The 72,089-nt window shown below is 37.5% G+C and overlaps 1 protein-coding gene across 3 annotated transcripts; it reads right to left on the bottom strand.

The window, feature by feature from the left end:
• Window positions 1–34,962: 34,962 nt before the first annotated feature.
• Window positions 34,963–55,474, bottom strand: MCUR1 (mitochondrial calcium uniporter regulator 1). 3 transcript variants are annotated; one of them, XM_044658138.1, is made up of 9 exons: window positions 54,914–55,474; window positions 52,349–52,468; window positions 49,668–49,771; window positions 48,885–48,986; window positions 47,699–47,740; window positions 44,334–44,405; window positions 41,314–41,367; window positions 36,021–36,135; window positions 34,963–35,589 (listed from the first exon to the last, which is right to left on the bottom strand). In XM_044658138.1, the coding sequence occupies exons 1-9, from the start codon at window positions 55,422–55,424 to the stop codon at window positions 35,534–35,536; spliced, it is 1,176 nt and encodes a 391-aa protein (XP_044514073.1). In that variant the 5' UTR covers window positions 55,425–55,474; the 3' UTR covers window positions 34,963–35,533. The 3 variants fall into 3 exon arrangements, with proteins under 3 accessions (XP_044514073.1, XP_044514074.1, XP_044514075.1); XM_044658139.1 differs by lacking the exon at window positions 41,314–41,367; XM_044658140.1 differs by lacking the exons at window positions 41,314–41,367; window positions 44,334–44,405.
• Between the last annotated feature and the right edge of the window lie 16,615 nt (window positions 55,475–72,089).

Below are 72,089 nucleotides of genomic sequence, written 5' to 3'. Positions count from 1 at the left end.
AAACACACTCAGATCATAGAATAGCAATGAGCTATGTACAACAAAAGACTTGTCAATCCACCATGTCAGACAGAACTTCTTTCCCACGTACATGAAAAGCTTGGCTTCTTTACCATCTCGCAAGGTAGTTTTTAATGAAATGAGGGTTTCCCATAACCCTCACCAGCTTTAACGGATGACAGAAACATTTCTATTGAGCTTTGGTAGGTCAGTAGCAACATTTCCAGATCTCATCACTTTGTCATTTAAGAGAAAAGAAATAATCATTCAAGGAATCTTCCATGGTCAGACAGCATGGCATCATGAAATCTAAGAACCTGAAGAACCATGAAATCTAAGAACCTAGAAGATATCGAATCCAAATCCCTCATTTAAAGATGGAGAAATGGAGGCCAAGTTGAGGCTAAATGACTTTCCAAAATCCCATAGGGAGTAAGTGGAAGAGTCTAGGATCATACCCGGTGGGCCTTCTGTCTCTAGAGACAATATTCTTTCCATTTTATTCTGCTGTTTGCCCTCCAAAATACCAAAAGTGACACTTGAGATGAATGTTTGAGGCTTGAGAAGTTCCTTAAGTTATTTCTGAGAACAGCTTGTTCCTTCTGATTTCAGGCTGTACTCCCTCTCTATGAGTTTATTAATGATATTTGTTGTTGTTCAATCATGTCCAACTCTTTGTGACCCCATTTGGGGTTTTCTTGACAAAGATATTGGAGTGGTTTGCCATTTTCTTCTCTGGTTCATTTTACAGATGAGGAAACTGAGGCAAACAGGGTTAAGTGACTTGCCCAGTCACATAGCTAGTAAATGTCTGAGGCTGGATTTAAACTCAGGTCTTCCTGATTCCAGACCTAGTGCTCTATCCATCTAGCTGTCCCACTGGCAGTATAGCTCGAGCAAATAGGGAATTATTCAATCTAACTGTACCTAACTAAACTGGATTAACTGATAAACTATATTAGAGTAATAGCTTTTGTTTTCATTAGGAAATAAAATATTGCAAATGTTTCGAAAAAGCATCTTAATTATTCTCTTCCATAATGAGGCCATCCTCAGATTGAGAGGGAGCCTGTTAGAATTGCAAAATGAAAACGAGAAATTCTGATTCAAACTGTTGTTTCCCCAAATCATCCCAGCTAGAGAAAGAGGAATAAACCGCATAGAATAACATATATGTGTAACATTCCTCTATTTCTTTAGAAGTGGAGTCGTCCTTGGTAGCCTGTTCCATGTTGGCTTGGCAGGCAACGGTGGGAATTTGAGGATCTGGCCTCTAAAGTCAGCTCCTCCCACAGACAGGCTTCTATATCCAGCCCTGGCTGTAATTTCTCTGAGTGGTTGCCAAGAAGAATGTGTTTAAAGTCGTTACTGATTACTATTTAACCTTTGTTCAACTCTCGCATTGTATTAGAAGCTGTACCGACTGCATCAATCATAGCTTTCTCTGCTAAGGTGATTTAGTTCATTCCAACTAACAGGGAGGGACAATGTCATTAGTGATGCACAATGTACATTAAGGAAGCTATCTGGGTTCTGTCTTTACACAGGTCAGCTGAATATCTGAGAAATACACTCAGAGTTGGGAGAGAGGATCAAGGGACAAGCAGTGAGAGCATCATTCCCTAGAGAAGTCTTAGGCCCGGGATTTCTTTATAGGCTGGAATTTTGCTTTTTGAAATGCATTCTTGTATGTCCAGCTTGGGGGTGGGAGGGAAGTGTTCCTTCTCTAATGATTCACCATGGTAACATATCTTAAACACTAAAAAAATCTTAAGTCTAAAATGAAGGAAAAGTGAGAACATACAATAATTATACTGAACTAATAATAATAACTAACATTTTTATAGTGCCTATGTGCCAGTTAGGGGCACCTAGGTGACACAGTGGATAGAATGCCTGGCTTGGAGTCAGGAAGAACTGAGTTCAAATCTAGTCTTAGACATTTACCAGATGTATCATCCTGGGCAAGGCACAGTTTGCCTCAGTTTCCTTACCTCTAAAAATGAGCTGGAGAAGGAAATGGCAAACTACTATATTATTTGAACATCATGAAGAGTCAGATTCAACTGAATAATGATTAAACAACAATTGTAGTTAGTTGGTTCTCTGAGTCTGACAGTGCCAGGCAACTTCTGATTCAGAGAAGAGTCAACAGAACATACCTTGGCTCACTCTGAATGTGAAAACTGCCAAGCATGTTTTCCTCATTAGAGTATCCAATAGCTTACTTTGACTTATGGATTCATAGGTTAGCAGATAGAGCCTTCAGAGTCCTCAGCTTCTCACTTACTTGTTTTTTAGAATAGTATATTCTTCTGCAATACCACTACTAGGTCTATATCCCAAAGAGATTTAAAAAAAAAAAAAAAGGGAAAGGATCTGTTTGTACAAAAATATTTATAGCTGAGCTTTTTGTGGTGGCAAAGAATTAGAAACTAAAGGGATGTCCCTCAAGTGGGAAATGGCCAAACAAATTGTGGTATATAACAGTGATGGAATACTATTGTGCTATAAGGAAGGATGAACGGGATGATTTTCCAGAAAGAGCTGGAAAGACCTAAGTGAACTGATGAAGAGTGAAATAAGCAGAACCAGGAGAACATTATACACAGTAACTGAACTATTGTGGAAAGGACAAATATGCTACTCTTTGCTACTAATAGCAATACAGTGATCCAGGACAGTTCTAAGGGACTTATGAAAAAGAACTGTTGGAGTAGAAATGCAGATGAAAACATATGATTTAGTACTTGTTTATTTGGGTATATGATTTAGAGTTTTGGTTTTATAAGATTATTCACTAAGAAAAAAGAATAATATGGAAATTTGTTTTGCTTGATAATCCATGTATAAATCAGATTGAATTGCTTATCAATTTCAGGAGGGAGGAGGGAAGAAGGGCGGGAGACAACATGAATCATGGAACTTTGGAAAATTTCAGTGGAAATTTGTTAAAATAAAATAAAGATAAAACATCTTAAAAAATAGTAGATTATTCTCCTAGTAGATTTGACTCAGATAAGTTCAAAGTTTCTCCACAATTCATTTTCCTGGGTAGAGTGGTTAGAATGTTGAATATAAAGTAGGGAAAACCTGAACTTAAGCTAGGTCCTTCAAGCTGAATGACCCTGGGTAAATCACTTAACCTCTGTGTACCTGTGTACCTCTAGGACATAGCTAATAATACTAACAACTAGCATTTACATATTGTTTTAAGAGTTTAAAATAGTTTACAGGTATAACATTTTAATCTCTTAATAACACCTGAAGATATGCTCTAAAATAAAGATTTCTACTGTCCTCGTTCTACAGATGAGGAAACTGAGGCAGAAATTAAGTGATTTGCCAAGGTTCACATGGCTAAAAAGTGTCTGAGACTGGATTCAAACTCAGGCTTTTCTGACTAGGCAGCTTGGTAGGGGGAATTCCTTTTGACGGCTGCCTACTTGATGCAGAAATCACAGATTACACATTCAAATGTATAGGTATTAAGATATAAACATATGATGCAAGTTAAAAAATAAGAAAAATCTTCCAGTCATGTAGGCATCTCTAAAAATGTTTGAAGTAAAGTTGTAATGAATCTAAAAATGCTTTTTATCTACAGTGCTCATTGAGTGGGAGGAGTGTCAGAGGGTAACTTGGTAAGTTGTTCTAGTGTTTTTCCATAAATGTAATTCAATAAGATCTGAGAACAAATTTTCACTTAAGAGCTTCTGAGTAGTAAATGAATTACCAGCATAATCAACACATGCAACCAACCTTCAAATGCCAATAGGAGAGACTAGAGTAGTGGCCAGGATAAAATTCAAAACTGAAACCAAAGCACCCACATGGCATTTATGAAGAACCTTTTGAAAAGAAATCTCTTAGGGGCAGGTAGGTGACTTAATGGTTAGAGAGTAGATAGAGAGATGGGAGTTTTGGGGTTCAAATCTGGCATCAGACCCTTCCTATCTGTGTGACTCTAGGCAAGTCACTTAATGCCAATTGTCCAGTCCTTACTGCTCTTTTGCCATGGAACCAATCCTTAGTATTGATTCTAAGACAGAAGGTAAGGGTTTTTTTTTAAAAAAAGAAAAGAAATCTATTGTGTACCAGATTCACTAAAATTATCTTTGTTATGGTACCATAATAATCAAGTCAAATAAAATTAAGAGGCTACTATCAGCCATGCCCTGATAAGTTTCAGAGGCCCCACCTGAAATTGAAGGGGGTACCTGAAACCTCTTTGCGGTAGACCAAGCCAATCATTCAACAATTGGAGACAACTAACAATGATCAATAACATCAAATTATAATATTAATAATAAAAATATTAACAATTAGAAATACCCAAGAAAGGTACAGTCTTGGCAAATTCACACCAAGACTACTGAGTGAGAAAGAAATTCCATCTACCAAAGCTTTTCTGCAATTATTATATTTAGCTACCTAGAACAATGAGTGGATAAGGGACTTTTTTTAGTCATGCAGCCAGTCCACATCTATCAACACCAGCTTACAAAGGTTTGGAATTCTAAAAAACCAAATACTAGGAAATAAAAGTCAGCTTTATTGAGGGGGAGAGACTCACAAAATGGTGGGGCGGTCAAGGAAGATGGATCCATTGCAGTTTGGCTGAGTTCCTAGAAGGGGCAGGGAATGGGCATTTATTCCCAAACCAATAAAGTCTGGTAAGTTTTTATTCATTCTTATCTGGATCAAGTGTTGGGGGCAGGGAACTAGGAGCCAGGGCCTCAGGAATGATGCTGATTCATGCTGGGGAGGAAGGGAAGACTTTTGGAGAATTGGCAGCTAAGAAACATTCAAACTTCTCACCTGCAAAAGGACTTTGGGTCACTACTGCTGGATTTACTCAACTAGGTGACTCAGGGCAACTTTTGAACTTTTCTGGGATTCTTTCTTCATTTAATGGGTTTCAAGGGGCTCCTATATTCCTTCCAGTATTAGAGGGAGAACTCTCTGATTTGATATGATATCAGATCCTTTTTATTTTTTATCTTTATTTTATTCCAGTAACAAATGTACACATGAGTTTTGCCAAAGTTACATGATTCTTGTTGTCTCCCTCCCTTTTTCCCTCCCCACTCCCAGAGGTGATAAGCAATTCTGCTGGGCTATACATATATTATCACTCAAAACCTATTTCCATATTATTCATCTTGGTAATAGAGTAGTCTTTTAAAACCCAAACCCCAAATCATATACCCAAATAAACAAGTGATAAATCCTTTGTTTTCTTCTGCATTTCTACTCCCACAGTTCTTTCTCTGGAGGTGGATAGTGTTATTTCTCATAAATCCCTCAGAATTGTTCTGGATTATTGCATTGCTGTTAATAGCAAAGTTTGATCATCCCACAATACTTCAATTACTATTTATAATGTTCTCTTGGTTCTGCTTATTTCACTCTACATCAGATCCTTTTCTAAAATTTAAATTTAAATTAAATTAAATTTTTTTCAGATCTTTTTTGAGAATTGGTTTTGGGTAAGAATGAGCTTGGTAAGAGAAGTAAGTGGTTTGGAAAAAGAGAAGGCAGAAGCTGTGTAGGATGGCATAAGGTCACAGCCCTGGGAAGTGGTCTAATAGTCAAAAAGCAAAATTTGATATTTCACAATTTTGCCTAGGGATGACCACATATGCTGGCAGTTCTTCAAATACAGATTTCAATGAAATGACCTTCCTTTAAGCAAACTGATCTAATTTGTTGCTGTTAGAGTTTCTTTGGACAGCCATAAAATAAGTATACCTTTCAAGTATAAATTGTAAAGGGAAAACCCTAGGTACAAGGGAACAGTGTACTGGATAATTCCTTGATTCTACCCTAAGCCCTTCACCTCCCAGGCCTCCCTAACCTTTAGTTTTCAACTCTTATCTACTCCAGGGCCACCAGTGTGACTGAATAGAAGGCTGATGCCTTGCCTGGTCTTTTGAGGCTTCCTGATTCTTTTTAGACATTCTGGCCTAGGTGTTAGCTTTTTAATTCTGCCAAGGTAGAAATGAAATTTTTCAAAAACATTTTTGCTTAAAAAAAAAAAAATCAGAGAGGGGCAGCCAGGTGGCTCAGTGGATAGTCAGACCCAGAGACAGGAGGTCCTGGGTTCAAATTTGACCTCAGACACTTTCTAGCTGTGTGACCCTGGGCAAGTCACAAAATTCCCATTGCCTAGTCCTTACCACTCTTCTGCCTTGGAACCAACATTTTTTTTTAAAACTCTTACCTTCCGTCTTGGAGCCAATACGTAGTATTGGTAGAAGAGTGGTAAGGGTAGGCAATGGGGGTCAAGTGACTTGCCCAGGATCACACAGCTGGGAAGTGTCTGAGGCCAGATTTGAACCTAGGACCTCCCATCTCTAGGCTTGGCTCTCAATCCATTGAGCTACCCAGCTGCCCCCCCCATCCCCCCATACACATTATTGATTTTAAGATGGAAAGTAAGGGTTTTGTTAAACTGGAAAAAACACAGAAATCTAAGTCAGATAAACCAAATCTTTAATCAGGAGAGGGATGTGGTACAATCCTTAGGCCTCCACACAGAGTCACAGGCTCAAAACCCACGCAGAGCCCAAGGCTCTGACTATGGATACCTGGAAATGCCACTGATTCCTGGGAATGTCACTGCACTAGATGACAGCTCCAAGGAACCATGAAAATTGGGGAACTTATATACCTCTTGGGGAACTGAGGACTGGAGTATAGTTGATTGGCTTTACAATGGCTACAAAGAAATCAGGAATATCAAGGGAAAGCTGATGCTTTACAATGGACACAAAAGGGAAAGATCCAGCCAAGAGCAGAATTACCTGAGAAAGGACTAACATCTGATTGAGACTGCTAGCTCCACCTAAAGTACTTTAAGGTTTTTTAATAGTCTGAAACTCTGAGTCTGGGATATCCTTCTCGGATAAATTCTCATGTGACAAGGTCAAACTTGAGGTCTTCAGATCTTGCATTCCTACAAACATGGGGTTCTCCAGATTGGGGTTTCTAGATTCCAAGTTGACAGTTAAGAAAAAAAAACAAACAGAGAAAGAGCTAGAAGCAACTTTAAAGGACTTCTAGACTAATTCCTTCATTTTCTAGATAAATAAGGAAATAAAACCATAGAAGTGTAATAACTATCCCAAGGTCTTCTGCCTTAGACTGGGGCATACACTGAGCTGGCACTCAGCTCAGTGGACATATAAGAATGGCTATCAAGGCACTACAATGGATAGAATGCTGCTGGGGTTAGAGTCAGGAAGATCTGCATTCAAATCCAGCCTCAGACACTTACTAGCTGTGTGAACCTGTGAAACTCTCAGCCTCAATTTCCTCAACTGTAAAATGGGGATAATAGTAGCACCTACCTCACAGGGTTGTTGAGATCATATTTGTAAAGTACTTAGTATAATTCCTGGCTTGGAGGAGCAGCTTAATAAATACTAGTTTTCTTCCTTCCTATAAGCATGTTCTGAAGTGGAGAGATGAGTTCAGGAATCCAGTGTGTTTCCAGGCCCTAACTGATGAGTCATCTCCTTCCTACCCCCACTTTTTCTTACATAAACAACCCCCTTTTTTATCACCCTTTACCCTACTTGGGCTGAATGCTGGATCAAAACACTCAGATTCCTAACCCAAGGTAGACAGAGTGTGGGTTGGCACCACCACCAGGTTGGGTGGGATTTTCAGTCCCTGTTACAATTTGCTTCCTTATCTTATTTCTGGAGCTGAGCTACCCACTGTCCCTTCTGGACCTTGGGCTCTGCCCTCTGCATTTCATGTCTGAAATGGCTGGCTCCCAGAGCAGGTCGCCATCCCTCTACCTGATCCCCAAAGTCCCACTTCTGAGCTCCAAGATCTCCTGCACAGACCCTACTACAGTTTCCCCAGCTCCAAAGGCAGGTTTCAGTGTCTGTGCCCTTTGATCTACTTATTTCCAGCCTGTTTGGTTTGCCTGAGGCGCTTTCTGTAGCTGATTATTAAAGCTGGTTCTAATTTTCAGGGAAGCCCGACTTCCTCCTCTATTTTTCCAAGCTCGCCTCCTGGCTCGAGCTCCTCAGCGGCTTTGATCCTAGGATCCATCCTTCCCTCCAGGAAAGCAGCAGTGCTGCCAGTAGCAAAATGTGGCCTCTCTACCTGTTCCAAAGCTCACACACCATTCTGGACCGGCCACCGCGGTTCCAGTTTCCTGCCCATGGCCCTCCTCCGAGGCTCGGCTCATTTGCAGAGTAGACATGAATGACACACCCCTAAACCCAATGAACGAGGAAGCCTCCCTCAGCTCAGATTTCTAGGTTTACCCACTTCCCCAGGTTCTTTCTGATGACTCATTCCCCAGGTCCCTCCGGGCGAAGGTTTCCCAGAATCCTAGCTTTACAGTTGGGTAACAACAAAGTGACTTTATGTATACGGTAACTATAACAGATAATTCCACCCCAAGTATTTGGAAAGTCTTTTCCTCTGAGTCTGCTTTGGTCTAAACAGCTCAGCAAAGAACACTCCTTTATTCCTAAATCAGTTTAGAGTTCTTTTAAAAGGAACAATCAGAACTAACAGGAGCCAAAATACCTTTCCTTGAGGGGGCTTTTGCCACAGCTGGTACATGAGAATTCCTTGACTTTCACCAGCCTTCTCTGTGGGCTTGGGGTTTTCTTTAAGACATTTAGACAGAAGTGTTTTGAACTCTTTTTCTCTTTGGACACTTAGGCAAAAGAAGAGGCTGGATTTTTTTTTTTTTTTTGGTTGTTGTTTGTTTTGTTTTGTTTATTTTCTTCCGCATTCCCTTGGCCCCAGAGAAAGTACCTATCTGATTCTCTCCTCCCTTCACCCTTTGGCTCACTCAATCTTCTACCCCTTTTAGAGGGAGATGCAGCTAATTTTAACCTGTTATCAGTTCAGGCCAGCCAGTAGTCTCTACCACAACCACAGCTAAAGTGTGCTACGGGAAAACAGGAAGCAGGGCTTGAGAGGGAACGGAAAACAACGGGAAGGTGACTTAACCCTTCCTCCCCCTCAACCAGAAACCATGGTTTTAAAGTAGGACTTGATCATTCTAGTAAAGAATTCTGTAGAGAGTCTCTTATTCCGAATAACTTCCTTATTCAGGACTCAGGTCAGTGTCAACCTCCAGGGCAGGCAAAGGACAGAAAAAGAGCCAGGGTTCACCAATCCCTGAACCATCATCTAAAACAGTAACCTTTTATTTAATGTAGGATTCTAGAACTGTTGACATGGACATTGTGCAGAGATGGCAGAGACCCTGTACCCCTTAACTCAGGCGGGCTGTGAACAGGGGAATTTCCTTCCCCCTTCCTGCCCTTGTGACCATTATCCTTGGAATTCCTTTAAGTTGAGATAGACAAAGAGATACACCTCCTCGATATCATCAAGTTGTGTCTCAGACGTCCATCTGTGCCCTAAACTATGAGAGTCACCCCCTATGTCTCCAGGCAGACCCCGATCAGATGACCAAACCCCCCACCGAATACCTGAGTGTTTACCACTCTAGAATCACATCCTCATCATGACACAGCATCATGTCCCCACAGTTGTAAAAGTATATAATCCCCAGGACTGAGAGATTCAGGGAGCAGCCTCCCATGGCTATTCCACTCATGCTATCTTACTAATAAATCTTTCTTTTTGCTTTTAAGCTAAGTTTGGAGTCCTCTCATTCTTGAGAATGGTTTCCTTCCCAAACCCAGGGGTTCACCATTTGATCCCCTATAACACTGTGAGGAATTTTTAAAATTCTCCACTGTAATTCCTTTATTTTAGAGATAAGAAGGCTGAAGCCAGAAAGTGGAAATGATTGTTCCAATAGGATATAGAGTAAATCAGACTCTTATCTGACTTCAAATGGATAATCCTCTAAATCCAGATCCTGGGCTCTTTTCAGCTACACAATCTACCAGGCTTCTCATTGTTCTGTTCAGGGTTAGCTCATTATTGTGCCTCTTCTCCTCTTCACTGAGAATTGATCCATTTAAATATTTCCATACTTCTTGTAGCCTTCTCCTCTATTATGATTTGTAATAATGAAAGGCAGTGTTCCATCATGGATAACAAGTTGGCCTTAGGTCTAGGTCCAAGTCCTGCTTCTGACAAATGCTGTCTTTGAGTGTCTGTACTAAGTTCATTACCAATATGGTGAGCCTCCAGGCAGGAAGCCACCAGTCAGCCTAAGAAAAGTCAAAGTGGCCAGAGTGGGAAAGGAACAGATCAAAGCTCTCATGTGTATCAGTGATGAGACTGAACTGATGAGTAGCTGTTATACTTACAGCCTAGATGATATAGAGACCCAGTTTCAAAAAAAGAAAAAAAAAAAGAGCTAGTACAATTCCCCATAAGATGAATGATCTGAGGATATTAACAGTTAAAATAAAAAGGTAATAGTAGTTATATTTTTAAATGCTCCAAAACACTAATAATCAGTGAAATTCAAATTAAAACAACTCTGAGATTTTATTTCATACCCATTAGGCTGGCAAAAATGACAAAAAAGGAAATGACAATTATTGGAAGAGCTTCGGGAAATTAGTTACAATAAGATACTGTTGGTGGAATTGTTAACTAGTCTAGCCATTCTAGAAAGTACTTTGCAACCATACGAAAAAGCTACCAAACTGTGCTACGTATACTTGACATAGTGATACCACTAGTAGACTCATACCCCAAGAAGTCAATGAAAAAAGAAAATCACCACATTTATAAAAATATTTATGGCATTTCTCTTTGTAGTGGCAAAGAACTTGAGGGGATGCCCATCAACTGGAGAATAGCCGAACAAATTGTATCATATGAAAGTAATGGAATATTATTGCCCTACAAGAAATGACAAAGGATAGTTTTAGACAGATCCGGAAAGAGTAATATGAAACAATGCAATGTGAGGGGAGCAGAACATGGAGATCAATTTATATAGTCATAACAACATTAAAAAAAAACAAAACCCTTCATAACAGATATAAGAACTCTGATAAAGGCAATGACCAACCGCTATGATAAGACCTAGAAAAACAAAGAAAAACAAAAGCTGATTGCTACTTTCAAGTGGTTCACAGTCTAATGGAGGAGGCAACATGCAAAATCTATATATAAAAAAGTGGTATGCAGGACAAATTAGAAATGATCAACAGAAGAAAGAAATGAATGACAGCCAGTGAAAATTCCCAGAACTGAGAGGTGCCAAGTGTTGTCAGAGGAATAGCAAGGAGCTGGTGTCACTGGATGGAAGAATACATGGTGGGTTTGGGAGGGTATGTTTGAGCCCTGTAAATATGGGAGGGAAAATAAGTTCAAAAGGACTTTGGATGTCAAATAGAGAATTGTTCCCAGAGATGACAGAAACCCACTATTTTGACTTTGGGAAGATGATTTTGACAGACGAGAGGAAGATGGTTTGGAGTGGGAAGAGAGACTTGTAGCAGGGGAAACCATCCACCAGGCTATTTCAATAGTACAGGCATGAGGAGATGAGGGTCCACACCAGGAGGAGGGCAGTGTCAGAGGAGAGAAGGGAACTTAGTCAAGAGATGGTACAAAGGTAAAATCAACAGGCATTGGCAACATGGGACAGGTCCTTGAAAAACAGTTTAGATTCGAGGAAGACACCTAGGTTGTGAGGCTGGGAGCTGGGGTGGGGGGTGGGGGGGACAGTGGTTCTCAAGACAGTAATAGGGAAGTTAAGAAAAGAGTAGGGGACAAATAATTTCAGTTTTGAACATGAAGAGTGTAAGATGTGTCCATTTGGAGATGTCTAATAGGCAGCTGGAGTTGTGAGCCTATATCAGATGAGTTGGGCTTGGGGAATGAGGATGAAGAAAAGAGATAAGAGACATTCCTAAGACACTTAGAAATTTTTGAGAGCCTAAGGATCTAACCTTTGTAGTCTTTACTTGGTCTTAAAGTTTGGGGGATAATACTAGTAGCTTTATAAGCACTAATAATGCAAATCTTATTTATCCTCTTTTTAGAGATCAAAAAACTGTCTGGTTTATAATGAAAAAATGCTATCTATCTTCTGAGAAAAACTGGTTGGAATCTGAATGCAGAGCAAAGCATACTTTTAAAAAACTTTTTTTTTGTCCCTTTTTCTTATGCAACATAGTCAATATGGAAATATGTGTTGCATGACGGCACATGTATAATCTATATCAAATTGCTTGCATTCTCAAGGAAGGAGAGAGTGTGGAACTCAAACTTAAAATAAAAGTTAAAAAATTTTTTACATGTAATTAGAAAAACAATGTAAAAATTTTCACTTAAAAAAAAAAGAAACTAAATCTGAGAAAGCTTATAGCTTTGTGTCCTTTCCTTCCAGTCAGATAGCTATTAAGTATGAAAGCCAGAACTTGAGATGGTTCTTATGTTAAAACCCATGTTCTTTCTATTATTCCTACCTATTAATTAAAGTTTACAGTTTTTTTTTATTATTTTTACTTTTTTAAACCTTTAATTTCAGTGTATTGGCTCCTCGGTGGAAGAGTGGTAAGGGTGGGCAATGGGGGTCAAGTGACTTGCCCAGGGTCACACAGCTGGGTAGTGTCTGAGGCCGGGTTTGAACCTAGGACCTCCTGTCTCTAGGCCTGACTCTCACTCCACTGAGCTACCCAGCTGCCCCCCAGTTTACAGTTTTATAATGTTATAAACTGTAAGAATAATTTTGTATGCAATATCTCATTTCCTACTAACTCTTGTGGGTGCTAGGTAATCATAACATTTGTACATTTGTATTTTATTTTGTATTATATATTTATATTGTATTTGAAGGTTTACAAAGTACTTGTACATTTTTGAAACTCAGATGAAACTGAGGCTGAGAGAAAATTAAGTAATTTTCCCGTAGCCACATAACTAGTAAGTGTCAGAAGTGAGACTTGAACACAGCTTTCCAATGATTTCAAATCCCAATAGACTTTCCATTCCTCCATGCTGGTAGTACAACTATTATTTTCCCTCTTTACAAAATAGGAAGCCAGAGCCTTTTCCCTCCAAATTCATTGTTCTTTCTTCTACACCACTGGATGGAGAAGGGAGGGGAGATTCGGGTATCGCTAGAGAAGATGGTTCTTTTAAATAAATTTGATCATTGGATGTAACTGATTCCTCAGGAGCCTTTAGCACTGGGATTTGAAACAAGTTTTATTGTTCCTTCTAGCCTAAAACTCTATGCTTGTGGTGCCCCCTTCTGGATGCCACGGTAAGACCAATCCGTGGTGAAGCCAGTCCCCTCCCTATATTAGGGACCCTCTTCTTATTACTCAAATGTTCCTTTTTCTCTAGAGATTTGCAAGATCTCTAGAGCTGATGCAAGCTCTGATCTGTTCAACTCCTAATTTTGATATGTTTAGGACCTCTATGGAGGACCAGACACTTTCATCTATCGCAGAATTTGTTTTAAAACTTTGATGGGGAAATAGCTCAATTGAATTTTTACTGATATATTTTTGACCAAACAGGCACTTTATAGGATCATAGACATAGAGCTAGGAGAGACCTCAGAGATGAACAAGTCCAACCTCCATCATTTTACAGGCGAAAAAAATTGAGGGCTTGTGAGGTTCATAGGCTTACCCAGAATCACACAGAGAATATTAGAGCCAGGATTTTAATTCAGGTCTTTTCACCCCAAATTTAGTGTTCTTTCTATTGCCATCCCCTGCCCAATTAGAACCTCGTCTTCCAAAGAACATAGCATGAGAAGACTTAAGTAAAACTCCATAACTATGGAATTGAGTCACTGTCTACCATGTCATTTACCAGTCATTAATGGAAAGGAAGGCTGCATGTTCTTAAAGTTAATAGCTTGGGACTTTTTTTTTTAAACCAAATATCAATTTCATCTGGTCTAAGTTTTGTTGCCTTCTTCATTTACTTGGTTGTGGTCATTATATATACTGTTCTCTTGGTTCTGCTTTCACCACCCTGAGTCATTTCATACAGATTTCCCCATGATCCTCTGGATCTTTCATATTCATCATTCATTGTGTCATACTAATATTGAATTCATATATTAAAGTTTGTTCAGGCATTTTCTAATCACTGCACATTGTTGTGTGTGTGTTTGTTTTTAACTCAAGCTTATTGCTACTACCAATAACACTGTTGAAAATATTTTTTGGATATGGGGATCTTTTTTGATTGAGATAAAATCCCAGGAAAAGATCATTGAAAAATAAATAAAAATAAATGCTAAGAATTAACATTTTGGATTTAACAGTGGAAAAAGCCACCACCTTTTTTTTTTCCTGACAGTCATAGCAATAAACAAATCAGAAATAACACAGTATAATGAGAGGAGTATTGGACTGGCCATTGGATCTGGATTACTCTACCTAGTCTTGAGCAGGTCACCTTTCTGCTTTAAGCGTCTGTTTCCTCTCTATAAAAATATTCAGGCTAAATGATCTCTAGGGTCCTTTCCAACTCTGTGAGTCAGTGAATAAGGTAGGGGTGTTCTTCCAAAAGCACATCTTGTACTTTATTTTTAATATGCTGCGAAGGATGGGTCAGAAGCATTGCAACTTTGCCAATTTTTCCTCCCCTTCTTTTCAATACCAAGGATCTGGTGGGCTCAGGAAGCAGCAAAGGCTGCATATTTCCTACAGACATTCCTGTATCACATATGAGAATAGGCAAAGATGTCTATGCAAATGAGTTAAAGAGTCTCAGAGAAAGGTGGGCACTATAAGGGCTTGAGCTATATTTAAGTAACACAGCCCTACTGGGAAAATTCAGAGATGCCACTGAAGCAGACTTAGGTCTTTCTAAAGTGTCTTGCCTTTCTCATTAGAATGACTGAGAATAAAGTGACCTGGTAATCACATAGAAATGACATTGTAAATGAAGAGTACTGAATGAGGGATACCTAAAAAAGTGATTCTATAGAAATAGATATTTAACTATAAATAACTTTTGTTAGGTCAAAGGGAATGGGGTTACACATCTTCTCTTTCTTTACTAAGGGGTTAGTCTCTCTCCTTGAGACCTTTGCAAATGTGGTCCAGGTTCAGATCTGAGAGCGTTTGGTCTACTAGAAGAGGGCATTTTATTGTACTGAATCATTATACCTCCTTCCTGGAATCCCAGGGAAAATATGCTTCAAGCATAGGGTTGGCCCTGATCTAGGGTTTTCTGAAAGGGTGGAGTAGAAAGTTTCTTGACTGATATTGTAAATCAGTGAAGGGACAGGTATTTTTTTCTTCAATGTAAAAGAAATGCTAGTATAAAAGATTCTTACAAATATGCATTGGCAGGAACTTAGACAAATAACAATAGCAACTATTGTTATAGTCTGTTGGAAGGGCAAGACTTAAAACTTAGAACATGAAGCAGTATGTAGAACTGATGAAGAGCAATTCACATTTTGCCTCTGCTCTGTATTGCCTTCTTCTAAGTTGGTGTTCTATAGTTAGCTAGGCTAGGGATGGGTCTCATCCTCCGATAAGAGGTATCCTTTCCACTGTTGGAACTCAACCTGCCACAAGACTTCCAAGAAACCCAGAATATCCAAACCCAGGAACTCACACAGGTGTCTCCAAATAGATAACACACAAAATAGAAAAGGCAATGGGGGGGGGGGGGGAGGGCGTCCTGGGTCCAGATCTGGCCTCAGACACTTCCTAGCTGTGTGACTCTGGGCAAGTCACTTAATCCCCATTGCCATGCCCTTACCACTCTCCTGCCTTAGAATCAATACATTGTAAGGGTTAAAAAAAACCTCAAAACAAAACAGTCAGGGTTTAGGCTCCACTTGGTCTTGAGTCCCCCTTCTTTAGCTGTCATGCGGGAGTAGCCAGGGAGAGAATTGGGTAACCCTTTCCTTCATCCCTCACAGGAGAGACTCAAATTGTCCTGATAGGATCTGTAGCCAGGAGGAAAGGGATCATTGAGAGTGATTCACTTTCTTAAAAAGACTCACTGAGTTATCACTTCTTCATGCTCAGTGGCCAGTGGGGGAATTCTTTAGTCTTTCTCCAAACTGCTCATTTTGCATCAATTCATATGTCTTTCCAAGTTTTCCTTAAATCATCATGTTTGCCATTTCTTATGGCACAATGGTAGTCCATGAAAATCACATACCACATGCTGGTCATCCATTCCCTTATTGATGGATATAGGGTTCCTTTCCTTACCATATCCCATATCCCCCTTCTTTATCTCCCTCACCATAAATATTAGTTTTGGATGGACACTGATAGCAGATAATTGTTCCAGATGCTCAGGCTCACACTTTCTAGTTATCTTTGCTTATTCTCCCTGTCTTATCCATATCCAGTCAGTCCCCAAGTCCTATCCAATCATTAGTGTTTCTTAGATTTGTTTTCTTTTCAATTCCAATGACTACTACCTTAGTTTAGTCCCTCACAATCATGTGCCCATATAGGGAGACCAAAATCCCATAACAAAGTCAGAGAAGTTTAGAGTTAGAAGAAACCTGAGAGATTAGCCTATCCAAATTGCAACTACAAGAGAATCCTTTCTTTTTCTGACAAATGGCTGCCCAGTTTTGCTGTAAGACCCTTAGCGAGGGAAAACTAACTTCCACACAAAACAGTTTAGTTTACTTTGGGCTAGTCCTAATAAGGAAGTTTTTCATAAATCAAGCCTAGATCTGCCTCTCTGGAATTTGCCTCTAATTATTCCTCTTTCTGACTTCTAGGACTAAGCAGAAATAGCTTAATCTATCCTAGGGGTTTTGGCCCTTCAAAGACATTCTCTTAACTCTTTTTTTTACCTCCAGATTAATCCCTAGTTCCTTCAATCAGTCTTCTTATTGCATGAATTTAAGATCATGGTGAAATATCCTAACTGGATATTTTTCAGCTGACTAATGCGAGTTTCACATTTCTGAACCCTCAGAGGGAAAAAAATTTTATCAATATATAATGGCTTCTCTATTTCAAGTTGTTGTTTAGGTGTATTTCAGTTGTATCTGAGTCTTGATGACTCCATTTGGGGTTTTCTTGGCAAAGATACTGGAGTAGTTTGTCATTTCCTTCTCCAGATAAGGAAACTGAGGCAAATAAGGTTAAGTGACTTACCTAGGGTCACACAGCTAGGAAGTATCTGAGGTTATATTTGAAATTAGGAAAATAAGTCTTTCTAAATCTAGGCCCAGAGCTCTATCTACTATAACACCTTACTATGCTCATATTCTAATAGCACTGATTCTAGTAGATTGATTAAGTCTCATCTATGCTATGATTCAGTGAAACTCAGATGACACTCCATATTCTCTCATTGTGACTTTTCACTGGCTACTCCTCATGCCTGAAATGTGCTCTATTCTAACATCTTCTTGAAATACTTATTTCTTTTAAGGCTCAAATCAAATATCACCTTCAACATGAAGTCTTTTCTGATTCTCTGCTTGTTCTAGTTCTTTCTCCCTAAAATTACTTTGTATGTATATTCCGGAGCTACCTATATGTATACATGTGGTCTTCCATAGCTAGATTATGAACTTTTTGAGGGCAGAGATAGTTTTTTTAATTTTTTTTAAATTTTTTTTTAAACCCTTGTACTTTGGTGTATTTTCTCATAGGTGGAAGATTGGTAAGGGTGGGCAATGGGGGTCAAGTGACTTGCCCAGGGTCACACAGCTGGGATAGTTTCGGTTTTGCTCATTTTTGTCTTTTTATCCCCAGTGTCTGCTATGGAGCTTGGCACATAATATATTCCTAATAAGTGCTTGTTAATAAATTGATTGAATTTGATAGTTCCGATTTCTAACAATTTTCATCCTTAATCTGCCTTCCAATTCTCTTGTGAACCATCTTGGTTTTTCTGGTAATGCTCTAATATAATGTGTGGATGTGCCATAGAATTTATTGCTTTAGTTTCCTTTTTATCAAGGATTTTTTTTTTTTATTACTTTCCTTGACTTTGTAGTATCTTTTTTTTTTGTCATGTGTCTCTTTCTAGATTGTTTACTCATTTCCCCCTTTTCATCTGTCTTACTACTAGTTTATCTATGCTGTCATTCCTATGATACATTCTTTCAAATCTCTTCTGTTTATTTTTATTCTTTACTATCTTTGGCATATTGCGAATCATTTTGAGATGATGGATGTGGTTTAGGCTTAGACATGATCAGTCATGCATCTATTTTGTTTAAAGTCCCTCTTTTCCCCCTCCTATCTTCTTGTTTATTTGGTGCCTTTTTAGTTTTTTTAACTGTCATGTCTAGTGATGAGTTATTCCTGAATTTAGTCAATCTCTCTCTTGTCAGAAGTCTTTTCCCTTCCATTCCAGATAACATTGCAACCTGTACCACATTGTTGGTTCCTTCTCTACCATAGCTATTCACTTCACATTATTTGTATCACAAAGGTAGGTGAGTTTGATGACTTTCCCTATGAAAAAAGTAAGATTAGCCATTAGATTTGTTACATTGGGACTCTGAGGGAAAATAATGGAAAAGAATGAAAATACTATACTTCTGTTTTACCTTCAAGATCATATCTCTCTCAATTCATTTCTCACTATCTCCCTACCTCCACCCCATCTTCTTTAGTTAAGAATATTCTTTATATCCCTTATATGCCCCATTTATTTCCATCTCTATGCTTTTAGTCATACTATTTTTCAGACATGCCTCTAGGATTTAAAAAAAAAAACAACCAAAGATTTGAAGTTGAATTTAACATATTGTTGTAAATGTTGTAGGATCACAACTTCAAGACTAGAAAGGACCTCAGAGATCATCTCATTTGATCCTCTCTTTTTGTAAATGATAAAATGAGGCCTATGAAGGTTAAATCATTTGCCCAAATTCCCACAGTTAGGAAGTAACAGAGTAGAAATACAAATCCAACACTCTTTAAAATTGACCACATTTTCTATTCTATTGTAAGACATATTGACTTTTCTCAAGAAATCTTTTTGGTTATTCTGGGACAGAGTTGCTAAAGTTATTGTTGAGGGACAAGAGCTACCAAAGTTAATCAGTAACACCAGTCATTGTGTTTAGATCAAGTCAGAGTTCCTCAAAGAGAAAATTGAAGGGAGAAGGGGAACTGAGAAATGGAAAAATACTTTTGTCTTTCTGATTTTGAGAAAATAAGCGAGATGGGGAATTTTAAGATGTAGGTGACAAGATGTTATGTAGTTATATCTTTTTTTTCTTTTTGCTTCCCCAGTAGGGAAAGATGGTAGGTTTCTGGGATGACTAAGGAGTTGGGAGGGAATTATTTTTAATGTAGGCTGCTCAAAAAGAGGTAGTCATATAAATGATTACTCAAATTGAAATCTTGACTAAACTGAGAGATACTATGGAGGCTTTATGATGACAAATTGACATGAAGTCCTAGAGCCATATACATATATAAATTGAAAAGAAAATTCAGTAATGAGCAAAATATACCCAAACATTTCAGTCTTTTTATAAAATTGGGACTGATTTATAGTCCCAGTTTTCTAATTTTCTCTGTTTTCCTCTTTTTCTGTACTTTTAGATCCCCAATTCTAATAAACTTCCTTTCATTCTAGATCTCTTCTTCTATAATTTTCCCATATTATGGTCACAGAAACCCATCTTTCAAGATAACTTGTTTCTGGTCACTATCTCCATCTACTTATTGATTGGGCTAGCTTTCATGCCCCTGGACATATTGGGTCAGAAGAAGGCTTAGTTATACAACTGAATTGTATCCTATGTAAGGGTCAGAATCTAAAATCTGAAAACAAGCTAAAAAGTTTACTATAGTCAAAATATCTTATCTTCCCATCTGGTCTCCAAAGCCAGATCCTAAATTTGGTGATAAGGACTGGTCCCAGGGATAGGGTTAGTTGAGCTAAGTCAGTCATTCCCAAAGTGGGCGCCACCACCCCCTGGTGGGTGCTGCAGCGATCCAGGGGAGCGGTGATGGCCACACTTTTTTTGTATTACATTCTATTCTGAATTCAATAAATAGTTTCATAATTTCCAAGGGGCGCTAAGTAATATTTTTTCTGGAAAGGGGGTGGTAGGCCAAAAAAGTTTGGGAATCATTGAGCTAAGTGAAGAATCAGAGTAGGACCTGTGTGGTAGCTTTGCCAAGAACCTAGATTCCTTCACTCCAAACCTCTTTCTCTCTACAACATTTCTTCCATCAGTCTCTCTGCTTACCTGCCAATCTTCTTTGAGGCCACAAGGATATAATCTTTCTGTTTCTTTTGTCTTTATTCTTTCCTAATCTTAAGTGAATGAATACTCTAAGAGAGCATGCCCAGGAGATAATATGAGTTCTGGAGATCCATAAAAACCATTAAATGATTCCACTAGCAACTGGGAGGTGGTAACAGTAGCTATTGAATGTGGTAGTGGCTGATGGCAAAGGAAATTCTTGAAGGCAGGTGTGGAAAAACTATCACTGGAGAATGGTAGCAAATTCAGGAATTTTGAGTCTTCGTGATAGAAAGAAAGGTTAATTATGGCCTCTGGAAAGGCATTGATTTTTGGAATTCATTAAGGAACTACATCTAAGGAAAACTTCATAAGGACTCCACAAAGGGAAAAAAGAACTTCTAGGGACAGGAGTGAGTAGACACCTCTTGGCTATACATGTTCTCTATATATGTGCTTCCCTACCTTTGAGTTCATTCTCCCCAGGGACTTTAATTTTTTTTTTAATTTAATTTTTTTTTAATTTATTTTTTTAAACCCTTAACTTCTGTGTATTGGCTCCTAGGTGGAAGAGTGGTAAGGGTGAGCAATGGGGGTCAAGTGACTTGCCCAGGGTCACACAGCTGGGAAGTGTCTGAGGCCAGATTTGAACCTAGGACCTCCCCATCTCTAGGCCTAGATCTCAATCCACTGAGCTACCCAGCTGCCCCTGGGACTTTACATATTTAAAAGGGGAGTATACTTTCAGTTTAGGAAGACTGTTTTAGCAGTTGTCCTTAGGATCATTTTTCAATAAATTCCTTTTCTACAACTAATTCTGAGTGATGATGAGGAATATATTGGTGGGGGCTCAAGAACTGTAGTATTAAAAATACCAAACTTTCAGGATTATTTCTAGAATTCTAAACATAGTAGTAATTATTATCTTCTACAGACCAGAAACTGCCAGAAGAATGAAGCTGAAGACTAAACCTGGAAAGATCTACACAAACTGATGCAAAACAAAATGATCAGAACCAGAACACTGTACACAGCAACAGCAATAATATATGTTGAACATTTATGATTGTCTTAGTTTATTCTTAGCAGTATAGTGACCCAAGAAAATCCTTAAGGACTCATGATGAAAAATGCTATCTGCCTTCAAAGAAAGGACTGATAGAATCTGAATATAGAGTGAGACTATTGTATTTCACTTCATTTTTTCACTTTTGTTTGTTTTGCATTCTCTTTCGTAAAATGGAAAGATAATTTATTTTATTACATATAAAATCTATGTCAGATTGCTTGCCATCTTGGGAAGAGAGATGGGAAGACCCCCCTCGAGGGGGATAATTTGGATCAAACTTCAAAAAAAAAGTAAAAAAAAGTTTTTTCATGTTATTGAGGGAAAATTAAAAAAAAAAGAATAAAATTGAAGATTAATCTGATACAGAGCAATATAGTTCAAAAGCTATCAGTAACTTTTCATTGCATCCAGGACAGGTTCCACACTCTTCAACTTAGAATTTAAGGCCCTCAATAATCTTATATGTCTGCCTTTCCATGTTTATTTTACATTTTTCTCTTTATGTATTTTATATTCTAGCCAAACTGGGCAACTAGTTCTACCTCAAAATCAATCCATTTTTTGCTTCTATATAGGGATTTCTTATCACAAGAGCAACTGGCTATGAATGAGCCAGAGCCTATCTTAGAATGACCTCAAATCAATTTAACAAACATGTATTAAGCATCTGCTACATCCAAAACACTGCATTAGGTGTTGGAGATACAAAGACAAAAATGAAAAACAGGAAAAACTCTCTCCTCATCTCCAGCTTTCAAAATCTTTGTCTGAAACCTTCTGTGATCCTTCTTCCTCCTGTGTATCTATGGGACTTCCCTCCCCACAAAGGAAGCTCCATAAGGGAAGAATGATTTTGTTTTAGTTTGTATCCCTGGTACTTGGACTTGGTAGGTGCTTAATAAATATTCATGAAATTAAATCCATAGGACAGGATTGAGAGTTTAGGTATCTTGGAGACCATTTAATTTAAAGTATTAAAGAAAATTTTAAATTATATTTGTGAAGTAAAACAAAGGAGAAGCATTACAGTTGTGTAATCTAACATGCTAACAACTTATACTTTACTGAATCATTCCATTGGTCTCAGTGAAAATTAAGTGACCATCATGTGCCAATAGAAGGAGGCTTTGCTTGTGCCCAGTTAAAATAAGTATAGACATTTACTTTGAATGAAATAATTCCCTTATTTGATTGTCCATTAGATCACTCAGATAGACACAGACCATTATTTTCTAGGACATTTATTTAATACTTAGCTTTCTGAGGTGGGCAGCTAGAAGGCACAGTGGATAGAACGCTGGACCTGGAGTCAGGAAGACTCATCTTCCTGAGTTCAAATCTGGCCTCAGACATTTACTAGCTGTGTGACTCTGGGCAAATCACTTAATCCTTTTACCTCAGTTTCCTCATATGTAAAATAAGCTAGAGTAGGAAATGGCAAACCACTCCAGGATCTTTGTCAAGAAGAGCTAAAAAGAGTTAAAAATGATTGAATGACAAAAGATATTTCATGGATTAGTGAAGAAGGATGCTATGAGTTATGTAGTAAGGGATAATTGTATAGGTCCAACCGGGCCCACTGGCTAAAAGTCATTATTTTCAGGGTGTAACCCCACTGTTTCCCCTTAAGATAGAAATAAAGAGTGACCAAGGCTCAGCTGTGGTCACAACCCTGCAGATTTTGATGGCTAGAATTCTTATAATAGAAAGCAGTAATATCTGGAAGTCTATCAGTTTGTGGTAAGAAATCCATGTTTTTGGCCGACTAGGGGGAATTTGTACATGGAGGAGATTAGAATACAGGGGTCAGGTGCACTGCTTTAGGCATGAGGAGATTAAGATGTGATGGGGGAGTGGTCATAAAGGGATTACGATCCTAGTATACTAATAACTAGGCAGTTGTCACTAGCTGATGTAAATTATTAATTAGTAGTTCTCTACATCTTGTAAGAAAGCAGCAACTGCTTTCATCTTTTTGATGGTGCCCTTTAGGGGCTTTTGCGGGTGAAGGAGTCATGCCCTATCACATACAAGTAAGGCAAGACAGAATTTACAAACCAGGATATTTTATTTCTCATACTCTCTCCCTTGACAATCTCCCTCTCTGTCATCCCTTGAAGTGCCTTGTCTATAAAGATGACTACCAACTATATTTCTAGCCCTGATCACTCTTCTGAAAGGTTGACACTCATCAATAATCTGTTAGACATCTTTACTTAAAAGTACTGAACTGGCACCTCACACTTAATAGTTCAATTCATCAGTACTATAGGAGGTCTGAGATCTCATCAATGATGGTATATTCCTTCCATAGGTGAAGATTACAATATATTCCTACTTTCTCATCCTGTTCAGCTCATCCAATAGCCTCCCAAAAGTCCTTCCTAGGGGAGCTCATCCAATATGCTAGAAGCCTTCATTTAGAACACACACAGACACCCCCCCCCCCATTTCTAGTCTAGTACTTTGGCTGGCTGTCCATCTCTAAGTTACCCTTGCCCTTACCATCTAGTCACTTCATCCTTTTTTTCTAATTATACATATTTATTTTTACATTTTTATCAGTCCCTCCCATTTTTTTACACATTCATTCCACAATATATCTTATATCCCGTCGAATCATTAAACTGCACTGACACAATCAATCCGTCAATCAAGTATTAAGTATCTGCTGTGTACCAGGCACTGTGGTATATAATTTGTAGTAGGAGCAATATCTTAACCCCTCCCCTATACAAACTAGTCTATTTTTTCTATAAAAGTATCAAGACCATAATCAAGACTAGTTTGGCTTAGAACTAGAGGCTCAGACTGTTCACATCCTTTCTATGTTGTTTGAGTACAAAACCACCATGAGATGCTACAGACAACTGTGGCACTTGTTTGGCGGGCTGAAATGGGTAATTTAAAACAAGGGGGCTTCATTTAGCTGAATTAATTCGAGTCCTCAGTGCCTTTCCTTGTTGAATAGTCTTCTGCTTTGCCTAAGAAAAATCTCCATTTGTTAACTGTTGAATGACCTGTGAGTGTCTTATTTTGCTCCCATATCTAAGCTAAACTATTTAAGTCAGGTCCAGCCCAGAATAACTGTTTCTTGTTGATTCTGCCTTTGTAACATTTCATGTAAACACCTATTTCTCCCCTCTGATACTGCCATCATTCTGATGTAACCCTTCATCACCTCATACCTAGACTATTGCAATAGCTTCCTGGTGGGTCTCTCTCATGCAAGTCTGTCGCCACTCTAGTCTTGTCTTTTACTTAGCTGTCAAAGTGACCTTCCTAAAGTACAGACCTGACCTTATAGTCCCTTATTTAAATAATTATAGCTGTTCCCAATCCCTTCAGAATCAAACAGAAATCCCATTTGGCTTTTAAAATTCTTCATTACTTATCTCCTTCCTATCTTTCCGGTCTCCTTACACTTTATTCTTCTCCATATACTTTGTGATCCAGTGACTGTCTTTCTGGATGTTTCTTGCATAAAAGACTACATCTCCCCACTTCAAACATTTTCTCTTCTCATTTCTGTCTCTTGGCTTCCTTCAAGTCTCAGTTAAAATCCCAACCTCTGCAAGAAGCCTTTCTGAGTCCCCCTTGATGCTAGTGCCTTCCCTCTGAAATTATCTCCAACTTATTCTGTTTACAACACATTTGCATGCTTTCTTGGGAACAGGAACTGTTATTGCCTTTTTTTCTAAGCCCCAGCAATGTCTGGCACATAATAGTCGCTTCATTGCCTTGACCTCTATTCCTTTGTTAACAACAAGTGCTGCTATAAATATTTGAGCCTTTCTTTCATTTTTTACCTCCTTGGTGGTATATGCCTAGCAGTGGGATCTCTAAGGTCAAGGGCTATGGACATTTTACACAATTACATTTATTTATGTAATTCCAAAATGCTTTCCAGATGGCTGGAACAATTCACAGCTCTACCAACAATGTTGGCATGCTTGTCTTTCAATGTCCCCGCTGATATCTGTCAATTTGTTGGGTGTGCAGTGAATCCTCAGAGTTATCTTAATTTTCCTTTCTCTTATTAACTATCTATAACATTTTAAAATAGTTTTGTTAATAGTTTTCAATTCTTTTGAGAATTATTCATGTGCTTTGCTGACTTCTCATCTGGGGAACTAGTAAATGCTTAAGAAATAAGTATTGATTTGGTTTTCATAAAGTAGTCCCCTCTTCTTTAGTTGCCTCTTAAATACTATGCCCTTCTTTCATCTTCTGTCCCTTTTCTTTACCCCAAAGCCTGGGAGCCAATATGGGTGCATTGCTAAGGTACACTGGGAAGGACCTCTGAGGCAAAACAATCCACTAATATGAGAAGCAAACTAGAATATTATGATAATGAGATTAAGCTCAGCAGTTCATTCCCAATGTAAGCTAATATAGTTTGTCTTGGTCTGTGGAACTACAGTATTCTTAAATTGAGCCAGTGTTTATGAATAAAACACTGTTTAAAGAATAAAAAAGTATTATGAATAAAAGTGTTTTATGTCACCTGTCAAAAAGGAGACTAGGTAAGACAATGAAGATGGATGGAACTTGCCCTGTTTCTGTATCTCTAGAGGACTTTTTTTTTTCCCTAATGGAAGAACTTTACCTATTATCATATCCCCATGGATAATCTGACAGCTGAGTCATCATCAGCATTGAAATGCTAGTTATAATATGTACACAAGCATCTATTCAATTAAAATTTGTAATGCTATAATTTTTTTTTCCCCAAAAAGCAAGCACTCTGAAGACAATGAAAACAATTCTGTCATGACTAGAAAAATCAGGACTGACAAAAAACAAAATGCCATTCTTTTATTCAACAGCTGATGAGGAAAAATTATAAGCTTCTTTAGTTTTCCCTCTCCCAAAAGATCCTAAAATCAAGGTAGAAGAAACATTGAAAATGCACTCTTGGCTCTGATAGTTCCAATTCATTTGACAACTTTTTATTAATCACTTCCTAGGTGCAATGGGCATGGGAAAGAGAAACAAAGATAAAAAAGGTAGGATCTTTGCTCACGTAGAACTTCAGTTGCAGGACCGTACATGTATAACAGAGAAACAGAATATAAATGAGAACACAAGAGCATAGGGAATAGGAAAGGTCATGAACGATTTGTGAATTTCCTGAGGTACCCTGGAAAGGGCTTCTGAAATACCACAGCCTCCTGGTTTGGGAAGTGAGCTGGATACTCTGATAATGAGACTGAGCTCAGCAATTCATTCCCAATATAAGTAAACAGATTTTCCCTTGGTTCACAGAACTACAGAATCCCAATGAGCCAATGAATAATGAATAATTGTGTTTTATGAATAAAAATCACAAGGGAGACTAGGTAAGACAATGATGATGAATTAGCCTACATCTACCACTTATACATCTTATAGTAGTGATTTTTGGTTAAAAAAAAATGAACATTTTGTTATATTTTTCCACTGGCAGAATCTGCATTCTTTGTCTTTGGGCATAGTGGAATTTTAAGAATATTAATTTCCTAACCCACTGAGGAGTTCACTTCATCTAAGAGGTTGGAAACCTGTCTCTATTATTTGCTGGGCAATTCACTCATCTCTTTCCTCATTTCTAAAATGGGGATGTTGTTGTTCAGTAGTGTCCAACTTTTTGTGATCATAAGACACTAATACTGCCCAAGAAGCTTTCTTGCCCAAAATACCGGAATGATTTGCCATTTCATTCTTCAGTGAATTAAGATAAACAGAGATTAAATGACTTGCCCAGGGTCACACAGCTAATGTTTGAGTTTGGATTTGAACTCAGGACTTCCTCACTTCAGGTCCAGCACTCTAACCACTGGGCAACCTTGCTGCCTCCAAAATGGGGAAAGTTAAAATGCCTTACAGGGTTACTGTGAGATTCAAACAAGATCATGTATACAAGGAGCTTTTTAAAGCTTAAAAGATACATAAATGTCATCTTGCACTGTTTGTAGGAGTAATTCTAATTCCTTCCTTTAATTCCTAAAAAGTTTTGGGAAGGGAGGCAGATAGAATTTTAACATCCCTAAAATTAGTTTTTGAATGATGGACTTCCCCTTGCTCATCTTCCCAAAAGTTTTTACCCAAACTATGGAACATCTTTGACTCACCAATGGTGGTTTTTCACAATCATTATTTGGTCTGAACATATCTCAGAAGAATTGAAGTATTCAGTAGCCTGAGTAATTTCAGTTCTAAACCTGTTTCTATGACTGTATGGTCTTTGCTAAGCAAAAATTCAGTGGTGGTGGTGGTGGGGCAGCTGGGTAGCTCAGTGGATTGAGAACCAGGCCTAGAGACGGGATGTCCTAGGTTCAAATCTGGCCTCAGACACTTCCCAGCTGTGTGACCCTGGGCAAGTCACTTGACCCCCATTGCCTACCACTCTTCTGCCTTGGAGCCAATACACAGTATTAACTCTAAGACGGAAGGTAAGGGTTTAAAAAAAAAAAAAGTCAGTGGGGGGAATAGTATACAACTTATTGGTAGATAATATTGCTTCCAAGGCACAATGGCTTGGACAGACAGGTGACCTTTGCTTTACAAAATGGATATGTTTCTAATAAGCTATACAACAATCTGACAAGAGAAGGGCTCATTTTATTAGTTATTTTTTATAGTAAAGCAAAACAAATTTTGTTATATTGATCATATTTCATTCAATACCTTGTGTCCATCATGTTTCACCAAGAGACAGGAGACATGCTTCATCATGGAGTTGATTGGTCATTGCATTGATCAGAGTTTATAAATCTTCCAATTCTTTTCCTTTGCAATGTTGTGGTCACTGTATAGTTTTATTTGTTGTTTTATTCTCTTCACTTAGCATCAGCTCATACTCAGATCTCCAAATCTGTGCCTTTGGTCATTTCTTTACAGAACATTAATATTCTATTAGATTCTTTTAACAATTTATTCAGCTTTCTCCAGTTAGGAATCTATTATTTCCAGTTCTGTGCTACAAAAAGTGCCGCTATAAATATTTTTGAACATATGAGTCCTTTTATTCAGTTTTTGTCTCTTTTGGGGATTATATGTTCAGTAGTGAATAAGTTTAGTGACTGTTGGGACACAGTTTCAAATTGCTTTCTAAAATGGTTGGACCACACAAGCATCATCATCAGTGTTATTAGCATGCCCATTCTCCCATAATTGTAGTTTTCCTTATCATCTTTGCCAATCCTGATACTAATGAGGTAGAAACTCAAAGATGTGTTAATTAGCATTTCTATTAATTTTTTTTAGCATATTTTTCATTTGATTGTTGATACTTTGTATTTCTTCTGTTGAAATCAGCCTGTTCAAATGTTTTGGCTATTTACCTATTGGAAAATGGCTCTGGTTGTTATATATTTGTATCAGTTCCTATGGCTATTAAACCTTTGTCAGGCCTTTTTTCTCTTAACTGTTTCCTTTCTAACTACATTATTTTATTTGTCCAAAACTTTTCAATTTTGTAAAATCACAATTGCGCATTTTGTCTCTCTATATCTTATTTTGTCAAAAACTCTTCTTTCTGAAGAGAGGCATCATCTTCCCTTCTCTAATATCTTTTTATGGCTTTTAAAATATTGGTCCATTTGGAGTTTATTGTATCTAATTGTGAAGTGTACTATATGTTGATTAAGGTTTAATTTCTAAGTCAAGCTTTAATAACTCTTTTTGGCAAAAAATTATTTCTTAGTCCATTAGTCAGTACTCTGAGAATTATCAAATATTACATTTGTGTTCAATTAGGTGGAATGTTATTTGAACCAACAATTTATTAAGTGTCTACTATATGCCAGGTACTGAGGATAGAAGTACAAAGAAACAAAAATTCTCTCACAAGGAGTTTAAATTCTAACAGAGGAGACAAGTACACATATACATACAACAAAAATATAATGTCAATAAACATAATAGCATACAATATAATAAGGTTGTTTGGGAGGGAGAACCATGACACTTGGGGTATCAGAAAGGCATTTGAGCACAAATTAGGTCTTGAGGTGCATCCTAAAGAAAAAGAAATACTATGTATGTGAGATGACCAGGGCAAAGGCATAGAGAAGGGAATGGAGTGTCATGGGATGAGAGGTCAGTTTGGTTGTATTGCTGTGTAGGGGTAGTATGAAAAAGGAAAGAGAGGTTGCGGCCAGGTTGTGTACTACTGTAAAAGCTAATTGAAGAGTTTATATTTTATCTTAGAAGTAACAGGAAATTGCTGGAGTTGGTTCTGTAGGCATCACATAGCCAGATCTAAGCTTAAGTAGAATTACTTTGACAGCAATGTATAGGATGGAGTGGTGAGAGCTCAATTAGGAAGTTTTTGCAACAATCTGGGTGAGAGGAGAGGATGGATTAAGGTGGCAGCTGGGTGAGTAGAGAGAGAGTTGGATAGAAAAGATGTTGTGGAGGTAGAAATGGCAATAGATTGGATATAAGCTAATAGAAAGTGAGGAGTTGGAAATAACGCTAAGTTTATGAACCTGAGAGGCTGGATAGATGGTGGTGTCTTCAATAAAAATATTTCAGTTTGGAAGTTTGAGGGCTTAGGGGGATCAGCAATTTAGTAGTGATATTTTGAGTCTGAGATATCTCCAAATGTCCAATAAGTTTAGAGAGAGACTGAGACCAGGTATTGTAAGATTGATTCAGATTGGCAATGACTGGTAATGGAGTCAGAGCAAAGGATGAAGCTGGCTATCCTAGCATAGAGGAGGGTTGTGAGTCAATAGAATTCTTTCTCCTCCCCCCTTTGAGGCAGTTACAGTAGGAATAACAGTTTTAACAGAATCCCTTTTAGATCAAGAAATGGAGACTGTTTAGGCTTGGCTAATCCAGGGCTAAATTGGTAGACAGATAGGAAAAAATCTCACTGAGATAAGCAACTTCCATTGTTAGAAGATTATTCCCCAAAACCTATGATAGATAAAGGTTCTGGATGTCTTCTAATACAGCAGACCTGCTCTCTGGATAACAGCTTTTCCCAGTGCTTGCCTGGATGAAGATTTTATGTAGGTAATGTATGATATTGGTTGGTAAAGCCCAAGTATAATTTCACACAGGCTCTCAAACTTAACAAGGGAAGGGATTTATTAATTTCAGGAAAACAGGGGAAGGAGGGAAGTTTTAGGATTGTGGGTAAGGAAAGCTACCTAATATTTTTAGGAGATAACTTAACCACTAACTCCCTCACAAACTAACTTTCTTCTTAAGATGGTGAAGGTAATCTTGATTGTAGATCTATATAAATGAGGAATTAACTGAGATATTGCAAGTGAGGTATTTTCCAGTGCACACAGCCTGGGTTAGTCTGTACAAGGTAAACAGCAAAGTAACACCCTGCTCCCTGAAGTCAGAGATGAGCTAACAAAAAGAGTAATTCTACCCTTCTTCCCAGCCACCCCTGAACTCCCAAAAAGAGTAAGTCCTTGCAAGCTGGTTGTCCTGGCTTTTATACTCACATTCTTAACTGCCCCAACTGCCCCCTCTCCTGGAGTTCTGGGGGGGTACTGTGGAATTCTGTGAGGCAGTTTCACCCCACTTAAGATCATGGATGTTACAGTATCTAGATCTGTAAGTCACTGTCATAGATATAGAAGTTAAATTCATGAAAGCTTATAAAGTTATTGAGAGAGTATAAAGGAAAAAAAGGGCTTAGAAATGAATATGAGGGAACATGCACATTTACAAGGCATAATGTGGATGATAAGTCAACACAGGTGACTAAGAGGTAATGATCATCAGAAAGAATACCATTACAAAAACCCAGAGAAGAGAGAGTATCCAGGAGAGGATGGTCAACAGTGTCAAATGCAGCAGATACAAGGATGAGGACTAGAAAAGATCATTATATTTGGCAGCTCAGAGATCACTGTCAACTTTGGAGACAGTAGTTTCAGTTGAGTGATGAGATCAGTTGCTAGACTAGTTAGGCTTAAGGAGTAAAGAAGTAAATTGGAGACAACAAGTATAGAGAGCTTTTTCAAGTTTAGCAGGGAAAGGAGAGAGAGGATATTAGCTTGAGAGGATGGTAAGGTCTAGTGGCTTCTTAAGGATAGTGGAGTCTTGGATATGATTGAAGGTATAAGAGAGGGAACTAAGTGATTTTAGACAGAGAGCAGATGATTTAGGATGCATTCTACTGAAGCCAAGAATAGGGAATGGGATGAAGAAAAAGGAGAAGGCCACTTTTCTGAGACTGTGAAAAAGTTGGAGAACAGAAGAAACAAATGGCATTTATTTTTTAAGAAGCAAGTTCTTAGCTGAGAAATGGAAGATGGTTGCAGAGTTTTAGTGGAGGTGTGAAGGGATGGTGGTAGATCCTTGAGAAGGGAAGAACCTTCTCTGGGTAGTGATATCAATTAGAGAATAAAGGAACTGCCTCAATGAAGATGGAAAACATGAATTTGCAATATGTCACTATGATCAGGAAATTCCTGCCAACTGCATTCATCAGCAGTAGAAGTGAGGAGGTGGACTGTGGGAGTAATCCAGGGTGGAGGTTTGGCAAGAGATTAAGAGTGATAAGACAAGGAAATAAGGACTGAAGACAATATAGAGTTGAAATGGTTAACGCTAGTGGGGATTGAGAATGGAGGGGAGGAAAAGTCAAGCCAGAGCAATAATAATGGCCTGAATAGATTAGAAATCTTGATTCAGGCAAAGAATAGGATTAAGAGGGATGAGGCATAGGGAGAGATAGAATGATAAGAGATTATAGTGAGATAGGGGAAGTCAGAGTTTCTGATTAGGGAAGTGGGCAATAGTGAGATATAATATGGGATCATTCCTATGTGGCTGATGTGGAATGAAAGAGCAGGTCATTAGTTTAAGGAAGCTAAGGAATCAAAATAGAGATTTGATGAACAAGGTAGTGAGTAGTTTTGATTCTGAATTACTCTGGTTAGAAAAAGAATTCAGTAATCACATAATGTTCTCAACATATTTTATTTTAAATATTAAAAATATTTCATGGCCTCTATTACAAAGGCTGTTTCCATTCTTTATGTATTTAAATTTAATTCAACATTCATTGAATAAAAGTTAAAAATGATTTAGGAATAGAAAAAAGACAATTTGCTTCAAATAGTATTCATATAAGAGACCCCAAATATTCTTAGACATTTATTACATGATGAGAGAGTTGTTTCCAAAAATAGATTTTTGTTCTAGTATCACCAAGAAACTCCATGTTAAATTATTTAAAGGCTTGATCTATCTAAGACCTAATTCCAAGGAGTCTTCAGTATAATACTTTAGATGCTTTAAAAATAAGATGAGAGAAATCCTCATAACAGAGTTCCATGTGATTCAAAGGAATAATAATGGAGGTATTTGTCAATACTGACATGGTTAATTATAAGGCAGAAGTGCTGAGGGGAAAAGGAGATTAGAAATCTAATTATGACATTATGACAAAACTAAATTCAGCTGAAATTTATTAAGCCCCTACTATATACAAGAGAACTGTGCCAGGTGCTAGGTGCAATACAAATTTTAGATAAGACACTTACAATTATGTCATTGGTGGAATGCGAACTCACATCAATGAAATAATAGATTTGTGAAATTATCAAAGTACAGAAACAAGGAGCAAAGAATGTCTTCAGTAATAATAGGAGAGAGAAGCTAGGTTAAAGTTGGAGATATTCAGTATTGCTCAGAAAAAGCATTCAGGATTTTACTTTTATTAAATGTTCAATGCCAAATTTCAAACGCATTTTTAGTTTCAGTAAAATCTTTCTCCTCTAACTTCTTGTTTCTCAAAAGAGACATTTAAAACACTTGACGGAAACAATGAATACATTCAGATGCCTTTACAAGATATTAAAGTAGAAACCCAGCTGTGATAATAAAAAGAGCACAGTAATTTAAACTAAAACACAGTTTCCAAAGGAGAAATACTACAAAACATATCAAAAGGTGACACATTATCAGAGGACTAAAAGAATAAGTAAAGCCTTTTGTTATGTGGCCTCAGATAATTCCTAGCTGCATGACCCTGGGCAAATCATTTAACCCCAATGGCATAGCCCTTATGGCTCTTCTGTTTTACAGAAGGTAAGGGTTTAAAAAAACACCTCCCCCAACTCTATTTTTAAAGGCATGAAGCAATTCCCCCCACTTCACTCTCACTCCCCTCATTAAGACTGAAGTATCCACAAATATCTCACATCAGAAAGGAAGAAAACCCTGACTGTCTAAATGATATCCTGTTTTAGGTGTTAGCTGTTTTGTAGGTATTTATTTTTAATATCTAATCAGAGCAAGATTTTCAGTGTATTACAATGTGCCTCTACCATTCCTATCTGCTCCCCCCACCTTCTTTCTCTGCAGTTATGATAACCTAATTAAGTCCTAAGTAGGGCAGAATTCTTTCCTACTCTTTGGTAGGCTATATCTGAGTATACAGTAGAAAGGAATTTGCAAGGAATTTTGGCTTGAAAGCTCTTAAAAATGAAATAAAGGATGTAAATATTCTAAGTTTTCCTAATCTTCAGATATATGTGCAAAACACATAAAAGAAAGTAAAAAAATATTGGAACAAGGTCCTTTTTACTATAGTTCCAAATTAGGATAGAGAAGTTCAATCTTGCAAATTACCTCCTGCTAACAGCAAAATGCCAAATAAATAAATAAATTCTAAAGTCATAAATTATAAAATACATTTTTATCAATAAGAAACATCATTCAACAATGCTCTGATATACATGGTTTGACAGACATCCTTCTTCCCTAACCCACCAGGAAGATGTGAGGATTTTAATATCAAGAAGGAATCTTTGGATATGTATTTAAACAAAACTCTAGCTGGGACACAAGATTGAGTCAAGCTATCATTACTGCTATATTTGTTGAATATTCAATCCTTCCTGGAAAATCTTTTCTGAAAGGAGAAGATTTTTCATTCAACTAGAAAAAAGTAATATTAATTTTAGATTTAATATTAATGTTCAAGTTTTAAATTTTAATATATCTAATGAGTATATTAATTTGTCACTTGGTTGCTGATGTCACAAAAAAATCCAAGGTGGTGGTGGTGGGTGGGGTGAGAAGAGGAAAAGATTGAACTTTTGCTGTTTATTTGTGAGTGTGTGGATGGTCTTAGGATTTTTCAACCTAATTTTCTGGAAAAGCCCTCTGTATTACTCTAACAATTAGGAACTGGCATTGATTATATTATTGGCAAAATTCTAAAACATAGCTAACAATATAAGTCACCTAATCATAGCATTGCACTAAAGTGTTATATTAATGCAAAAACTGACTTGAAATGAAAATGCTTATTCTTATCTGTACATGAAAGATTCAAATAAAATTGGGATGGGAAGAAAATGCTTTCAAAAACGGTGGCTTTGGCTGGATTGAATACAGAAAATTTTCTGATGTTCTTATGAAAAGAAATATACACCCTGGGGAAAAAAAAACCTAATGATATAAGAATTACATTTCAAAACTTAAGGTGAGCTAATGTCTGAGCTAAGGTAATATTTGGGTATGAAGAATCTCTGGGCTTGAGTGCCTGACTGAATTAGTGACAGTCGGAAACAAAATCATCAAATGGATCAGTTTCATTTCTACTGAGATAGATGTGTATAGGTCACCATAGAAATAAGACCAAATTTCTCCACTGTATAAAGTCGATAAAAGTCTAGAAGAAGTAGACTTATCATGCAAAACAGAAATACCACATGTTCATCACTAACAAGTTTTCAAGGTCACTAGAAGATGACAGAATATTAGTTCCCAAGTCACTCCACTGATAGGGAAAGAATTAAAGAAAATCCCAGAATACTTCAAGAGGTAGAAGAAATTCCAACACATTTTATCAGACAACATGATTTTTCTGGTTGGATATTACAAATGGAAACTACTACAATAATTTAGTTTAGTGAACAGAGCAATCAATCCAGGTTCGACAAAAAGCAGGGAGATAAAAGCATTCCGGTACAGTGCACTAGATACTTGCTGCTAGAAGTTTGAGTCAAGAGGGGAAAAAATGTTGTGGTCTTAGATCAATTAGTCTATAATTCTTTGTCACTCATGAAGCCAAGATAACTTCTTAATAAGTAAATTCTTTAAAGAGTAAGTATATGAAAGTGGAACATCACTCTTGTCAAGGTGAGTGGCTCCTTCAGTACTTCTGCCAGTGGTATCTTCCGGGAGAACATAACAGTGAGGTCAAAGGATATCAAAAAGGTAAAGAGCCACAAAATAGATTTCCCTGATACTTTAAAATTGGTTATATATCATAATTTGCCTAAAAAATTAATAATATAAATAATATCAAAATTAGGGCTAAAATTTGAAACAAGTAAAAAGTAATAACCGCACATTCTTAAGGCAAGACAATAAAGGTCTCTTTAAGGAGGCACTTAAATCCACAGACGATAAAATCCCAGAGCTACAGTCAGGCATGTAAATACAGAACCTGTTAGGGAAAAAAAAAAAAACAAACAGCAAAAAAAAACTATTAGTTTTTTTTTAACAGTTATTGCTTTAAGAAATCTTAAGTATACATACATAATCTTTTTTCTTCCCACAGAGAACTAGCAGTTCAATTATCTGCTATATTCTATGAAATATTTGATCATAAAAACCACAGCTGTTCAAAAGCCCCAAACCAACACTAAACAATTTGTAACTTCCAAAGTATAAAAGAATGTTTTTTTGTAAAAGAAAAAACCCCTGAAGACACCAAATCCAGTATGTAAACATCTTGGGGCAGAGAGCAAAAATTTCATTTCTAAATGGTTAAACTTCAAGATAATTCAGGATTTATAAGAGGTAAAAATCCTAATTATTTCTATTTTTGTTTTGGAGGCTTATCTTCAACTTATAGCTAAATACAGAACATCTTACCTGCTAAGTATTTAATATTATCAAGCTTGTGTGATTCAAGCATGGTTTTCAGGCCAGCAACTTCAGTGTCTATCTTTCTGTCTATTTGAGTAATTGTCCGATCTTGTTGTGAGTGCTATAAAACAAAAAGATAAGTCACATTATATGACTACAGGTGATCAAGTCCCATTCAACTCATACATCTAATTTAAGAAGCTTGACTTAACCCTACTACACTGTAGGAAGCAGTATGCCAAAATGGATAGAATGTTGGACTTGGAAGTGAGGATGAAGTGTGTGCATAAACTCTGAACCTCAATTTCTCCACTTATAATGGATCATTTCTTGGCTTTTAAAAAAATAGTCTAGTAATGACTATACAGGAGACAAGTCAAAGATGCCTATCTGAAGTTAATTTGAAAAGCGCTTTAGTTTTCTAAGATTATTTATTCATAAACCAAGAACAGTATAACCCAGTGATTCCCAAAGTGGGTGCTACCGCCCCCTGGTGGATGCTGCAGTGATCCAGGAAGGCGGTGATGGCCACAGGTGCATTTATCTTTCCTATTAATTGCTATTAAAATAAAAAAAAAAATTATTCTCCGGGGCTAAGTAATATTTTTTTCTGGAAAGGGGGCAGTAGGCCAAAAAAGTTTGGGAACCACTGGTATAACCTATATGGCTAAGCATTAGTGGTTTGGATACAGATAGAGATATATATGAAAAAATATATTAAACCTGATTAAAGAATAATCTATATTCTTCCTTGAAATATTATATTCCTGTTCAATTTACTTGCCCACAATGAAACCCTGCATTTTAAAAAATGCTGATGGGTGGTAAGTAGTTTTATACTGCTACCCTTCTAATAAAAAGAAAATCTGGACAAGCAGTTTTCCAATAGCCATTAATGAATATGACATAATTCCTTCATATGGACCTAAGAAAACTCCTTTTATTTCAAAGGGGGAATTTAGCTTCAAAATTAAAATAATAGCCACCATTTATATTTCACTTTAAGATTTGCAAAGCACTTCAAATGTTATCTGGTTTGATCTAACAATGACCCTGGGAGGTAAGAGTTATTATAGCACTTTCAGTTGAGGAAACTCACTCTGAGAAAGGTTAAGTGACTTGTCCAGTCAGGGTTGAATAGCTAGTAAATATCTAGGCAGGATTTGAACTCACATCTTCCCAATGTCAAGTCTAGCATTCTATCCAGTACTCCATCTAACAGACAATAAACAAGCAAATTTGTTGGTGTTCTAGAAAGGGGCTGAAGAGGTGGGGGGTTAGCTCCATTTGAATTACTAAGTTTATAATCATAATTCTTTTTTTCCATGATCAGAGTTTTAATTTGATGAAAAATTCATGGTCTAGAAGTAAAGGGAGAGGGAAGCTGCTTTTTGGAAACAGAATAATCATCTTTCAGAAAAGGAAGGCTCTCCCAGATGCTTAGTACTAATAATAATTGAATATATTAGTATCCAAATGGTTCAGATGGAATATAGGAATTACTCATTTATCATTTGAACATTATTGAGTCATATCACCACTAGACTTTATTTACTTAATTTTTAAACCCATACCTTGTCTTTGAACTGACACTAAGTGATAATACATGTATAACTTAGATTGAATTTCTTGCCAGCTCTGGGAGGGGTAAAGGAAGAAGAGAGGGAGACAATTTGGATTATACAACTTCGAAAAACTCATGTGGAAATTTGTTATTGAAAAAAAAAAAAGAACTGACACTAAGTATTGATTCTAGGGCAGAAGAGCAGTAAGGGATAGGGAATTAGAGTTAAGTGACTTGCTCAGAGTCACACAGATAGGAAGTCTCTAAGGTCAGATTTGAACCCAGGACCTCTAGGCTCTAGGCCTGACTATCCATTGTACTACCTAGCTGCTACACCCCTAGAGAAGTCTCAGAAAAGATCAGCTAAAGATCACACATGAAAATAAAAGGGCATAAGAAAACAATAGGTTTAAAAAGTGAAAAAAAGAAATATGGCTTTCTGTATCACCAACCCCCAACAATTATCTTCCCAAAACTCCAATAGGGAAGTCATTCCTCCCTAAGTACTTTAAACAGGTAACAGTGTCTGGCTTTCCGATGAAATGATTAAGTCTAGTACCTATTCCTATCCAGTTTTCTACATTGTAGCAATTTCAGATAGCTATTTCTCCCAACTATCTTCATATAGGATTAGTAAATATCAGCTTAAAAAAACTCTATAGGAAATAAGAGTCTATTTTAAACTATTCAATTCCTTTTCTTTAAAAAAAAAAAAAGGTATTTTATTGATTTATTTCAACTTTACAACGATTACTCAGAGGGGGTATAACCCTCTCTTTGCCAAACTACAACTAAGCAAAAAAAATCCAATATTAATCGCATGTTGTTCTTTCACTCTTAATTTCTTTTTTCAAAAATTCAATCATATTTTATTTTCCCAATTAAATGTAATAATAATTTTCAACATACATTTCCCAAAATTATAAGATTTAAACTGTCCCCACCTTTTCCTTTTCTTCCTTCCTTCCTTCCTTCCTTCCCCCCACTAGGAGATGGTAAGCAGTTTGAACTGGGACATACACATATTATCATGCAAAATACACTTCCATATTGGTCACTGTTGTAAGAGCACAGTCATACAAAACCAAAATCCCAAAATAAAACCATAAATACACTAATGTGAAAGAGAGTATGATTTGATTTTTATATATCTAACTCAACAGTTCTTTCCCTGGAGGTGGATAGCATTCCCTGTCATAAGTCTTTCAGGATTGTCTCAGATCATTGCACAATATTGCTGTTACTGTGTACAATGTTCTCCTGGTTCTGCTTATTTTGCTCTGCATCAGTTCCTGCAGATCTTTCTAGCTTTTTCTGAAATCACCTTGCTTATCACTTCTTACAACACAATAGTATCCCATCACCAACATATACTACAATCTGTTCAGTCATTCCCAATTGATGGAAATCCCCTTAAATTCCAATTCTTTGCCACCACGAAAAGAACCACTATAAATATTTTTGTATAAGTAGAGCCTTTCCCTTTTTTTTATTATCTCTTTGGGATATAGAACCAGTATTACAGGATCAAGGATATACACTATTTTATAACCCTTTAGGCATAATCCTAAATTGCCCTCCAAAATGGTTGGTTCAGTTCACAACTGTACCAACAATGCATTAATTTCCCAATTTTGCCACATCCTGTCCAATATTTATCACTTTCCTAGTAAAGGAAATATTGGCCAAAAGTAAGGTGGTACCTCAGAGTTCTTTTAATTTGTATTTCTTTAATCAAGAGTGATTTAGAACATTTTTTCACATGATGGCTTTGATTTCTTCATCTGAAAATTGCTTGTTCATATTCTTGGACCACTTTTCAACTGGCTTGTATTTTTATAAATTTGACTTAGGAGGCAGCTAGGTGGCTCAGGGGATTGAGAGCCAGATCTAGAGATGGGAGGCCCTAAATTCAAATCTAGTCTCAGATACTTCCTAGCTATGTGACTCTGGGCAAGTCACTTAACCTCCATTGCCTGGCCTTTACTGCTCCTCTGCCTTGGAACCAATACATAGTATTGATTCTAAAATGGAAGGTAAGAGTTTTATAAATAAAAGTTTTGATTTAGTTCTCTAAACATTTGAGAAATCAGACCTTTATCAGAGAAATTTGTTATGAAAATTTCCCCCCTAGTTTGTTGTTTCCCTTCTAATCTCAGTTACATTCATTGTTTGTACAAAAGCTTTTTAAATTTAATATAACCAAAATTTAATTTAATATAATCAAAATAATGTTTATATGGGTATAAGACTGAATAATAGGATCTTCTAATGCTCTCTATCTCTTTTCAGTTATAAATACTTCCCATATATTCACAGATCTGCCAGGTAAACTATTCTATGTTCCCCTAATTTAGTTATGGTATCACTCCTCATATCTAAATCATATAACCATTTTGACCATATCTTGGTTAAACTTTGTTGGCAATATATAGAAATACTGTTGATTTATGTGGATTTGTTTTGTATCCTGAAACTTTTCTAAACTTATTTCACCTAGTTTTTTAGTTGGTTCTCTAGGATTCTCTAAATATACATACTATCATATCATCTGCAAACAGTGAAAGTCCAGTTTATTCATTGCCAACTTTAATTCCTTCAATTTCCTTTTCTTTTCTTATTATACAGTAACTGAAACATTATGGGATGATCAAATATAATAGACTTTGCTACTAATAGCAATGCAATGATCCAGGACAATCCTGAGGGACTTATGAGAAAGAATGCTATCTATATTCAGAGAAAGAACTATGGGAGTAGAAATGCAGAAGACATAAGATTTATCACTTGTTTATATGAGTATAGGACTGAATAATATGGAAATAGGTACTGAGTAATAGTACATGTATAACCCAGTGGAATTGCTTGTCAGCTCTGGGAGGGGAAAGAGAAAACATCATGTAACCTTAGAAAAAATACTTTAAAATAAATTAAAAAAATAAAAAATACATTTAGCATTTCTAATACAATATTAAATAATAGTGCTGATAATGGGCATCCTTTCTTCACTCCTGATCTTATTGGGAAGGCTTCTAACATCCTTATTGCAGGGGATACTTGCTGATGGTTTTAGGTAGATAATACTTATCATTTTAAAAAAATCCTTAACTTCCACCTTTGAATCAATATTATGTATTAGTTCCAAGGCAGAAGAGTGGTAAGGGCTAGACAATGGGTGTTAAGTGACTTGCCCAGGGTCACACAGCTAGGAAGTGTCTGAGGCCAGATTCGAACCCAGGACCTCCCATCTCTAGGCCTGGCTCTCAATCCACTGAGCAACCCAGCTGCCCCCTCTACTTATCATTTTAAGGAATGGTCCATTTATTCCTATCACTTTTCATTTCTAAGGAGATGTGACTGTACTGTCAACAAGATTCAGATATCTTTGCTTTTGAATTATTTCAGCCATGAAAGCAATTTTCAAATCCCAAGGCTCTACAATCTTCATAAATACTGCCTTGGAATTCAATTCAAAAAATGCAATGGAAGACATCATGGGAGGGGAGAAAAGCAGGGAATATCTCTTGATAATTCCTCTTAAAAACCAGTACAAAAGTCAAATAATGTTTGCTACAAGTTAAGAAGGAATTCTGAATCTTTAGAATGTGATTCTACCATTATTGAACCTGAGAATTCATACTCTTACCATACTATTATTATCCATCAATATATTAGCCATAACATGAAGCAAAGGTGAATTTAAGATAGAATACACCATTCAGTTTCACTTCTTACCAATGCTAATACTTCTGTTCTAAGTTGAAGTAGCTTCTTTTCACTAACTGAATTCTGAAACGATAAAATTTAACTTGTGTTAGACTACAATTTCATTTCTGTATATCATTTGCTCTAGTATCATAATTAATACCATGGTTGAGTGCTGGGCCTGGAGCCAGAACTCATTTTCTTGAGTTCGAATCTGGCCTTAGACACTAGCTGTGTGACCCTGGGCAGGTCACTTAACTTTACTTGCCTCAGTTTAATCATCTATAAAAATGAGCTGGTGAGGGAAATGGCAAACCACTCCAATATTTCTGCCAAGAAAATCTCAAATGAGGTCTCAAAGAGTTGGCCACAACTGAATAATAACAAAGCATTCCAGAATCACCTGATGGCTTAGGAACAACCAAATTACTTTTGTCTAGGAATGAAATATTAACTATAAAATGAATATGAGACTTAATCCTCCAGATGTGGTATCATAACACTTTGGACTCTCTCCAATTCTTATTGCTATTTCTATTTTAATTTCTACTTTGAGAATTTAATTTTGGGGAGAATGAAAAAGTTGAGAAAAAGCAATCCAAGACCCATGTTGAATGCTGTAAAATCAATAGACTCTATGAGCTGTGAACAGAAAGGATTGGAGGGATAGAGAGGAAAGTTGTTAAGTCACAATTGGTGCTACTTTATTTTGGGTCAGAATACTTAGAACTATGCTTGTCTTTTCCCTTTGGCCATGGTTTAGTAGTTTTTTGGCATGCAGGTTACTTTAGACATATTACCAAGTAATTGCAATTCTTGAAATGAGGACAGGTTAGGAGACAATATGTAGGGGAAGTTAAGTGGCTCAGTAGATAGAGCACCAAGCCTGGAGACAGGATGTTCTGGATCAAATATGACCTCAGACACTTTGTTGCTGTGTGACCCTGGGCAAGTCATTTAACTCCAATTGCCTGGACCTTACCACTCTTCTTCTTTAGAACTGATATTTAGTATTGATTCTAAGACAGAAGGTAAGGGATCTTAAAAAGACAATTTGTAGTTTGGGTGGTAAATGGAAACGATTTATTGTTTTTTTCCTCCCAAATATATATAAAATGCCTAACATTAAAAAAACAATCCTGCTACATTTTCTATCTGAGATGAATAAAAAGAATCAGAGATGCGATGAAGAGGAGGTCCCTAACTAAAATTAATCTTAGAAGTAAGATCATGAAAAAGGAGGTAGCTGCTAACGTACATTAAGTGGATAGTGATTACCTCCATCTTTTAAGCTACAGGTTCAGTGCAAGGAGGCTCACTACCTGAGGGTAATGTGGCACTATTTCCTAGCATGTTTACTGTGCTAGCCTTAACTATCTAAATATAAAGGAGTTTTCTTTCCACCAGAATACTCCATGTTGGTTTACTTTTTATCCAAAAGGAAGGGGAAAATCAGCTGAAGACTAAATAATAAAAGTATTGTTATTTAATATTAATCAATAGCTCCATGGAAATATACAATTACATTGATGGCTTCAGTTGAAAATAACAAGGGCAGCCCTTCAAGCAGGGAAAAAAATAGTTCTTGACATTTCATTGGTTTTGCCCATTTTTCAGTACCTCATCCAACTGCAAGTGCTCCCCTAGATCAAACTAGATTAAAAAACAAACTATAGGAAATTCAATTTCTTGCTTGCAAAATCATTAAAACCAAAAGGTACAAAAAAGAAGTATGTTTTTCTTTAGAAACTTGTCCTATCCTAATGGCTACTTTGCATATAGTAAGAATTTGAAGTGTAGTTGACACTTAAGACTCCTAGTCACCGTACTAAGTTAAAAAATGACTATCTTTTCATTGCACTTTGGTCTCAACAATGCATAGCCTCAGTTCTCAGAGCAATACCACTTGCATATGAGTTTATTATCGAGAAAAAAAACAAGAGGTAATAATTTTTTTTAACCCATACCTCCTGTCTTAGAGTTGATACTAAGTATTGGTTCTAAGGCAGAAGAGCAGTAAGGGAGTTAAGTGACTTGCCCTGGGTCATACAGTTGGGAAGTGTCTGAGGCAAAATTCGAACTCTCTTGTTTCTAGGCCTTGCTCACAATAAGTACTACTTAGCTGCTCCTAATAATTATTCTTTAGTTTTGTATGTACCAAGTCCTATGCCAATAAAAATAATTTAGAAGCATACATTTTTTTAAAAACCCTTACCTTCTGACTTAGAACTAATTGCTTCTAAGGTAGAAGAGTACTAAGGGCTAGGCAACTCGGATAAAGTGCCTTGTCCAGTGTCACATAGCTAGGAAGTGTCTGAGGCAAAATCTGAGCCTAGGAGCTCCCATCTCCAAGCCTGGCTCTTTATCCACTGAGACATCTAGCTGCCTCGAAACATACATTCTTTATCAAGAAATACAAAGAAAACTGAGTTATATAGAATTCCATAGGGCTTGTACTTAGATCACTAAACCCACAAGTTATTTTTACTATTAAAATCTTTAGCTGTTAATAAATATGAGGCCAAAGAATATGCTTTCAAAAGGAAACACAAAAAACAAGAATACCCATATAGAGTTAAATCTTTATTATTCCAGTCCAGTTATCCATATCATTTAATGACTGAAACAGATTCAGAAGAGACTTAATCTTATTCAGTATAATACTGGAACTAAATGTGATTCTCATATTAAGGTCCAGGTGATATACTAACAACTTATAAGTATAATCTTAATTCAAGTATTTTTTCAAAGTATCCAAGCTGAGTTTGACTATGCTTTAAATTTTTCATTTTGATAACATGTGCCAAATTAAGAGAAAGAAAAGTTCCTGCATATAGAATAAGAATCATTTTAAAAGCTACGTGAAGAAATTTAAGGAATAATGGGAACTGAGGAAAATTTAAAATTCCAAAAATCAAAGAAAAGCTTTTATGTGTTCAACACTGCCAGAGAATTATGCACAGGACAGTCTTAGATGTTCAAACTACATGCAAATTCAGGTTTCATATAGAATTTTATGTTAAAATGAAACTCAGTTCCAAAGAACATACCAATTCTTTTACTCTGCTCTTTTCTAGATTGAAATCCAATTTGTTATCTGTCTTGACCTTAAGTATTTCATCCTGAAAGGAAGAGAGGTGGAGAAAAACCAAACAAAATAAAACATCAGAGAAGAGTTGGAATCAAAAGATGTATGATACGCAATTCTACTTTATTAGAATATCACTTAATTCTTTTTATCCATGAAAATAATCCCCTTTGTTCTTTTTCATAGAAATGTTATGGTAAGCCAAATAAGAAGTATGTTTTGCTTGAGAATATATTGTTTGAGAGCATATATCCTCTCTCTACAAATGTTCCCTCTATAACAATTTGAGTTTTTGCTTGAGATGAAAGTAGTTCTATGAAAATAAGATTTTTCTATTCTTACTAGAACATAGTTGTCTTGGAAAATTTGATAAAAAGTATTTTGTTTCAACAGCAGTTGTTAACTTTTTGATTTCTTTTTTAAAAGAAAAAGTAAAAATATATCTATTATCAAATAAACACAATATTCTATAATAGTTTTACTGAAAGGCAGGTATCATATAATCCTTTAAATATTCTTAGAATTTATTTTTCACACAACATTCTAAACCTGATAATCTTGATCTATCTCAATTCATAAAGAAGAGCTTTAGTATAAGATACTATACGAGCAGTGGATAGTTATTTCCATATTTACAAAGACATGGGTTCAAGTCCAAATTCCAACACACACACACACTACACACTATCTTTATATATTTATATATTGGCATATATGTATATATATATACACATGCATGTATCTTAATTTGCTAAAATAAATTGACTATTGTCTCCCTGAAAAACCACATAATTGAATAATCAGCATCTAGTTTTTGTGTTCACTATGGTCTTGTACAATGGTAAAAAATAATAGCAAAGAAGTTAGCTTAATTTATTTTGTACCAATGTGTCCTTTTCTAGACAAGGAGGAATAATTTGGGTTAGGAGTTCTTAGCCAGGAATATGTCAGCTTATTTTTTTGATAACTGTATTTTGCCATAACTAATTTCTTGTGTACTTTTAAGTATTTCATCTTACACATTTAAATTCATCAGTTTGAGAAAGGGTCTATAGGCATCATTACACTGCCAAAGGGAACCAAAATGTGAAATAAATGAAAGATAGCAAAAAAAGTTAAGAATCCCTCATCTCATTTGAGTGAAGATACTTTCCTATCTTTTTTGAAGAGCCAGCAAACATTAAGTGCTTGCTCTGTGCCAGACACTGCGCAAGTGCTGAATGCACGAGAGAAGCAAAAACTCATGTCTTTGATCTCAAGGAGCTAACACTGTAAGCAAGAAAAGAACATGCAAATAACTATTTACATATAAAATATATGTAGTATAAATGAAAGATAATCCATTTACAGAGAAGGGACATAACGGGGAGAATCCTTGGATCTATGAACATCATGAAGAAGGGGATCCAGGCTTAAATAAGGCCCAAGAAAATGAGGTTTTCTAGAAGAATAAAGATAGAGGAAAGAAAAATAGAATTCAAGTGGCAAATGGATGTTGAAGAGAGAAAGTATCAGGCACACTGGTTCCTCTGAAATGCCTCCCTTGCATCTTCATTCAGGGGGTTATGAGAAACATAGGTAGCGTAGATGCAGTAACATAAACCATATATCCATTCAGCAGCTTTCCTACTCTAGAAAATGTCTCCACCACTATAGCCCACTCCACCAACTAGAGAGTTTCTCTCTGGGACCTCTACTGGGGGAAGTTACTGAGCCAGTCATTCTCATTTTTTTCCTAGTTCTTCTCCTGACTCTCTAGACTTGTCCACTACCATACTAGCAGCCTTCTCACTTTGGAAAATGCATCTCTCCTTCAGCTGGAGAAAATGCCCATGTTAGCCATGTTTACTCCTCTCCTGGTTCTACTCCTTTTTCTTCTCGACTCCTATAAGGATACCATACCATTTAATAAGAATTCACTCCTCATTTCCATTTATATACTGTCTTCCTCTATTAGAATGCATATTTACATTCTAATATATTTTTCCTTTAGGGCTGGGGCTTTCTTTTTTATTTGTCTTTGTATTTATGGCACTTATTAGCACAATGTCTGACATAAGCTCTTAATTGATGTATTTTATGTATTTATCTATCTCAGAAGAAAGACATTAAGCCATGGTAGGGAGTGGGAGGGATCAGGGGTGGTGGAAGAAGCAGAAAGAGCCTCCTGCAGGAGGTGGGATTTGAATTGAGTCTTTTTTTAAAAACCCTTACCTTCTGGTATTGGTTCTAAGGCAGAAGAGTGGTAAGGGCTAGGTAATGGGGGTTAAGTGACTTGCCTAGGGTCACACAGCTAGGACGTGTCTGAGGTCAGATTTGAAACCAGGACTTCCTGTCTCTGGATCTGACTCTCAATCCACTGAGCTACCCAGCTGCCCCCATTGAATTGAGTCTTAAAGGAAACCAGGGGCAGAAGTGAGGGAGAAACATACTAAGTATGGGTCACAGTCAGTTGGACAGTAGGATATGGAGTGCTGTGTATGAGGAAATGCAAGTAAGCTGGATTGGCTGGATCACAGAACACATCAAGTATAAGACAGAGAGGTAGGAAAGAGCCAGGCTGTAATGGGCTTCATATTTGATCCTGTAGGAAATGGGGAGCCAATGAATTATTGAATTGGCAGGGAGGGTTAACATCTTCATATTTTAGAAAAAAAAATCACTTGGGTAGTTGAGCAGAGGAGAGATTGGAGTGAGGAGACCTGAATTAAGAAGTCCACTTCTGCTATTTCAGTGATTCAGATATGAAGAGTTGAGGGCCAGCAACACTGAGGCATCTGTGTGAATGGAGAAAAGGGAACTTATGTGGGACCTGTTCTAAGGGTAGAAATGACAAGACTTAATAATAGACTAAGTGGGGAGTAAGGAGTAGAAGATATCACAGAAGTTGCAGGTCTGTATAATTTGGAATATGGCGATAACTTCAACAGTAAGAAGAAAATTGGGAAGAGAAAAATGGCTGAAGGAAGTACAAATACAAAATTTTGAAGAAAAAGTTGAGACTTGTCATTGGTTGTCTTTCTGATACAGGAATTCCTATTGCTAAGGTTGGTTTATTTGTTTTTTGTTTTCTTAAACGAAACACTAGAAGAACCAGGCAAGTCAATAGTCACAAAATATCAAACTTTGAATAAAACTGTTCATCCTACTATCTCTATTTTCTTTGCCTCATGGATTAAAAAAATGTATTGTTTCAACTGATGCAGCTTGATTTTCTGAGGTATTCTTAAATTCTTAAAATGCTTCTACTGTTAAGGATATAATGACAAATACTTTTAGAATTAGATTCAATAGTGACTTTGTTATTACTTATAAAGAATATCTTACCGTTACTTGCTGTTTTAATTGCTGGAGTTCAAGCTTTAATTTCTAAAAACATCAAAAAAATAAAGAGTCAAGAAAAAAAGCTAAAACTCAGTTTCTGTTAGAATAGGATCTTTTCTTTCTTTCTCTTCCAACTTTATGAATTTCAGGTTTGTTCAAGACAACTCATTTATGTCAATATATTTCTCAATCTCATAGATTAACAATAATACCACTACATTAATTACAGAATGTTTCTTGAAGGAGATGTGTGCTAATAAACATTAAGTCAAAAAGTGTTTGGCTGGTTTTTGTGTTGATTTGCCTCTAAGGTTGAGCTTGTCTTTAACAGTACCTCATTCAAGTTTCTTTCAACTACTCTAAACCTAGGTATAATATCAAATTATAGGCTTCAAAGCTATAAAAATAAAGCTATTTTTCAATAGCTTTAAGTCTAAACAATTGGCCAAAATGAGAGTATTCATTTTGAGCTTGAGACCAAACAAAATGAGCTTTTTTTTTTAGATTTTTTGAAGAGGATTAAGAGTATACACAGTATTAAGTAAAGCCTATGAGTTAAGCTACACTAAATGGAATGTTTTCAGTTAATGGCAAATTATGAACTAGTAATTATCATAGAACCTGGACTTTATATCCTCTAGAGCAGGATTCTGAACCTGGCACATGTGAACTTGTTTAAAAAAAATTTGTAACTATTTCAATAAAATTAGTTCTGTTTGTAATCTTATATAGTTTATACCTTGAAAAACATTATTCTGAGGTGTTCATTGGTTTCACCAGACTGCCTAAGGGGTCCGCCCCATGAAAATGTTTAAGAATTCCTGCTCTAGACTAGAGTATTGTAAGATTTTTTTTTTTTTACTGTGTAAGGAATTTTTAAATTTACAACAACAGTGGGCAGCTGGGTGGCTCAGTGGATTTAGAGCCAGGCCTAGAGATGGGAGGTCCCGGGTTCAAATCTGGCCGCAGACACTTCCCAGCTGTGTGACCCTGGGCAAGTCACTTGACCCCCATTGCCTAGCTCTTACCACTCTTCTGTCTTGGAGCTAATACACAGTATTGACTCCAAGATGGAAGATAAGGGCTTAAAAAAATAATAAAATAAAATAAACACATTAACAATTCAATTTGACAGCAGTGCCTTAACATAAAAGGTTTTACTAGTTAGGAGGAAATTATATGGATTTACCTCATTTTCTGCTCTGAGAGCTGAAAATTCACTCTTTTCTAAAATGATCATATCCTTTTTGACGCCAGCAATCTTAGACATTATCTGCTGTACACTGATCTCCTAGGAAAAGAAAAGCCCACACACAATTGACTTATATTGCCTTGAATGGTTAATTTATCCTCTTTGTGCTGGAGTTGTGGTCAAACTTTTACCGGTCTCTAGAAGGTCTGAATGTAAGGTATCAGTTGTTAACCACTACCAAGGAGATAATTAAAATTGTGAAATTGAAAATTATGTCTAATCATACTTTTGAGAACAAGCTGTTGATTTTTGGTTACTTCCAAATTTACTAAAATAAGAACAATAACCTTTTTGATACCTAGTTTAAAGATTGTATATCTAGATTAAGACACATTATCAACCATATGCAAAATGCTTTTAAAATCTTAAAATGCTATATACATGCTTTGGCTATTGGTATTACTAAGAAGGCTTAGTAGAAAATTTAACTCTGACTTCCTCTCCTTGTTCCCCAAACCATACCATACTATACCACAGCAACAATAGAAAAAGCAGTTACATTCTTGTTTTCAATAGCTTAATTTTCATAGCATTATATCTCTATCTCTGAGGACTTCTGAAATGACCACTTGGCACTTTTCATTTGAAAACAGGTGCTCTAGAAGTATTCAAAACACACATGCACATGCACACACGCACACATATATGCATACTCCCAATTTACTTATTTTAAACTGCATTAAGTACCCATAGATCTAGAAGGCTTTCCTCTCATCTAACCTGCTGCATCTTGCTGACCATATCCTGGTAGACAATATCCATGTTGGTAGTAATGATCTTCATTAATATAGAGACAATGATTTCTGCTTGTTGAATGGTAAACCCTAAATAAAGAAAACAATAACATTTTGGAAAATTCAGCTCCTTAGATAAAATTTTCAAAGAAATATCCTAATTAAAAGACTATAAAAAGGAGATATTTACACCAAAGGCTTTATTTTAGTGTGTCGACTTGACCAATCTATAGCAATGCTACAATAGTCACATGAAAACATTTCTGTAGGTATAGGAAATATATAGGCAATGTAGCAGAATGGAAAGAATGACCAGGCTTTTTTTTTTTTAAAAACTTATATGGCAGGCAATGGGGGAGACAAAGATTAAAAGAAGAAATAAAAAGAGTCTGTCCTCAAAGATCATAAATCTAGTGTGGAAAGGGAATATGAAAACATATAGCCTAAACACTTCATTTTAAAGATAAAGATATTAAGGACTCTGAAGGTTAACAGACTTGCCTCAGGTCACATAGGTAGCAAACATAAAAGGTGGGATTTGAATCCAGGCACCAGTACCTTCTACTTGATTATGAAGTGTTTACATACTGTTTGGGGAAACAGCATGTACCCATCTAAGTAAGTACAAAACACATACAGAGTAAATAAGAGATAAAGATGGGCTGAAGGAAGACTATAAAGGCTTTTAAATACCAGGAATTTGTCATTTTATTCTAGAAGTAATAAATAAGAGCCTACGTAGCTTTTTGAGCAAGATACTGATGTGGTCAGACCTTTAAGACTATCAATTTGCCAGCTGTAGAGGATAGATTGGTGAGGGAGACCCAAGGACGAGTGTCCAATTAATAAGTTGTTCAATAAATCAAAAAGTGTTGATCAAAAATTAAATGCTTACTATATATCAGGCACTGTGTAAGAAGCCTATATTCCAATGGGAAGATAAGTATATATGTAAATAGATACATAATAAATATAAGAGAATATAAACAAAGTAGCAAATTTTCAAGTCATGGAGAGGACACCTGTAGTTGGGTAGATTTTGAAAGTTTTCTCATAGAAGATGGTGCTTGAGATATGTCTAAAGCAGTCAGCGATGGGCAAACTTTTTAAAGAGGGGGCCAAAGGAAAGGAAATCCTCATCTGTCAGTCTGTTTCTAAGGCAACTCTTTCGAAGTTTCATTGTATTGTATCCAACTCATTGTGTTCGTCAGATTAGGAATAATGTAGCCCTGCAGGAGAGAACATTTCAGGGGGCCACATCTGGCCCACAGGCCGTAGTTTGCCCATCACTAAAGGAAGAGAGGGATCTATAAAGCAGAGATGAAGAGCAAGTACATTCTAAGAATGGGGGTGGCCAGTGCAAAGGGGTGGAGATGAGAAATGGAGAGTTGGATCATAGAATGCAGGAAAGGTACAATGAGTGAAAAGATAGGTTAAGGCCAGGTTCTGAAGGGCTTTAAAACCTTAAACAGATTAGTTGAGTTCACTGAGTAGAATAAAATAATCAGATGGGATTGATTCTTCAGTAGAACAGAAGACAGCCTAAAGTGGGGAGAGACTTGAAGAAAGACCTATTAGGAAGCTATTAAAATAATCTGGGCAGGAGGTGATAAAGACCTGAATGGGGATGGGTGGGCATTATGTCTATAGAAGAGGTCAGATGTGAGAGATGTTACATAGGTAGAATGGCAAGATTGGCAGCTACCTGGATAGATGGGATGAGAAAGACGGAGGAGTTGAAGATAACAGTAAAGTTATTAATCTGGGGTTCTAAAAGAACAGTGATGCCTTTGCCAGAAATAGTAAAGTTTTAAGGACTAGGTTTTGGGGGAAAGAGAATGAGTTCTTTTTTGTATATGCTAAGTTTGTGATATCCTCAAGTAACCTAGTTCAAAATATTCATTGAGAAAATGGTGATGCAAAGTTGAAGCTAAAGGAGAAACTAGGGATATCTATCCTATCAAAAGGATTAATGAATCCCTTTGTCTTAACCTCTCCTAAATTTATTCTTTACCCTCATCAATATCTCTAATCTTTTCATTTTTTATTTCTTTATCAGGTCATTTACTCTTGTTCTGATCTGACTTCCATCCCTCTCCAATCATGATCATATAGTTAGCCATCTCAACTCTTTATTTTCTTCTATTCTTGAAGAGATTGTAAATACCTTACTAAAAGGAGTTGTTTCATTCACTATATTTGTATTCTCAGCACCCAGTATAGTGTCCAACACATAGTGTCTAGTAAATACTTGCTGATTGACCTTAGAGTTCGACTGACTAATAGGGTAGTGATTGGAAGCATAGGAGAGATAGAATGATAGGTAGTTATGGTCAGACACAGGAATGTCAATTTTTGATTAAGGAAGTGGAACATGTCAATAATGGTGAGATACAAGTTATTGCCAGGCCTAGAAGTAGAGGTTCTGGGTTCAAATATGCCTCAGATACTTTCTAGCTACATGCCCATGGGCAAGTCACTTAATCCCCATTAACTTGCCCTTACTGCTCTTCTGCCTTGGAACCAATACATACATAGTATTGATTCTAAGATGGTTTAAAAAAAGTTAGAGCAATAAAAGAACAAGTTTCATGGCCTAGATAAAAAAGTGAATTAAATTGTATTAAAATGCTTTCTTTCTGAGCAATAAATATCTAAGAAAATTACCCTTTTTCTCCAGAAGACACACTATAGCATGGGTATCGAAGAGGAGCTTCTTATTCAATGCAATGGAATAATCTATTATCTTTTTTTCTTCAGGTTGTGACTCAGTAGAGACATTCAGATCTAGGGAGGAAAGGAAAATACAAGGCCAAAAAACAGAACATATTTTAACAGCAACCAGAGGCAATATAATATGAAATAAAGTACACATAAAAATGAATTACCTTAGAAAGACCCTATCAGATAACTTATATGATTGAAAAAAATACTTTTAACACATGGATGAATCATTCCTTAATTGTTCTATTAATCTCAACTCTTAAATTTAAGATTGCAGAAATCTTTGGCCACAGGAATCACCCACATATCAGGGAAAAATACCTCAGAAACGATCTTTTCCCAAGTCTTTATCCCTTAAATACTGTAAAAGAAAATTCAGTATCTGTCAGGGTAGTATGGAAAATACAGGGTAAAAAAAGACAAATGGGAAGCTGGAACAGATAATCTCTAAGGTTCCTTTCAAGTTCCCAGGTTTTATGATTCTACAAAAATGGAAATATATGAAAGATACAATGATATTCTCTTTTCTTCCTACCTAATTTCTCTAAAATCTAACACCAAATTGGTACTTCATCATCACACTTTTATCTCATACTTATTAGACTTGATATATAGCCTCTACTGGGGACTGTTTGCCTCTCTCACCTTCCACATTATTAAAATATGATTCCATCTACTTCCCCACCTCCCAGGGTTAAGAAGATTGCAAATATCAATAGATCTTTGGTATGAGATTATCCTATTTCCAATTTCTTATATAATAATCATAAATGAGGACTTAAAAAAACTACAAATGCCTTCTAACAAAAAATGATCCTTCTCTGAATAGTGTTTGTACATGTTGGATTGCAGATAATAATAAAGGGTACTTGGTTCAAGAACATTAAAATGAATGTCACTTTATGAAATGTTAAATAACTGTTCCACTTGGCACCCTTACACCCATAGATTAGAGGTATAAATTGTTTAGACTTCAGACAAATATATTCTAAGGGCAGCACATTTGGTATTTGGATTTTCCTCCAATAACAATGAAAATGGAAGATTTTGTCAATCAATTGTAAATGAATAGATTTCACTGAATTAAAGTTTCAATGATTCAGTATATTTAGTTCTCAGTGGTTCTTAGTATATCAGAGGGAATATTTTGAATTCTTCAATTTTGAATACTTCAAAACAAAGTAGACAATGGAAAGAGTAGTGACTCTACAGATAGAGAAACTGGCTTCAAGTAGTGACCTTGGAGAAGTCAATTAACTTCCCTAGGTTTCCACATCTGTAAAATAAGGGGGTTAGATTACATGTCCTCTCAAGTGTACAATTAATACTTTAACTTTTCATTTCCAAAAGATACCTTCTTGAAAATACAAAAGATCACTAATAAAAAACAGCAAATAATAAACCAGTGAGTAGAGAATAGAGGCTTGATCCATTCATCTAATACTGGGCACTAATTATTTCCTTTCTGGGTTCCTTTTGGTTTTGATCTTGTTTCCATTTTCTTTGAATTTATTTACTGGCCATTAAGGGAAAGTAATGTCACTAAGGGGTGGTGACTACTGCAGGCAAAAAAAGTTATGTGATATGCTTTGCTGATGGTACTTCATAGTTAATGACATAAAAAAAGTTGGCAAAACATTGGGAGAAACTAGAACACACTTCCAGTCCACAACACTATAGGTTATGAACATTATACAAATCAGATTTTCCCCAGGGCATTTCAGCAGGGCTCCAACAAGAACGACTATGTAATCAAAGTACAATACTATTGAAATCAAATACTTCTGGCTCTGAATTGCTGGGTGACCTTGGGACTGGGGAGTACTGAACCGTGTACAAACAAGACTAACTCACTATTATCTCTCCTCAAGACAGCAGTACAGCTGACCTTTGACAACTCTAACTCCCATCAATAATAAGATGCAATTTAGTAGTTTTAGGGGTTATTTAAACTTCTGCATCTTAATTTGGCAATGCCAGCACGCCAAAGTTTCAAGTTGACAAACAGAAGAGTCTCTTCACTTTTTTCCTCAGTAACTGAAAGCCACCCTCTTTTCCCGATCCCTATTTCACCTGTAAGAGGGAAAAAGGGCAGAAACCAGAGACCCCAGTTCAAGGTGTCCCAAGTCCAAGATCAAGTTCGGCCTACACTCGGTTCCCCCCCCTCCCCCCACTCCCATCCCATTTAAAACTAAAACCACACACACCCTGGGTGCACCGAATCGGTGTTATTTTAAGATCTTCTTAGCTGGGGAGAATGACTACAAAGATCGGTGAAACTTTTCCTTGATGAGTCAGGGGCGAGGCAAAGCCCTTTGCTTTCTTTCTCTCCTCTGGGAAGAGCAAAGAACTCAGCTGACCCCGTCCTCCTTCTCCTTCCCCGAGGCTTCTTTTCCCGAAGGCGAGACCCCGGACAGTGGCTGCAGCATCCGCGTGCTTCCCGGGGGCCGGGGCGCCGGGCCTCCCCCACTCAGCCGCCCCCCTCTCCTCTCCCCACCTTCACCTCACCTCTCCTCCCAGGAGCCAACACCAGGAAGCTGCTCGGGTGAAGGGAGCCGGCGACTCGGGGGACGAGGCAAGAATAGCATCGTCGCGACAAGCCACCGCAGCCCTGACCTCTGCCCGCAGGGGACGGTCCCGGGGCGGCGGCAGCTGCCGGCGGGAATAGGCGAGGAGGAGGCGCGGGCTTCTCTGTCTGCCTCCGGCTCGGGCTCCCCAACGTCTCGCGGGGCCTCTGGTTGGAGCGCACCCAGTCTCCAAGGTAACGGCGCGAGGTTGTCGCCGCCACAAGCCGAGGGGAAGGCAGGAGGAAGAGGAACAGAAGAGGGGAGGCACGAGACAGGCAGCCGAGGCCTACAGAGGAGCTAGGGGGCAGCCGCCGGAAACCGGCCGGAAAAGCGGCCAACCCCCGGAGGGTCCGCCACTGCCTCGCAGGCAGCAGCAGCAAAAGCAGCCGCCGCCGGAGGCCCTTCGGCCCGACGGCGGCGATGGCTTCCCCAGTCATCGCCGACGCGCTCATTCACTGACACCAGTACACGTTCATCCCTCGCCCGCCGAGGGTCGCGTACCACAAGCCTTCCCGGAATAGGGTAGTAAAAGTAGGAGGGAACGACTGTCAGGCGCAGGACGCGCCTTACCCTTTCCGGAGAGGGCGGGGGATGGGAGGAGCCCAGCTGCGAGGCCTAGACGTGCCGGCCGCCGCTAGGGAAAGGGGTGTGGCCTGGATCTGCGCGGAGGCGGGGTAGTGGGCGGAGCCGAGCCGAGCCGCGGTCTCTCGATGTACTTCGCAGCCAGAGGAGGGGTTTGGCGTGGAGCCGCGCCTGAGGCGGTGGTGTTGGATTCCAAGTAAATTCTCATTTGGTCGAGACGGGGGAGGCTGAGGCTTCTTTCGTCTTCCGTCTGCTCCCAGCATCGGAATACAGTTTAGGAGAGTTGAGTGCCCTTAACTCCAAAGCAGTGACAGAAGGATAACTGGTTGCGGTAGTCAGAGTGTTAGTGCCTTCAGAGGAAACTACATGCATGCTCTTAAGGCTTGCGAAAAGTTCTTATGGCCAATGGGTTTATTGTCAAGCTTTGAGTATACTTTACTTCTGGGACGAGCTTCTTTATGGGGGAGGGGGAGAGCATATAGTTAAATAATAGCTGGCATTCATGTGTATGTGGAGAGATAGAAACATGCAGAGACAGGGAAAGACAGATATACAGAGAGAGGTGGAGATGGAGAGAGGCAGAGACCGCGTTGGGGAGGGGTGGGCAGGGAGAGAGATCGCCAATAATACATTAAAAATACCCAAGAAAACGAGGTTTGAAAGGGGATAGAAACTGGGCCACTTTGTTACTGTTTTGTTAAGTTGTATTTTAAAAACTGACTAGGTATACAGTCCTTATTTCTGTGCTTTTTATTTTGAAATATTTGTGTTGATGATGTTTATAGATGATGTTAATAGTCTAAAGATCAGTGATAGCGAACCTTTTAGAGTGCCCAAACTACAACCTTCTTGGGCATGTTAGCCTCCACCCCCCACCCCCTTAACCCAGACAGGGGAGGGAGGAAGCGCTCCCACTGGGCTGCTGGTGCAGAGGGTCTGGTGATATGAAACATATCTTCAGACAGGGTGGAGAGGGGAAAGGGAGCAGCCTCTTCTTGCAGGGATGCCATAGATTCCCCAACAGGGCTATAGATAGTTCTACAGTTACTCCTTTTATGGGGCCATATGTTCATCAACATTCCCATTTCAGGGACAGAAACAGTCATAGCTAGTGTCAGCAGGAAATTACAACTTTGGAGTTTTCAGTTTGTATGAATATGATCCCTTGAAATTCTGGGTATCTGAATCTCTTTGACACTAATTAGTTTGTCTCCTTGTAGCCAGGAAAGGGCCAAGTTAAAGATATGGTGAGGTTATGAGAACATACAAAAGTTTCCTGCTCAGACAGGTAAGGCTTGATAAAGAGTACAGTTATATTAAATAAATGTGATTTTGTATTTATTGTATTTCAAATTTTTGTTTTGAGAAATTTGGGAGTTCTGGCTATTTCCTCAAATAAATGGAATTTCATTTATTACCTAAACAAGGACAAACTAGGCCTAAAAATAAGTTCTGGCATTACAAGCCTACCAGCAGATCAGCATAGTCTCCCTCCTACCCAAAATAAATAAATAGGAGTAGGGGTAGAGGTACTATACTACACAGGCCCCTCTGATATTTGTGAGATTTGCCAGATGTCTAAGCCCATCCCTGAATCTGGCTTAGAGATTTAATTTTCATTTTAAATTCAACTCTATTAACAAAAATGTATTACTTCATATATATATAGTGCAATCATGGCAGAATAGATAGAAAACTGGCCTTGGAATTTGAAAGAGCAGTTCAAATCCTCCTTCTGACACATAACTGGCCCTGAATAAGACTCCTCCTGACTTTGTGGTATTTACTCTCTTTCTCTCTCACACACACAAAACCAACTCCTTCCTAAAGTCAAGAAGCAATTCCATTAGCACCAGACTTCTTTCTAAGGGAGAAGAGAAAGACCATTCGTTCTATCAAATTTCTAGCTTAGTCTCCTGCCTGGGAAGAAGGGGAATAATATCATTCATTCTATTCTGTAAGAATTAAAATTTAGTTATTATAGTTATATCTTTAAAATATGTGGCCGCCAGGAATCAACAATTCAGGTTGATTCCGTAATTAAATCAGACCCAAGTCAGCATCGGGTTGAGGAGTTTATTTACAATCAGGAAAGTGAGTAGGGATAAAGAGAAGAGGGAGGTAGAAGACTAAATAAATGAAGCTGTAAGCCGCAAGGCCCAACAGCCGGATAGGCAGAGTTTAGAATTGGCCCAGCTAGGCCAAGGAAGCCAGCCTAACTTACCCACGTGACAATACAGAGTGTAATCTGTCTGTGGTCTCAGGAGATGCTTCTTCTTCCAGTTCCAGACGCCAACTCCCTCTACAGGAAGTTCACTAACTTACTTAAAGAGAATGTGTCTTTCATCACTTCCTGTGGTCCACCTCTAATTCAAATGGACAAATGGCAGTTTCTACATTGATTTGGACTGCCCAAAGGGCAGTCCCTTATTCTTGATTTGTTACTTATTGTCACGTGTGGGTAACTCGTCTCCCCTCCCCACTAAGGGAGGTGGGAGTGACATCATTAGCACGCCTGTGTTGAGTAGATTCTTGACTATTAAATGGGATCTGGCTATTCTATTTACACAATTCCAAGTGTTCCTTCCCTTGCTTGAATTGCCTATAGTTCTGAGAAGAGTGCTCCTTGATGCCAAATCCCAGTAGATAATAAATGAAAATCTATCTAAACCTTTTCTTCAGTATGTGATAATTAGATTAAGTCTACACTGCCCATCTTTAGATTTAATCACCAAAGGTGAGAGCACCTCCAGTTCTGGGAGGTCCATAACCCATTTGTGCTAGAGTGGGTGACGAATCAGAATCAACTGACAGCCCCCTAGTTAGTACTATGAGAAACATCTACTGTGATTGGACACCCAAATTATGGAGGAGGCACAGGAAGTGATGCATAAGTGACCTCTTTAAAAGGAGAAGGTCTTCTGCTGGAGAAGGTCTTCTGGTGAAGAGGGTGGCTGGTGAAGGAGCTCTTCTAGATCATGGAGGAATGCTGAGACCTTGATGATACTGCTTTCAATATCTTCTTTAGAAGTCCACGTGGTGAGTTTAAAGACTGAATCTTCCTGAACTTCTCTTAAGGAACTTCCCTTTAATAGACTCTGTGAATGAAGCTTTACTTCATTCACCTTCGGGCCTCTGGCCCTCTGACTCTCATCTAAGGGTTAATTAGATCTACCTGGATTAATTAGAGGATCATAGTAATTTACCTACTGTGTTAGATTCTTATTTCCTCATTTCCTCTCTCTTAATTGTAAGTAAACTTCCATAAAAGTCAATTTTGACTTGAGATTATTCTTAATTGAGGATTGATAATTGCTCAATCCTCTGGTGACCAATTTTAATATATTGAACCCAAAAAACCCCTTTTTCCCCCTTATAAGTAACAGTAATTAACAAACGCCCCCTATGTTTATACCTTCCCCATCCCAGTAATTCGGAATCTCAACAAGTCTTCATTTAAATACCTTTCCTCAATCAGCTCTTCTTTCAAGCAATGGCTGCTCTTTAACTTAGTCCTCCACTCACTGGTCCAAGTGGAGAAGTTGGAATACTCTTTGCTCCTCATTGCCATTTCCTGATTCTCCTCCTAGTACTATCACTCAGTTACCTTTCCTCCTTTGAGCTTCACTCAGTCTGTATCTACCACTTATCAATGTAGAATCTAGAAACCCCAAGTTCATAGTATATAAGGAAAAGTTAAGTTGAGGAAAGTGTAAGTTTGCAGAGGGCAGATGCATGGGGCAGCAGAGTAAAAGATTCTGGAATTCTGCAGGGGAGAGCTAAGTTGTTATTAAGAGACAGTTGAGGCTTGAACTGGGTCCTTTCTCTGGTTTTGACCTGGAGGGACTGGCAATTTTCCCTTGGTTGTTTTCTACCTTATCTTCCCCCTCTACCTGCTGCTCTGTTATCCTGCTTCGCTGCTGGCTGGTTGATATCTGTTGAGCTCCTGGTGATCCGAAACTATCTGGCATCTGAATGTGAGACCAGGCATAAGTTCTTTTGAGTCTTGGACCTTATTTGGATGATATCAGGATTATATAACCCTTTCCTTAAAATCAGCAAAGGGGCGTTTAGTGTTAGTTTAGCCAAGAACAGGAATTGGGATTTTAGATAGTGAAGAGAGGAGTAGAGTAGGAAAATCACTCTGAAGAAATCTCTGTGAAGAGATATTTAGATCAGAGGTTTTTAGGTAGTTGGTATTAGATTAGGACAGTGATGGGCAAACTTTTTATTTTGTTTTTGTTTTTGTTTTAATTTTTATTTTGAATATTTTCCCATAGTTACATGTTTCACGTTCTTTCCCTCTCTCCCAAACTCTCCTAACCCCCCTTAGTCAATGCACAATTCCACTGGGTTTTACATGTATCATTGATTAAGACCTAATTCCATATTATTGATAGTTGGACTAGAATTATCGTTTAGTGTCCACATCCCCAATAATATCCTTATCAGCCCATGTGTTCAAGCAGTTGTTTTTCTTCTGTTTCTCCTCTCACAGTTCTTCCTCTGAATGTGGCTAGTTTTCTTTCTCATAAGTCCTTCAGCCTTGCTCTGGGTTCTTGCATTGCTGCTAGTAGAGAAGTCCATTATGTTCGATTGTACCACAGTGTATCAGTCTCTGTGTACAATGTTCTCCTGGTTCTGCTCCTTTCACTCTGCATCAATTCCTGAAGGTCATTCCAATTACTGATCTAGGTCATGCCCTAGGGCTGAAAGGATTCTGTCCCAGGCCCTCTTCTCGCATCTCCTTCATACTATTTCACTTGATATCATGAATCCCCATGTAGTCAATTTATCATATCTGCAGATGATTTTCAGATGCACTTAGCTAGTCCTAACCATTCTTTTGGTATCTCTAACTTCCTTTTAGACATCTTAAACTAGATATCTTGTAAATTACTTAAACTCAGCATCTCTAAAACAATTCTTTCTTTTCTCTCCACTAGTTCTCTCCCCTTCTAAGCTTCTCTTTTGCTTTCAAGTGCACCATCATTCTCCCAGTGACCCAGGTTAGGAGTTATTCTTGACTTTTTCTTCCCCTCCATCCTCCCCCCACAATCAGTTGCCAATGCCTTCAATTTTACCTTTGCAATATCTCTCAAATGTACTACCTCATTTCCTTTGACATTGCTAAAACCCTGATAGAGACCTTCCTTCATTGGGGTATCTGGGCTATTGAAATAGCCTGCTAGTCAGTCTCCCTTCTGGTTCTCCTAGCTTCCTTCAAGTCCCAGTTAAAATTTCATCTTTGGCAGGAAGCTTTTTCTAAAGCTTTTAAAATCCTAGTGCCTTCTTTCTTTTGATAATTTCCAATTTATTTTTTGCTTCTCTCCCACATTAGACTGTAAGCTCTTTGAGAGGAGGTACTATCTTTAACTTTCTTTCTATCTTTAACACTTCCTGCAGGGTTTAGCACATAGCAGGCACTTAAATATTTATTGACCAACAACCTCTCAGTGCTCTTGGAAACTCTTCAGGACAGTAAAACACAGAAAATGTGCCAACCTGCATTAGTAGAGTGAGTATCCTCACCTAGGAATACCATGGAGCAAGGAAATCACAACACTAGTGTCTATTCCCATCCTATATATAGACCACTGGATTATATATGAGGGACTCATAGTTTAGATAAGACTCAGTCCCTGTCTTCATGGAACCTTTTAGTATGGGAGGAGGATTTCATAAACATAAACAAGTACATACACTCTAATATATAGTACAAAATAATACTTAATTTCTCCATTAAAGTCTTACTGTATTTATAGGTTCCTACAGAGAACAAGCTTTATCAGATCCTAGCAAACTGGAAAAGGTTTCAGTATCTCATTTCTCATTAGGCCACACTCCTCTGGACTTTTCTAACAATGTTCCAAAAACTTTTTCATCCTGGAAGATCATATCTACTTTGGAACTCACATTGTGGAAGAACCCTTTGCCGTGGGCTTCTTCTATCTTATTAGAGGACTTTTCCCAGAAACCCCATTAAAGAGGGTGCCCAGGCTAGCCATATCTTCATTTCCCAGTTGGCTGTATACCTCTGGACTTCTCCATCTTGTTGATTTCCTCCTGACCCCAACACAAATACCTCCTCTCTCTTCACTCCCTTTTCAGCTTCCTTTTATGTCTTGTCTTCTCCATTATAATGTAAGCTCCTTGAGAGATGAGACTGTCTTTCTTTTTGCCTTTAATTGTATTTCTAATGCTTTCAACATTCTAATGCTTTGTACATTGCTCAACACATAGTAAGTACTTAAATGCTTATTGACTGATTATGGACATTAGGCCTTGTAGTGATGGACCAGACTAGATCCTAATTGGATAGGCTTGTTGCCCAAAAGTTGCCTATAGGTTGATTAACTTTTTCAAGCCATCTGCTAAAGTATTAAGAACTATGATCATTGTTCATGGAGCATCAGAATCCACATTAGCATTAGAAAGTATCTTCGAGGTATTGAAATGTAATACATGAAAAAATACATTAACGTTTATTCCAACTTCAGGATTTACAAGCTGTGTCACCATGGGCAAGTCACTTAATCTGTTTTAGTATCAGTTTCCTCACCTGTGAAACAACGTTATGCTTGCAAAACAAGCATTGCTATTAATGGCTGTACTATTTGCCTTTGGGGGCAGTTGTGAGGGAAGTATTTTGTTAACCTTCATGTATTGTAGAAGTATGAATTATTGAATAGTGAATAGTGTAGAGACCGGCTCTACATAAAATTCTCCTGTGGGTTTGAATCACCTAATCCAGCCGAAGGCTAGAAAGTAATGGGTTATGTTTACAAGCTAGAGAGAGGAAGCCATAGGAAGAGCAGAGAGAGAGAGAGAGAGAGAGAGAGAAGGAACACAGAGACATGGTCTCAGCATGTCAGCAGGTCAACTCTTCCTCCTCAGATGGTCAGAGAGAGTGACTGAGCTGAACTGATTTTATTAAGGATTGTAGGAATGGGGATTGTAGGATGTCAATCAAAACAGCACATTAAAAGTTATAACATGCTACTGACGAGCAAAAGGAACAGATGGTCACAATAGTATAGCCAGGTACTCGGGTAAGAAGCACAAGTGAAATCCTCTCCAGCACATTGGCACCAGCTTATGCAAATGCAGGGGTCAGTCTTTGACATTACAAAGGACCTGTAGAACTGGTCTGCTAACTTTCAGACTGCAGATCATAGTAAAGGCTTGATTCTTAAGTTCCACAAAATTTAAGAACCAACCAATTTAAGGATTCAGAAATCAATCGTGAAATATTAGAAATATGTCCATATCTGGTCCATGAGCACTTTGATCATTAGAGTCAGCTTTTGAATATGTCTTTAATTCTTTCATGATTTGTTATAACTGAAACCCTACAAATAGAGTGCTGGATGTAGAGTAAGGAGATCTCAGTTCATTCTTACCAGAGATACTAATAGCTCTATTATGAGCAAGTCACAACCTCTAAAAGCCTTTATTTTCTCATCTACAATTATAACAAAGAAACTGAGGTTTTGTAGACTCTAAAATAGGCTATTCAAGCAAACTTAAGAATGGTCATTTTCAGAAATCTACAAGCTGATATCTAAGTGAAAAACTATTACCAAACTGGAAGAAGCAGGGAAAGCTTCCTGCAGGAGGTAGAGTTTATGTTAGGGTATCAAAGGTTGAGGCAGAACATTCCACCATAGGGAATGTTGTATGAATAAAGACACAAAGATGCAGGGTATGTTTGAAGTTTAGTGAGTAATTAGCTGGAACATAGAGTACGTGGGGCAGCAAGGTGGCACAGTGAATAGGGTTCTGGGTCAGGAAGCCAGGGAGCCAGGAAAACTATCTTCATTTCATGATTTCAATTTTGACATTAGACATTTAATAGCTGTATGACCCTGGGCAAGTCACTTAACCCATTTCCCCTTAGTTTCCTTATCTGTAAAATAAGCTGGAGAAGGAAATGGCAAACCACTCCAATGTCTTTACCAAGAAAACCCCAAACAGTGTCACAAAGCACGAGACACAATTAAAAAACATCAACAGAGTACATGGAAGTGAGTACTATGAGATCGTCAAGGCTTAGATTTGGTACTGGAAGGAACACCAGTGATCATTTAATCCATCTTATTTTATAGGTAAAGAAATTGACGCTCATTTGCTATCACACTGCTGATAAATGGCAGTGTAGTGATTTGAATACAGACATCCTGACTCTAAACCTAGCACTGTCTCAACTACATTATGCTACCTGAACAAATGAATTAAAAAGCATTTATTAAGCACTTCCGATTTGCAAAGCACTGTTTTAGATTCTGAAGATTCAAATAGAAAAGACAGTTCTCGTTTGCCAGGAGCTCATACCTCAATAGGGGAAGACACACATAAAGGAGGTTTTAGGCATATCCTATGGAAAGACTCACAGTACTTAGGATACAGCTGCACTACAGATGACAATGCATCTTTTAAAATGCTATCTTCACTGAAAAAAAAAATATTAATTTCTGATGTTGAATTATTTGACAGTGCCAAGGACTTTTCCTTGAGGAGCTTTAGCACTTGTAGAGGTAGTTGCTAAGTACCTCTTCTCAAGGACTGATTTCCTAGATGATGACTTAGTGGTATGTGTTGCAAGCAGAGTCAGTGATCTGGGGGAACCTGGATATTTTCTGGAGCCCTTGGGTTTACTTGATCATTGGTTGCAAAATTGGTTAGCACAAAGCATTTTGCAAACTTTAGAGTGTGATATTGGAAATTTGGGAGTCCTTGAACTAATTTTGAGGTCCCTGATCTAAACTTCCTGTGGACATTTAGGACTCTTTCAAAACTACATTTCCCATGATTCCTCTTGGGTAATGAGATGGACAGGAAGTGTGATTATGTAGACAGAGGTATAAAGACTCAGGTCTTGATTGGTACACTCTCTTTTCCTGCTGAAGCAACCAGGGGGCAGAGGTGCGGCATGACTTTTGAATTAAATCTTAATAGGCACGTGGCTTCATTTTTCTAAATGGCTTTCAATAAACCTTTTGAAACCATGATATTTTTAATTCTGTCCTTCTATATTAATTTTATTTGTTACAAGAGTGCTATATAAATGCCATAGCACTCTAAAGTTTGCTACTGTATTCATAAGTATGCTAATGTTTTCAGAGTGCTCCTATCAAACTGGCTTTGTGACTGGATTCTGGAAATTTAGACAACTTTCTAAGGTTTATAAGAATAAAGAAAAGAAGGGAGAAGTTTTGCAAAAGGCAGAGCTTGCTTTTGCAATCCGGGTTGGCTCATGCATGGAACATAAGGGCAAAGTTCCAAGGAGAGTCAGGAATGTATATAAAGAGGAACAGAGTGTGGAGGGACCCTCTTTGGTTCCTGTCTCTTGGGAGCTTGGAGAGATCACTTCCTGCCAGAGAAATAATGGACTTTTCAGTTGGAAGCTATTTGATCCTGCACCTGAGATTTCTCTCATCAGCTATTTAGTCTCCAAATAGAGATTTATCCACCGAGTTACATCTGTTCCCATTGACCGTGTTCCTGAGTTACAGTTTCTTACTTATATCTAATTTACTGAGAAGAAGCCAACCTGAGACAAGAATATCTGTCTGTCATCAAGGAAACCTTCAGCCACTTGGCTAGGCCCTTGAGGGTGACTTTGCCATTCACTTTCAACCTATCAAAGCAACCTGAACTATATTTTTCCTAACAATAATATTTGGAGGGCCAATAGACAGGAAAGCAAGATAGAAAAATTTGGGATAACAGGCAGTCAGTATAGCAGTAGGCAGCCTCAAGAACAGAAGAATAGATCCATGAGGATCTTTTAGGTTTGGTAGGAGGAGAAACTAGAGAATTAGAGATAAGGGAAATTTCCCTTGGCCCTCTTTCCTTTCCCTGTGTAAAACATTCAAATAAACCCCTTTTTGCTTATAAAGATAGCAGTCAGATTGTGTTGTATCACTGAATCAGATCTAAGGCCTATTAGCCTGACACTGACAGAGACCATTACTTTATTAATCTGCCATCTATATAGGTGAAACAACTCGCTTATTTCAGATTACAAGTAGGTATTTTAATATCCTACAAATCCCCCCTTAGATGGTGATAGAGGTGATAAGGTTGGAAATTAAGCAGGAACAGGGCTCAGGGAAATGTTCTCACTAACAGATGCCTTGGGTATCTCAAGCAGCTCTATTGATACATCTCTCAGCCAGCAGGAACAGGATAAACACAGGAACAGGTAGTTGGTAAGATGAATCAGAAATTGCTTCACCAGGACTTCCTGATACCATGGAAATTACATTTCCTACCTGTTCCTGCCTCTCTGTCACCTTTTGTATGACCTTCAATTTTAATTTTTTTCAAAATAATTTTTTGCCATATGTGTACAATATACATGCATAATATCCTACAAATAGAGCCCTTCAGGACAAATATTTTGAATGATAGATAGACATCTAGGATAAAGAATGATGACTTAAATTCCCAAAATGTCGAGCTGTCTTTTGGAATTTTTGTCTCACTGAGATCCTTAGCTTTGACCATGCTTATATATAAAACATGTTGGTCTTCAGAAGATGTTTACTTATTTATAATATTTACCTATTTATGTATTCATGTGTGATTTGTAGATCTGTTGCAATAATCCTGATACCTGAAGACCATGTATTAGGAAGCATGGTGTGTAAATGGAATTAGCTCTAGTCCATTCATAGTCAAAACTCTACTTAACCTAGGCATAGAAATGATGTCATCCTCACCTCCCTTAGTGGGGAGGGGAGATGAGTTACCCACACGTGACAATAAGTAACAAATCAAGAACAAGGGACTGCCCTTTGGGCAGTCCAAATCAGTGTAGAGACTGCCATTTGTCCACTTGAATTAGAGGTGGACCCACGGGAAGTGACGAAAGACACTTTCTCTTTAAGTATGTTGGTTACTTCCTGTTGAGGGAGTTTCCACTTTGAACTTGGTGCTGAAGGATCTCTGAGGAGACCTCAGGCAGCTTCTACTCAGAATGGTCATGTGAGTAAGTTAGGCTGACTTCCTTAGGCCTACTGTGGCGTTTCCAAACTCTGCCTTTAAGTAGGCTCTAGCCTATCTGATTGCTAGGCTTTGTGGCTATGTAGCCTCATTTATTTAGCCTTTTAACCTTCTCTCTCCGTCCAGGCCTTTGCAGGCCTGGACTAGCCTCTCCCTCTCTCTATTTCCCTACCTTATACTTTCCTAATTGTAAATAAACTACGTTAAACCGGATCCTGACTTGGGTCTAATTTAATTACGGAATCTATCTGAATTATTGATTCCTGGTGGCCACACTTTAAATATATATCTATAAAATACCTAAAATCTCCCTCTTACAGTGGTTCTAAGATTTAAGGGAAACTAAAAGCCTAAGATTCTTTAACCAAGTAGTTTATAAATGAAATTCTATGCTTCAAAGGTCATTTCTCTAAAGAGTTCCACTCCTAAATGGGAAATACCCTTTATCCTTCTAATGAGTTGTGTCCTTCATGACTTAGGGAAATGTAACAATCTAGAGGCAAAGATGTTTTAGTTTATTTCTTTTACCCAATGCAGATAAAACTCTATGATTTAAACTTGAGGAGATAATATTTTGGTGACTAAAAAAATAGACAAAGTACAGTTCAAATGTCCATTTATTTTGGTAATAGAAAAATAAGTCAATTAGAAATTTAATTTCAAATCTTTAAAGGTTATATGTGTTATAAAAAGTAAATAATCTGAGTGGGTCAATGAAGGCAATTTGGGTGTGAGGAAGGATAAAGAGGATATAGATGATTATAAGATGATTGGAGGAGGAAAGAAGGTAAGGGAAGGTATATAAATGGGGTATGTAGGAGAGGGCAACTCAAACAGGTTTATTTCCAGAGGCTTGAGACAGAGGGTACAGGGAGGAAATTAGGGCCAGTAAGAAACGTTTAGGTTTTGGCTGGAGGGTTTCTCTTGTTAGTTTCTAAAGTCTCTTGAGGGAGGAGTCTAGAGAGCCCCTCCCTGCCAGTCAAACTGATGGCTGGAGGAAGTCCCGGTTAGGTACTTCCTGTCAAGATGGATGCCCACAGTTCTCTCAAGAAATAAAAAGAAAATGATTCCTTCCTTCTTTAGCTCTTGTCTCAATTTTCGATACAATAATTCACTAGAGGTTTTGAGTAGGTAACAAGGGGATTTATTAATCTCAGGTTAGTCAGAGGGAAAGAGGTTCAGGATTTTCTAAACTGCTGCTAGGGAAAGGGGTGATGGTGGGGGGTGGGTGACAGAGAGGTGTAGACTGAGAGAACCTGCTCTCCCAGTCGGGAGATTTGACTGCCTTTTAAGTGAAGTCCTTATTAAATCACTAAAACAAGGGGTAACTTATTTGAGGATACTCTACTTGTCTATAGAAACTAAACCCCACAATGTTCAATCACCAAGCCCCTCCTTCTACCCGGGACCCACAGGAAATTCAGGGGAAGGGAAGGGAATGTAGATGGAGAGATCAGGGAAGAGGTCCAGAGAAATGAGATAGGTTTAAATTTCCCAAGACAAGATAAGCACAGGCCAAGGCCGAAGCAAAGCCAAGCTGAAAGGCCAAAGCAAAAGCCTCCAGCCACAGCAAAAGCCAGAAGGCAAAAGCTCCGTCAGTTGGAACTTCACCTCTAATTATAGTTTTAAGTTCTAACTGACTTTCTGAAGATTCTAAGATGTTTAATTGACTTTTTGTGACCGTTAGAAATTAAAGAAGCAAAAAGTTTCTGTTAGCCACCTTGCATTACAAATGTTATAACTCTCCTCTACAGAGCATCATCAGAAGAACACCAGTTTTAAAAAGATATTTTTTTGTTCCACAAGTTTGGGGTCATCAAAAGCACTGTGAGAGTTCTGAATTAAGTAACTCGAATATACCAGGGTGGTAATGAGATGTTAGTAAGTCAAGGAATGATTGTTTAGGACCAGTGTCAGAAGATTCACAGGGTTTGGGAAGGCCCACGGGATAAAGCTGATAAGATATCAAATACAGTTCCAAACAGTGGTTTATTTAAGGTAAGGGAAGGTAGGGAAGAGAATTAGGATAATCTTATCTAAAATTTATATCTAATCCTCCCAACAACTCTAGTTGTTCCCTTCATTGAGATAGCTGCATTGCCAATAATTACCTCTCTACCTGAAGTCCCAGTCTCTACTATAAATACACTCCACTAATACAAATCCCCCCTTAGATGGTGATAGAGGCGATAAGGTTGGAAGTTAAGCAGGAACGGGGCTCAGGGAAATGTTCTCACTAACAGATGCCTTAGGTGTCTCAAGCAGCTCTATTGATACATCTCTTAGCCAACAGGAACAGGATAAACACAGGAACAGGTAGTTGGTAAGATGGATCAGAAAGAAAGCCACAGGAGAGAGCTCACCAGGTCTACCCTAGGAGACTAGACAAACTCAACCTCCAGCTAAACTATCTGTTAGAAGAAGACAGTCCTGTCATTCTCCAGAATTCCAGAACCTTCCTGCTTCTGCCTTTTCAGTAGCTCCTGCTCATGTGCTCTTTTCCTTATGACAGTTCTGATGGACAAGGCATCACATTTTCCTCTTCCTCTCCAATTCTAGGCTCTACTTACTGTCCATTTGAAGTATCCATACAAGATTTTGTTCTATGGGTTGTCCATCTAACTAATCATAAATTGGGCAACAAGAATTCTTGCTTTCACTTCTTTTCTCAATTCTCAACCCTTTGAATTTTGGCTTTTTGACCTAATCACTTAAATAAAATTGTTCTGTTTACAAGTTATCAATGTTCTGTTTTTTAAAAAATAAATTTTTATTGATACCTTTTTGTTTTATGTCACCTAAAATTCCCTTGATGTCCCTTTCCCTTCCCAAAAATCCAATTTTTATTGTGACAATAAAATTGTAAACAATTTTTTTTTAAGAAAAAGAAGAGTCCTGTTGGCTGAATTTATGATCTCATTTGGATTGCTGTTATGATGGCAAGAATCTGTTTTGGAAAATTGGGTTAAGGACCCATAGGAAATTATTCTGAATCTTTCACCTTTGAGAGATGGTATGGTATAGAGAAACTTGGAGAAAATTTGGTGTGCTCTGTACAGAAAGGAACAGGTGGAAATTTTTTTATACTGTGGGTAACCTTATTCATTGAGGGAATTAATCATGTAAGAGTTTTTACTGAGGACAGTTTTCTTATCTGGGAGTGAGAAGGTAACATTTAGTAGAACCTAGGTTCTATATCCTATTGGGAGAACTCCACATGGCCTGGAATATTCTGTGTGGAGAAGGTTTCTGTCCAAGAGGGGAAACTGATTTTTTTTTCCATGCTCTTTTCTTTTGTCGTTAAGGAAGACTATCCAAATCCTGAGTCAAATACTTTTTAATACTCAGCAAAAATCCTTTGGATTCTCCTCTTTTTGGTTAACATAGCACTCATTGTACCAAGCCCCAGAATATGAGGGCCTTCTTAATGAGATCTATTCAAAAAAGATAGGAATAATCATACAGGAAAAGCCAAATGAATAAAGAATTCTTGTTCTTTAGAAATGAAGCTGGATGTGCAGCCCATTAAGTTATTTCATCAATACATAGATCTTTAATTTTTACTGCAGATGGATAAATTGGATTGGGACAAGAATTGCCCAAGAGGAAGAAAACAAACTAGATTAGATTTGGGATGGTATATAGTGTTTTCTGTGGTCCCAAGCTGCACAGTATTACAATCCTCCCCATCTTCCACACTTTTTTCTTCTTCTTCAAACACTGATATGTTATCAGTCTGCAAACAAGAGAACATCATAATTTTTTGCAGAATCTAAGTTGTGTAGAATCTAACTCAAGGCTAAGATCAATGGAGAAATACATAATAGGTTTTAAGCAGCATATTATCCAACAATTAATTTTATGCAAGAAGTGACCTAAAAATATCCAGAAGGTGAATGATTACTTAGGAGGTTTGCCAATCATGTAAGCATGTTTCTTTGCCTATATTCATGTTAACTAGTTGAGGGATAACAGATGAATACCTAAGTGCTACACTGGTACTTATTTGATGTTAAAGTCCAAAATGAAGTCTTTCAGAATGTTGGCTAGATCTCTGTGGAGAATTTAGAAGGACATGGACCAGAACTATTCCGGATGAAAATACTTTGGATGGACTGCAATCTGTTCTGATCAATAACCAATCTGATGAAATCATAGATTCATCAACAGAAGTTAACCTTTGTTCCCAGTTTCAAGTCAGAAGTGTTTATTAGTTCCTATGGGGAAAAAGTGTGCTGGAGCCATCCCAAACTGGTTGTAAGAACTGATCATTAAATTTCCAGTGTGAGTATTTATTAACTTGGAAACCAGGAAATGCTACAAATTAGGATTTTTTTTAATTTTTGTGTTGATTGTCTAGACCTAAGAATGTAATGGAGAAAATGTTAATAATGGAGATTAAATTTAAAAGTATGTAATGAATACATTTTCCCTCCAGAACCAGCAATTAAATGTTTAGCAGTATACTACTGCTTATGTTACTCAACAAATACAAAGTTCTAATGATTAGAACCAGAGATGTACTAGAACCAACTCAAACTGTTTAATGATGCAGATTGAACTTAAAAGAATATTATGAGAGACAGCTGGGCGGTTCAAGGATTGAGAGTCATGTATAAGGTCCTGCGTTCAAAGCTGGCCTCAGACACTTCCTAGCTATCTAGTGGGTAAGTCACTTAACCCCAATTGCTTAGCCCTTACTGCTGTTCTGCCCTGAAACCAATAAACAGTATTGATTATAAGATGGAAGGTAAGGGTTAAAAAACAAAACAAAACAAAGAAAAAGTATATTATGAATACTTTTTTTTTCCAGGTGAGCTGGTTAATATTTATCAGCAAACTGCCAGTTGGAACTAATTAAGTGGAAAGTATTTTTCAGTTGCTGTTGGGAGTAGTTAATAAAGCCTATCTTTATTAGCTATTTTATCTCATCATGGTAAAACTTCTCCTTTGCTAGGTTATGAACATTTTAAGTGCTTATGGTAAAGGTTGTGCTAATACCCTAGCAAACTGATTAATATTTGTTTTTATAAATCAAGAGTCTTTTAAAAGCTTGGTTTCAGATACTGATATTTATATGAATGAAGTAAAACTAGCCCAGCTAGTATTTGTTTCCCTTATTTTTTTACAATGTCTTTTAAACTTGGTAAACTTTTTTTCATTGGAGAGGTGGGCAACTTTGGGGATGGAATTTGATATACGTTGTCAAAGGTGGTTGCTGTTTTGGTTGGTTTTGCTTAATCAACTTATTTGTTAGTTGGTTAAAACTTTCTTGTTTGCCTTTGTTACAAGAGAAAATTCATTGAAGGAAGGTGGAGGAGATGGCAGTGGGAGTGATGGGAAGGGTTATATCTGAAAATGACTGATCTTAAAACAAAAGAGATCAATAAAATCTTTTGAAAAGGAAAGCAAAAAAAATTGATGGGCAAAGGTTGTTAAATAGAGTTCTAACAAAATTACAAACCAAATAGGAGTGTATTACCCAAAGAAGTTCTTCAGATTCCACAAATTTTTACAAGAAAATC

The sequence above is a fragment of the Gracilinanus agilis genome, chromosome 1 (assembly GCF_016433145.1).
Source record: "Gracilinanus agilis isolate LMUSP501 chromosome 1, AgileGrace, whole genome shotgun sequence".
Lineage (NCBI taxonomy): Eukaryota > Metazoa > Chordata > Mammalia > Didelphimorphia > Didelphidae > Gracilinanus > Gracilinanus agilis.
This window is presented reverse-complemented; position numbering and strand designations above follow the sequence as displayed.

Excerpts from the sequence above, each read along its gene's own strand:
- MCUR1 (XM_044658138.1), bottom strand. The coding sequence starts at position 55,424 with ATGAGCGCGTCGGCGATGACTGGGGAAGCCATCGCCGCCGTCGGGCCG. Across the intron at positions 52,469-54,913 it reads GTTGGCTCCTGGGAGGAGAG|ATCTGAATGTCTCTACTGAG; the intron begins GTGAGGTGAAGG and ends TTTCCTCCCTAG. Across the intron at positions 48,987-49,667 it reads TGGTCAGCAAGATGCAGCAG|GAGATCAGTGTACAGCAGAT; the intron begins GTTAGATGAGAG and ends TTCTTTTCCTAG.